General features: G+C 41.4%; 1 protein-coding gene across 1 annotated transcript; it reads left to right on the top strand.

Annotated features, from left to right (window-relative positions):
- The first annotated feature begins 38,507 nt into the window (after positions 1 to 38,507).
- LOC137434982 (plasmolipin) lies at positions 38,508 to 62,587 on the top strand. The gene is made up of 4 exons (XM_068128278.2): positions 38,508 to 38,799; positions 45,089 to 45,262; positions 56,946 to 57,056; positions 60,997 to 62,587. Exons 1-4 carry the CDS (start codon positions 38,665 to 38,667, stop codon positions 61,114 to 61,116), a joined length of 540 nt encoding a protein of 179 aa, XP_067984379.2. The 5' UTR covers positions 38,508 to 38,664; the 3' UTR covers positions 61,117 to 62,587.
- The last annotated feature ends 9,502 nt before the right edge of the window (positions 62,588 to 72,089 follow it).

Raw genomic sequence — 72,089 nt, 5'->3', positions numbered from 1 at the left:
CTGGTGAATATAACCCACTCAAACAACGACCCTACAAATATTTGTTTATGCGTGGGAAATAATTTAATTCTCTTGCCACTCTCTTCACCATCTAATATATTAACAAAAAATATGTTTGAGTTTGGTTCTTTATTAAGATATTTTAACTGAGCTAAGATAAAATGGTAAACCTCCCTCAATGTTCTTGTTTGAGCACCTCCAGTGCCACATACCATTTTAAAATTAAAGTATATATTTTCCTGACAACCATCAAAGTTTTCCGTCCACTCAAAAATATTTCCATCTTTTTTACCCAATTCACCGGTATTTAAATTAATTCTCTTATTTGTTTTGTGAATTTTTTTACCAGTTGCCTTTTCAATTATACCTATTTGATATTTTTCACATTCATTATGTTTTCCATTTATATACCAAGGTTGATTACACCTCCACTCTTTAGTCTGGTTGATACTTGGTTCTATCATTTATATAATAGTAAAAAAGGCGGCGGTAGCCCGTTAAAATCCCCAACCCCCCCTTTTTAACTTATCACTTATATATATCTTATCACTTATATATATCTTATCACTTATGTATATCTTATCACTTATATATATCTTATCACTTATATATATATCTTATCACTTATATACTTATATAACCATAAGGGAGACTATCAATTCCATTTTCTAAAATAAACCTCTTATCATCAAAAGCCCCCAATGCTTTCTTATTTATCTCTTCTGAATATAATTGATGTTTATAACTTCTTATTCCATTAATCTTTCTAAACTCTTCTTTCTTTGTTGTTAAACAGTTATAATAATCCTTAAAGTTTATTGTTTCTTTAATAACATTTTTCTTTACACCTTTTAACTTCTTATCAGTCTTTTCAACGTTATTCACAATGTATTTATAAGCATAAGCCTTTGACCTCAATCCCACAAATTCACTCATAACATTTCCTCCTAATTCATCCTTGAACTTTCCAATCACCTTTTTATTTTTAGAAGAGAACAACGCACTCTCTGGACTGTAATTACTCGTGTCATAGATATTAATGTCTCTTTTCATGTCTGAATAAACATCGTTGGTATTAATTTTCAAAATAAAACTATCTGTATCCATATAAAGTAGATTAACATCATTTTGATATTTCTTCCTCAAGTTATTATAAAAGTAATCATACATTAATGACTTTGATAAATCAAGAATTGTTGTTCCAATATAAATAGGTTTGTTCATTTCAATACTCTCTTTAATCAAATGGATCGCACAAAAGTTCTCAGTAAAGACCTCAGCTCGAGTAAAACTCGGTCTATTAATTAATTTTGATGCTTGTTCCCAAGATGTTGATAGTCTGATATTTTGTCTTTTCCTCACATTCTCCATAGTCTTACCAAAGACCGCATTATTCATCAATTTATAAAAGTCTTTCTCAAAATCTGTTTTTGACTCTGTTCTTCTTTGTGTATTAAAATCAATGTACCCCTTTAACCAATGACTTTGATTGAACTTTAGAACCCTATGGATCTTCTCTACTCTTAGACCTTTTGATAAATATTGTCGCAAATTTCTTTGGTGTAGAACATAATTTTTCTTGTTATATAATGTAGTAAGTAATTTTTCTGTTGATTCACCTATATCAAACGATCGTTGATAATCACTCAACCATTCTTTCTTTGGACTTTCTTTCTCACAAGCAAATGGGAGATCTTTGTGTAGGTTATGGAGTTCCTCTGGATATTTTAAATCAATTTCAAAATAATAACCAACTTTTTCTTCATCCAATTCTTTTTGTGTAGAGATACATACATCTTGTAAAACGTTTTTGTAGTCTTTTTCCTTTACCCATCTAAGTTTTCCATAAGGAAGAGCCTGAGACATTGCCCAGCCATACAGGTTGTTCGCGTCATAGTACATCAAGTAAGAACTCTCTTTCGTTGGATCATAATTTGGAAGATATTTGTTATTTGCTTTTGCGTATCTACTCGAGCAGACTTGTGAAATTCCACCTCTTTTTGCCTTTTCAATCATCAAAAGCATATCAACATCGGTTATCAAATCCAAATCTTGTTTTGTCATTTTCAACATCGCACTCCAGGCCAATCCAGGTGCTGTGTAGTAGTGAGCAGGATCCAATCCATATCCAGTGCGACAAACAGATCTAAAGGCTTCAAATACATCGGCCAATAAAAGCACATCAGTTTTGAGATACAAATCGTGATACTCGCCAAGATTCTTGATGTTATATTTTTCCCAAACATTTTGTGCGTGTACATAATCTTTATCAGATATATGACTATTATTTAATTTGTTATAGAAATTTTCTTTTGAAGGAAGTTGTGTTTCATTGAATCTCTCAAATGAGTCCATATAGTCATAGGGGTAAATTCCCTTTTGTGTTAGAAAATCTTTATCTAAAAAATACTCTGAAAGACATGGAAACTCTTTTAGATTTTGAACCAAGTTAACCAATGGACTTGCCATGAATTTAAATGTATCAAGAAATCTGATATGAGTAATAGGAGATGTGTGAATTGTTTTTGTGAATGAAATGTATTTCTGATCCGTGTTTGGAATTGCTGAGATACTTCCAGAAGTCTTTGAGAGTTCCTTGATAAATAGATGTGTATCATAATGAGCGTTGTTATGAAGAAAGACAGGAATGAAAGAGGGGAGTTGATAATTAATATTACAACTTTGATGAGCCGGACCTCTATATTTACCAGTGAGATGACAATGGTCTCTAACCTTTAGACCTTTACCAATTTTCTCCTCACAAATATGACAGACATTGTTTTTTATAAATTCCCTTTTTTCTTTACTTGTTAAGGACATTGGTTTATTGGTTTCTCTCATTATCTTGGTTAATCGAACACAGTCTTTTTCTAGTCGTTTCACAAACTCCTCTGGGGTATTTGAGCCTCTATACATCTCTAACTTGTTATATTTATCACCAACGGATGATTTGATATAATAACAAAAACCACAAGGAGTATGTTTTTGATATTTATTTGTGTATGATTCTTTTGGATCTTGAGAAGCAGTATCAATTTTTTCTAAAATACTTTCAAAATCAGCATATATAACAAATGGATGTTTGATCTTTTTATTTTCATCTTTGAATGTGATCTTTGAGCCTTCTTTAGGCATATTGATTACCGTTGATTTATGTTCGCCACAATAATTTGAATGTTTATCTAATCTTTCTTGTGAATTGAAGAAGTTAAGACAACGCAAACAAATATATATTTTATTTGTTCTCTTACAGACTTGTGGTTTTATTAATTTAGCAATATCTTTGATGTATGTATAATGTGAATTTTCGTCTGAATTAAAATATAGAAGATTAATATGAGTTTGTTTACAATTGTCAGAAAGCTTTAAAACCTGAATGTTGTTTGTTTCTGTTAGACCATAAACATTAACTGATAAATTATTCATCTTTTCAAATTTAGGAATATCATTTAAAGTCATCGGAAACTTTAGATCTTTCGTATTTAATGTATTCTCATATTTTTTATAATGAGATACTCTTTCATCATGAAAATGTGGAGGATGTAAGTGTGCTAAAATAGACCAGAGAAAACATTTATTGTCTTTATTTTTGATATTGATAACTGCTTTTCTATTTTTGATAACACTGGGTAAATCAATGTAAGAAGAAGCTTTTAGAGGATCTGATTTAAGAATATGAATGTCTATGTAAATAATTTTTCCTATATTGAATCCACTTCCTACGATTGAATTATCCACATCTTGCTCTTGTTTAATAAGTTCATCATAGACTCCTGATGTTTTAAAATCTTGATATGAAGATATAAAGTGTGGCTCAGTTCTCATGTATGGTGCATCTATAACTCCTTCATCCTTTGTCATTTCTAATTTTACTCCCATATAAAATTTAAGTGGTTTCATTTCCTTTAGTGTTTTTTCAATCAACGTTTGAACAGCAGGTTTAACTATTTCTACAGCATCAACTATAGACTCTGGTTCAGGAGGTTTGAAGTTAAAGACTCTTATTTTAATATGTCCTTTGAATGCTCCATCAGAGTTTTTAGTTGTGATAAAATTTGATAAATGTAGATTTGTTTTAAGATGTATTTTGAAGCCTTTCTTGAGGATATTTTTATTACATGTAGAACAGTGTTTTGTTTCAGGTGGAAGAGGGGAAAGTTTGTTTAAAATGTTGTATGTATGTTTTGCGGTGAGAATATGTTGTTTATAATATTTTACTTCCTTCTCGCAAGTATCACAATAAACCATATTTATAGCGTGAGAAAACGTGGTGTTTTATATATATCACTGTGCTTAAAATAAAACACTTTTGAGCTTTACAGCTCCGTTTTATATATATCACTGTGCTTAAACTAAAACACTTTTTCACTCAGAATCATCTAAGTCATAACTATCACATGAATACTCAGAATCATACTCAGAGTCATCAATAAAGCTACTCTCATAACTATCATTTGAGCACAAACTATTAGTATCATAACTATCATCTGTGTTCAATGAAATACTATCATCACCATCATCCAAGTTCAATGAAATACTATCATCACTATCGTCCGAGTTCAATGAAATAGTAAAATCTTCACTGCTGTATTGACTCATATTTAATTAGCAAGAAAAATATTCCCATCAATATCTATATACTTTCTTTCATTAACAGATTCAATCTCTACAATTTTTATATCAAAAGTTATCTTTAAATAATCTCTAACTATCATAGAACGAAATGACATTTCACCAGAAATATTAACATCATTCATTTTACTTAGATCTACACCCTTTGGATTATTAAAGAAAATACAAATGTCTCCTCTAGAATTATTAATGGTCTTATCATTCTTTTTCAAAGTATCGTGGTCAATCACTTTTTCAAGCTTTGAATAAATTGCCAGGAGTAGAGGAGAAACTTTTGTTAGATTTACTTTAATGGATGTCTTTCCAGGTATAGTTAGAGCTCTTCCTTTAAATGAAATAGAGGGGCTCATGTTATTTTCCATAACTGGTTTTACCCAAAAATTTCCATATTTATCTTTGTTCAATTTAACATCTTTGACATATTTTTCTATATCTTCCACCGAAGTAGAGATTGATTGAAATTTGTCTTTTGTGCTTTGAAACATTGTATTTATTAATGAATAAACTTGCGTTTAGTTTAAGTAAAAATTTACTATATAAATATGATAAGTTCTGAAGGATATTTAGAATTTCCAGACTCTCCATATGATAAATTAGAGAATTGTCCAGCTTGTGATAGAATAGGGCTTAATAATGAGGGTTCATATAAACAATGTTTATTCTGTGATTATATTCTAATTAATGATAATAAGAAATATAAAAAAACATATAACTCTTTTAAATTAGAACCAAAAATGAATTACTTTACAAGATTAATAAGAGAGATGAATGTTAAGCATTATGGTGATAATACACCATTTCTTACAAGGAAAGAGACTCTTTGTATTGAGGAAATGTATAAGGGTTTAATGATATTTATTATTCAAAATAATTTTAATGGAAATGTTAATACAAGATACTATATAAATAAAATAATGAATTATTTTGAAATTAAACCCGAACTCAGGATAAAATATAGAGTTTCTAAAATAGCTCAAAAAAAGTTAGATGACTTGTTTTCCAAATATATAAATGAATGATTTTTTACCCGTTTGGGAAAATAAGATAAAGTTTAATAACCATAAAAACATTCCAAATTCATTGAGATGTCTAATAGTTGGTTCAAGCGGATGTGGGAAAACCTGTTTACTTTTAAAGATGCTCCTTGGTCCTAATTTTTTAGATTATGATAATTTAATAATTTTTACAAAGTCAAGTTTTCAACCCGAGTATCAACTACTCTCACAGGGTTTTAATGCAGGTCTTAAAAAGGAAGACATTATCGGTTTATTTAAACTTCAAAACAAACTGAATGATTATAATATTGAAGATATAATACAATTATTTTGTGATACACAGAAATCAAAATCGAAACCCATAACTTGTATTCTCAGTGATAATACGGATGATATACCTTCACCTCAAGATTTAGATAAATCAAAAAAGAACCTCGTCATCTTTGATGATTGTGTTAATGAGAGAAACCAAACAGTAATGGATAGCTACTATACAAGAGGGAGACATTCTTCTTGTAATTGTATATATCTTAGTCAATCATATTTTCAACTCCCTCGACGCTCAATAAGAAACAATGCCAATACTTTTATTTTATTTAAGTTAAATTCAATAGATGTAAATAATTTTTGGAGAGATAATTGCTCTACGTTATGTAGTAAAAAAGAATTTGAAAATTATATGAAACACACGATTGGAAAATATAAATATATTGTTGTGAAACAAGATGAGATACTAAATGATATTTTTCAATAAATAAATACAGAAAATGAATACCGAAGAAAGAGAAAGAAAGTTTAAGGAACATCAACAATTAGTTTCAAAAGTTGTTAAACAACAGGAAGAGATAAAGAAGAAACGGAGACAGAAACTAACTGGTGAAGAAGCCTTTGAAAGAAAACAAGAGAAATTCTTTAAACCACTTTTGAAAACTCAACACTCACCTACAGTTCCCACGGTAGAATTTACTCCGAAAAAACTTCAAATGCTCAAAGATTTTAGTCAGATAACAAAACAAGAACTTGGTGAATTAGAATATGATGACGAGGGATTATTTCGGAAACTTGAGCAGGTAAATCAACCCCCTAATTATGTTGTGGAAGCTCTTCAAAACAATGAATATTCGGCGGGTTCAAAAACCAGAGCAGGTCTCATTCCAACAGAAGAACCAGCAGTGTTTCATCTTGTGGAAGAAAAGGTATTGATATTTAATGATGAATTGATGTTCTTGAGTTCTACTCAACCAAATGTTAAATTAACTCCAAGATTAATGTTTCTTCTAACAAACCCCGGATTCAGCGGTTCAAAATATTTTGAGGAACCACTTGATATGGAAAGAGAGGAAGATAGGGTATATATTGAGTTGTTAAATACACTTGATTATGGAGTTTCTGTTGCTGGTAAAAGTAAGAAGAATGAGAAGGAGAAACATATTATTGATGCTTTAAGTAAGCTTGGTTCGGGTGTTAGTTTTCTTCCAAATGACCCATCACAATTAGTTAATAGGCTATTATTGTTGTTAGGTAGTAAGAAGGCTGGAAACAACAATTGTTTTAATGAATCCTCAGCCATTTTAGATCAGTTGATGAATATGAAAATAATTAATAAATGTCAATACAAAGATATTTTATTAGATATTAAATAAGATGAGAAGCACAATTCTTAGTTTTAATTTCACAACGAGCGATTACACAGCTTCATTCCCTTACCCACTACAACTTGACCCCCTTACCTCATATGAGGCATCTTTATTGTCGATGGAAACTTATAATACCTTGTTTAATATCACAGAGAAAAACAGCAAGTTTAGTTATAATCCAGGAAGTGGATATAAAACTATAACTGTTTCACCTGGAGCTTACGAGATTTCTCAAATATCTTCAGAAGTCTCTCGCCTTATGAAAGAAAAAGGTGATGAACCAAAAAATATTGTAATAGATATTCAAAAACACACTTCAAAATCAACTATTAAACTTAAAAATAATTATAAAGTTGATTTCACGATTGAAAATTCGTTTAGAGAGCTATTGGGTTTCTCTTCAAAAAAGATTGAAAATAACGGGACGTTTTACAGTGATAATGTTATCCAAATATCCTCCGGTATAAATTCAGTATTAATTCATTGTGATTTGATTGATGGTGCTTATAACGATGGAATAAGAACAAATACAATATTTTCATTCAGTGCATACTCAACTCCGATTGGTTATAAATTTAATATGGAACCAAAAAATCTTGTCTATTTACCTGTGTCAGGAAAAACCATATACAGAGTAAATTTTAGGATAACCGACCAAGATAATCGTATGATATCCTTTAATGATGAAATTATATCCATCAGAATTCACCTACGTGAAGTTTTTCAATAAATAAATAATGGTTATTGTGAGAAAACACGAGTTGGGAAAATATAAAATAATTACAGGGGAGGGCATGTTCCTTTCACCAGACTATACAAGGTATGTGGGTAGAGGATACTATAAACCTAAGAGACAACGAGGTGTAGGTCATCAATTTCGAAATAAAGGAGATGGGATAATTGATACTCTAATGGGTATTGGTTCAACCATCCTTAAACATAAAGACCTAATTGGTTCAACTGCTTCTGCCGTGGGCTCCGTTGCGGGTGCTATAAAGAGTATAAAAGATGCTCAAAAGGAGTCTCATAAATTACAAGCAATCAAAGAAATAAAAAAAGGTAAAACTCAACTATCTTCACAAGAACGACAAAAAATCATTAAAATACTTGGGTCAGGGTTTCAACAATTTTAATGCTATATAAATACAAGTATGGAAGCGATTGATAGTATCTATGATTTGGATGATACGATTATCATTTCAAACTCCACTAAAAAGGAAGACTATTTTAAGGTAAATGCTATAACAGGAACAGACTGGAATTCAAACGGAACAAAAAGTTTTGAAATAAATAATCAACAAACTTACTTGAATATAGCTGATAGTTTCTTGCTGTGTAAATTTAAATTCACTAAGGCTGCGAATAATACTAATGCTACACTCGTAAATGATTTCTTCTGGAAAATGTTTGACAGTGTCCGCCTGTATATTGGAACACAAGAGGTTGAAGCGGTTGATTATGTCTCTGCTACATCTGAAATGATGAAATTTACACTATATTCGTTTAGTGATAGAATGGGTAAGGGAGCTGTTGAAGGTTTTATTCCTGATATGTCAACGGGTACAAACGCAGACCCTGGTTATAGTCAAAGGAAGTCAATGTATAATGATGAAACAAAAGCAGTGAATAGTTTTACCGTAGCAGTACCTCTTAAAGGTATATTTGGATTTTGCGATTATGATAAAGTTTTGTATGGTCTTAAAATTAGATTTCAACTACAAAGGAATGATAATGTAAATAGGTTGCTTTTTGGGGATGAAAATGCTTTTGGAGACAACAATAAATTTGTTATTAATGATTTGTGTTGGTATATCAGTGAATATACTCCTAATCTTAAAACGGAAGAGATGTTAAATAGAAGACTTAACTCAAAGAAACCGCTAAATGTATCATACCTTAAAAGAAGATGTCAACACGTTAAACTGGAACACACTACCTACACTTGGAATTTGGGTGTTCTTCAAGGAAAGCCACGATACCTCTGGCTCATTTTTAAAAAACCAGATGGAGAGGACGGTACTAATAAGAATAATGCGCTGAGTGATAATGCTAAGGTGAAACAACTTCGGGTTTCTCTTGATGGCACATTTTATCCGCGAGATAGATTGGAAATTGATTGGGAAAAAAATGATTATGCGGAAGCCTACAAGTCCTACCAAAAGGTGTGTGAAAGTAATGGTAATAATGATCCTATTTTGGATATGGTTGCGTTTCAAAAACTTTATACAATCTACGCAATTGACCTGAGTTCTCAAAAGGAAACTATAAAGTCTAATCGAGTGGATACTTCTCTATACATTGAAAGAGGGGAGAGTGAAGAGGTTAATGCATATTGTTTGCTTTTGGAGGAAACAGAATTACAGATTAATACAGATAATGGTGTTATGATTAATATCACATAGGTTTTTTCTCATAAATAAATGGTTGGGGTATATGTTAATCAAATCAATCTTAATAAATTAACATCTTGTATTCAAAATCAAAAGCCTTGTATTATTAATGTTAATACAATTCAAAGAAAAGGAGCTGTAAGAATTGATGTTTTACTCACACACACACAAGTAAAAACACTAAATGATGTTGGATCACTTAAAATTAAAATGACGAAACCTATGTTAAAGAAATATTCAATAGATGAGTCAAGAGGAGGATTTCTCCCGTTTCTAATTCCTTTATTTGCTGGTTTAAGTGCGGCGGGAGCATTGACTGGTGGTATTTCAGCAGCGGTAAAAACTGCTAACGAAAGGAAGGCACAACTAAAAGCTCAAAAAGAATTGGAAAGACATAACAAGGAGTTGGAGAAACAAATTAGTGGAAGTGGTGTAATTGTAGATTTTGCTCAAAAACTTGAAAGTCTACCTGATAAAGCTAGATTGTTGGTTGGAGATATGCTTTCCTCTATCGCTCAAGCGGGTGTTAAACTAACTAAACGGGGTAATGGATTGTATCTTTCTCATAAATAAATGGATAAATGGTTTAAACAATTTGGAAAGAATACAACGTCAAATATAGAACTAGCTAAGTATTGTAAAACACTAAAAATTGATAATGTGGTTATTTGTACTAGGGCATTGCCCGTACGTGGGTGCCCGTTCCTTGCCAAAAAAAAAAAAAAACGCTACCCGTACGCTCTACCCCGCCCGTACGCCCGTAAACAAAAAATAACAACGCTCTTCGCTTCCGCCCTTCGCTCTGACTGAATTGGGAGAAATAATGCGCATAAGAAATCGAATTACGTACCGTAATGGCGGTCAGCTCGTAACGCGCACACTGTCCGGAAGTTCGCATATCGCATATCTATCTATCTATCTATTAATGCCCATTTATTCAATTATCGCCAACGTATTTTGGCTTTTTGCAATTTAATCGCAAGGAAAAGTAGAAAGAGAAGAGGGAAAAAAAGAAAAGCCTTGCCTTGCTGCAAACAGCTGCTGCAAACAACAACAACATGGAAGGCTGCACTGTCCGGAAGTTGGCATATCGCAGTTACGATTATTTTAGTGTTAATGGCCAATTATTCAATTAGCGCCAACGTATTTTGGCTGTTTGCAATTTAATCGCAAGGAAAAGTAGAAAGAGAAGAGGGAAAAAAAGAAAAGCCTTGCATTAACGCATTAACGCTTGCATTGCATTAACGGTTCGGCACACGTGATAGCTCGCTGCTCTCTGATTGGTTGAAGCGTTTTTTGGACATAGCTCGGTAGGTACTTGTCCGATTAATTACAAACCTTGAAAAGGCACATCCTCGGGTCCCCAGCAATATACCTGGCAAGTTTCAAGTATATCGGACCCGTGGTTGTCGAGAAACAGCGGTCACAGACACACAGACACACAGACAGACACACAGAGATTGCTGGAATTATAGATAGATGAGAGATGAATTAACACATATAAATAAGAATACAAAGAATATTATTATGAATTTAGACACACAGAATGGTTCTCATTGGGTTTGTATTCATAATAGTCAGGATAAATATTATTTTGATAGTTATGGTATGCCACCACCTGTTGAAGTAATACAATTCTTACAGAATGGTGTTTATCAAACATTCCAAGTTCAAGAAATTAATTCTAAATGTTGTGGCCAATTATGTTTATATGTATTATTTCAACTCAACAATAATGAAAATTTTTATGATATCATTTTTTATCTAATATAAATGACCTATGTTGGAAAAGATGGTTCTATCTTTGGAAAATCCTCTCAGGATATTGATTTATCAAATTATTATACAAAGGCACAGGCTGAACGACAAAAATATAGTGTAAGTAAAAATATTAATATGAAGAATACTTATAAATTAATCAATTATCCAAACCCTACAGATGCGAATGACTTGATTAGATTCAGTGATTTATCACAATATATATCTTTAAAGAAAACAGCACGTTTTGTGAAACAAGTAAAATTTACAACCACAACACCTGGTTATACTGACCATACACCTTTCCTCATTGAATTTAACTACCTGCTTACAATTAAATTTTATAAAGAAGGACATTTAGTTAATATGCGAATTAATAAATGGGGGTATGATATGCCTGATTTAGGGTATAATTGGTCTTTTTCAATAAACATAGAAGACCTACATGATTTAAATCAGTCTCGTAAAGAAGAATATTATCCACTTGGTGAAGATAAGGATTTATGTGGAAGTACAATTAGTAAACAACAAATACGTGATTTTAAGAAAATAAAAATATATGATAGTATAGCGATGGTTCGCATGACAAAGAAGGAAGGTAATGAGATAAGGATAGAAAGCCGAGGAATACAAACCGATTTGGTAGTGGGAAGATGGGGTGGTATTACCTGTCATAATATTAATCTCACATATATTTCTGATACATAAATGGCAGGAAGAAGACTACAAGAGAATTATAATTTTTGTATTCAAGGATACCTACAAGAAAAGGGTGCTCGGTATTACATACCTTATGATTTGGAGCATATACATGGGAATTTTGTCATAAAAAACTGGCCTTATACTGATATTGTTAAACCCACAAATAGAGACTTGTTTAAAATATTAAATAAAAATGAACTTCTCAAAGTTATGAAATATAAAACTCTTTTAGAAATCGTCAACAAATCTTATTGGTATCCTATTATGAGAAAAATAATTATAGATACAAGAATATCTCAAAATCCAGATGAGTATATGTATAATATTCTTTGGGGTTCAAACTCAAGGGTAGCAAGGGATGAGGAAGGAGTTGAAGAAGAGAAGGAGGAAAGAGAGAAAAAGGAGAAGGAGGAAAGGGAGAGGGAGGAGAAGGAGGAGAGGGAGAAAAAGGAGGAGAAGGAGGAGAGGGAGAAAAAGGAGAAGGAGGAAAGGGAGAAAAGGGAGAAGGAGGAAAGGGAGAAAAGGGAGAAAAAGGAGAAGGAGGAGAGGGAGAAAATGGAGGAGGAGGAGAGGGAGCAAAGAGAGAGGGAGGAAAAATATAAAAAGATGGAAATCACTGAGATTCATAAAAGATTGAGTGTATTAAAGCAAATAAATCAATCTCAACGCACCGAAGAGGAAATTAAAGAATTAACAACTCTTATGAAGATAATGGTTTCAAAAATAAGAACGTCAATGTCTTCAATTTCAGAGATTTAAACGAGAAAGTGGTGAAGAAGAAGAAGAAGAAGAAGGAAAAGATTATGTGATTGATGATGTTGGTGTCATTGACTTTAGTTAGTTTTTATTTGTAAATAAATGGAGGAGAGAGTGAAGGCATTCCTTAGGATTCTTTATGTTTTAAAAATAAAGATTGAAATGTATATGTTGAAAACCAAAAAGGTTTTGATACTCTGTCGGAATTTTTCTGATAAATAAATATGAGTTATTGTCTCAAATGTAAAAAGAAAACTAAATCTAAAAATATCTCTTATGTTAAAGCTAAAAATAATAGAGTTTATCAAAAAGGAATATGTCAAGTATGTGGCTCTAAAAAGTGCCAATTCATCTCTCCTAAAAGAGGAGGAGACATACAAAAGTTTCTGTCAGGAAGTAAATTTACAACAACTGGAATTCCAGGGGAATTACACCTTCCAGGGTATTCTTTCTGTGGTCCAGGAACAAACTTGGATAAAAGATTAGATGAGGCTGACAATCCTAAACCTTGGTCTAAACCTACAAATAGGGTTGACGAAGTGTGTATGAAGCATGATATTGCTTATGGGAAAACCACTACGTTGACTGAAAAACATAAAGCCGACAGCGAAATGTTGTATAATTTGTCTTTGATACAAAATCCAACGTTGAGAGAGAAAGTTGATAGGTTTATTGTGAGAAATTTGATAAATGCTAAATTGAAACTTGGTCTTGGTTATTCCTCAAAAAACTATTAGGCTCTAATGATGCCATCAAGACTGAGGAGCTTTTGGCTGAAGAATTACACAAACCTATAATCACAAAGTTTAAAAGAAGGAAGGTTTATTCTAAATACACTGACCACATATGGTCCGCTGATTTAATTGAATTGAATAATGACAGGGGATACAGGTATGCTTTAACCGTTATTGATTTGAGGAGTAGATTTGCCTGGGTTGTCCCTTTAAAAAATAAAAGGGGTGATACTTTAATGTTAGCCTTTAAGCTAATATTTGATCGGGATAAAAGGAAACCAAAGAAGTTATGGACTGATGAGGGAACAGAGTTCTATAACAAAATATTCATGAAATTTCTTAAGGGGAAGGGTATTAAATTATACAGCACCTTTAATGAAGGAAAGGCAGTTGTTATTGAGCGTTTTAATCGTACTTTAAAAGAGAAATTATATAAAAAATTCACACAACTCGGTTCTCAAAAATGGGTGTATTTAATTCAGGATATTGTAGATAATTACAATAATACAGTTCATTCATCAACACAATCAAAACCATCAGAAACATTTACAAAATTAGAATATGAAAAGGAGATTAATTTGAGAAAGCCCAAGTTTAAAGTTGGTGATATTGTAAGAATATACAAATGGAAAAGTCATTTTGAGAAAGGTTATACACAAAAATGGACTCGTGAATTATTTAAAATCATTGATGTAATGGATACAGTCCCTTGGACCTACAAATTATATGATTTAAATGGAGAAGAAATCTTGGGTTCATTTTACTCACAAGAATTACAAAAAACACAAGTAAGCAGATAATACCCTTGAAAATAATAAATAAATAAATAAAATGTAATGGGGATACGTTTTTAAATCTGTGAACCCCAAACACAGAATCCCACAACTTTTTAGTTGGGGCTTAACTTTTGTGTGTGTATAATGGGGATACGTTTTTAAATCTGTGAACCCCAAACACAGAATCCCACAACTTTTTAGTTGGGGCTTAACTTTTGTGTGTGTATAATGGGGATACGTTTTTAAATCTGTGAACCCCAAACACAGAATCCCACAACTTTTTAGTTGGGGCTTAACTTTTGTGTGTGTATAATGGGGATACGTTTTTAAATCTGTGAACCCCAAACACAGAATCCCACAACTTTTTAGTTGGGGCTTAACTTTTGTGTGTGTGTGTATGTGCGAGTGAGTCATAATAATATACAAACCCTAACCCAACCCCATCCCTAACCCAAACCCATCCCTAACCCAACCCATCCCTAACCCAACCCCATCCCTAACCCAACCCCATCCCCAACCCAACCCCATCCCTAACCCAACCCCATCCCTAACCCAACCCCATCCCTAACCCAACCCCATCCCCAACCCAACCCCATCCCTAACCCTCACATTCAAAATCCCAACCCTAACCCAATCCCATCCCTAACCCAACCCCAACCCTAACCCTCACATTCAAAATCCCAACCCTAACCCAACCCATCCCTAACCCAACCCCATCCCTAACCCAACCCCATCCCTAACCCAACCCCAACCCTAACCCTCACATTCAAAATCCCAACCCTAACCCAACCCCATCCCTAACCCTCACATTCAAAATCCCACCCAAACCCTAACATAATCTTTCTTTTCTTCTTTTTTAAATACGTATTTCTTCTTTTTTTTCCTCTTCCTCCAATTCTGTCTTTCAAGGCTTTTAAGTTTGAAGAAGTAGAAATGGGAAGAAAGAATTTTCCAGCATTTTCTTCCTCGAACTTTCTTGATATTGCTTAAATCAAGCGTCATTAAATAAAGAACATTGTTCATTGCTTTAGAATCCAAAGAGTCTCCAAGAGGAACCCCACAGGTAGAGTCTCCAAAATAAAACCAACTTTCCAAGTTCCCAAGGTATAACCACATTCCTGTTGAGCCTCCAAGATAGGTATCACATTCCGAGTCATCAAAACAAAACCCCCATTCCGAGTCTCCAAAACGAAACCAGTTTTCAAAGTCTCCAAGGTAAAACTCTTTTCCTAATTTTATGAAATTTAGTGAGTCTCCAAGGTAGGCTCCACAGTTAGAACCATCTAGGCAGACCTCATAATTTGTTTTTCCCAAATTTAGTGAGTCTCCAAGGTAGGCTCCACAGTTAGAACCATCTAGGCAAACCTCATAATTTGTTTTTCCCAAATTTAGTGAGTCTCCAAGGTAGGCTCCACAGTTAGAACCATCTAGGCAGACCTCATAATTTGTTTTTCCCAAATTTAGTGAGTCTCCAAGGTAGGCTCCACAGTTAGAACCATCTAGGCAAACCTCATAATTTGTTTTTCCCAAATTTAGTGAGTCTCCAAGGTAGGCTCCACAGTTAGAACCATCTAGGCAGACCTCATAATTTGTTTTTCCCAAATTTAGTGAGTCTCCAAGGTAGGCTCCACAGTTAGAACCATCTAGGCAGACCTCATAATTTGTTTTTCCCAAATTTAGTGAGTCTCCAAGGTAGGCTCCACAGTTAGAACCATCTAGGCAGACCTCATAATTTGTTTTTCCCAAATTTAGTGAGTCTCCAAGGTAGGCTCCACAGTTAGAACCATCTAGGCAAACCTCATAATTTGTTTTTCCCAAATTTAGTGAGTCTCCAAGGTAGGCTCCACAGTTAGAACCATCTAGGCAGACCTCATAATTTGTTTTTCCCAAATTTAGTGAGTCTCCAAGGTAGGCTCCACAGTTAGAACCATCTAGGCAGACCTCATAATTTGTTTTTCCCAAATTTAGTGAGTCTCCAAGGTAGGCTCCACAGTTAGAACCATCTAGGCAAACCTCATAATTTGTTTTTCCCAAATTTAGTGAGTCTCCAAGGTAGGCTCCACAGTTAGAACCATCTAGGCAGACCTCATAATTTGTTTTTCCCAAATTTAGTGAGTCTCCAAGGTATAACTCTTTGGCTGGGTCATCAAGGTAGAACTCGTTCAGTGGGTTTTGTTTTGATAACTCACAATAAGTATCATCATGGTAGAACTCTTTTTCAGGATTTTGTGGATCTCCAAGGTATAACTCTTTGGCTGGGTCATCAAGGTAGAACTCGTTCTGTGGGTCTTGGTTGTTCAAAAGATCTTCAAACAAAAAAATAACTTTATCCCAAGTTGTGTTAAAAGTAGAATTTTCATTTCGTAGCTCAGATACAATTTCCTCCATCGACAAGAGGTTCGAGTCCAGTTCATCAATCTGAAGGTTGAGCGCTACACAGGTAGTAGGACTCCAAGGAATAGCAAAGTTATCCCATTCCATTTCGGCATAGGAGTCCATTCTCAAGTGAAGCAGAAAGCGTGTTTGAAAAAGCCTGTGTGGTCGGTGCCTTTTATAAGAAGGGCTGGGTGTGTGTCATTTCCTGTGGAAATTCCCTGGGCGTGTCTTAACTGGAAATGATGTGATGGAAATTCCCTGAAAATGATGTTATGTATTACCTGGAAATGATACAATGCTGAAGAGTTTATAAAGTGGGTGGGACTTAGCAAAAGTGGGCGGGGTATAGCAAAAAGTGGGCGTGGCTTAACAAAAAGTGGGCGGGGCTTAGTAAAAGGTGGGCGTGGCTTACCAAAAAGTGGGCGGGGTTTTTCCAAAAAGTGGACGGAGCTTAACAAAAGGTGGGCAGAGCCTACCAAAAAGTGTGTGGCACTGGAGGCGCTCAAATAAGAACATTGAGGGAGGTTTACCATTTTATCTTAGCTCAGTTAAAATATCTTAATAAAGAACCAAACTCAAACATATTTTTTGTTAATATATTAGATGGTGAAGAGAGTGGCAAGAGAATTAAATTATTTCCCACGCATAAACAAATATTTGTAGGGTCGTTGTTTGAGTGGGTTATATTCACCAGATGATATTAAGAGTAAAAGGTTAAAAGGTCCATAAGGTCAGAAGGATCACAGGTGTTTAAGTGGTCTAATGAATAAGGATAGCATGTCAAAAGGTTAGAAGGTTCGTAAAGAACAGGGTGAGAGAAATATAGGTGTTTAGGGTCAATGAGGGAGGGAAAGAATTAATATGGAAGTGAATGGGTCAAAGATTAATCTGCCAGATGATATGTAGAAGAAGGATGATAGGTCTATAAGAGAAAACAAATATTTGTAGTGTTTGAGTGGTCTAATGAACAACATTAAGGATAGGTACTACAGACAAAAGGTTCATAAAGATGAGGGTGGGAGAAATAGAGGTGTTTATGATTTTTGAAAAAGACAAGGGGGTAAATGACATTAGATAGGGATTTCCCATGTTAAACGGAGGTGTCCCAGAAGCAACATTATTACACTACTGATGAAATTATATCCATCAGAATTCACCTACGTGAAGTTTTTCAATAAATAAATAATGGTTATTGTGAGAAAACACGAGTTGGGAAAATATAAAATAATTACAGGGGATGGGATGTTCCTTTCACCATACTATAAGGGTGAAGGTATGTTTCTTGGGAGAGGATACTATAAACCAAAGAGACAACGGGGTGTGGGACATCAATTGAGAAATAAAGGAGATGGGATAATTGATACTCTAATGGGTATTGGTTCAACCATCCTTAAACATAAAGACCTAATTGGTTCAACTGCTTCTGCCGTGGGCTCAGTTGCGGGTGCTATAAAGAGTATAAAAGATGCTCAAAAGGAGTCTCATAAATTACAAGCAATCAAAGAAATTAAAAAAGGTAAAACTCAACTATCTTCACAAGAACGACAAAAAATCATTAAAATACTTGGGTCAGGGTTTCAACAATTTTAATGCTATATAAATACAAGTATGGAAGCGATTGATAGTATCTATGATTTGGATGATACGATTATCATTTCAAACTCCACTAAAAAGGAAGACTATTTTAAGGTAAATGCTATAACAGGAACAGACTGGAATTCAAACGGAACAAAAAGTTTTGAAATAAATAATCAACAAACTTACTTGAATATAGCTGATAGTTTCTTGCTGTGTAAATTTAAATTCACTAAGGCTGCGAATAATACTAATGCTACACTCGTAAATGATTTCTTCTGGAAAATGTTTGACAGTGTCCGCCTGTATATTGGAACACAAGAGGTTGAAGCGGTTGATTATGTCTCTGCTACATCTGAAATGATGAAATTTACACTATATTCGTTTAGTGATAGAATGGGTAAGGGAGCTGTTGAAGGTTTTATTCCTGATATGTCAACAGGAACAAACGCAGACCCTGGTTATAGTCAAAGGAAGTCAATGTATAATGATGACGCAAAAGCAGAGAATAGTTTTACGGTAGCAGTACCTCTGAAAGGTATATTTGGATTTTGTGATTATGATAAAGTTTTGTATGGGCTTAAAATTAGATTTCAACTACAAAGGAATGATAATGTAAATAGGTTGCTTTTTGGGGTTGAAAATGCTTTTGGCGACAATAATAAATTTGTTATTAATGATTTGTGTTGGTATATTAGTGAATATACTCCTAATCTTAAAACGGAAGAGATGTTAAATAGAAGACTTAACTCAAAGAAACCGCTAAATGTATCATACCTTAAAAGAAGATGTCAACACGTTAAACTGGAACACACTACCTACACTTGGAATTTGGGTGTTCTTGAAGGAAAGCCACGATACCTATGGCTCATTTTTAAGAAACCAGATGGAGAGGACGGTACTAATAAGAATAATGCCCTGAGTGATAATGCTAAGGTGAAACAACTTCGGGTTTCTCTTGATGGGACATTTTATCCGCGAGATAGATTGGAAATTGATTGGGAAAAAAATGATTATGCGGAAGCCTACAAGTCTTACCAAAAGGTGTGTGAAAGCAACGGTAATAATGAACCTATTTTGGATATGGTTGCGTTTCAAAAACTTTATACAATCTACACAATTGACCTGAGTTCTCAAAAGGAAACTATAAAGTCTAATAGAGTGGATACTTCTCTATACATTGAAAGAGGAGAGAATGAAGAAGTTGATGCTTATTGTTTGCTTTTGGAGGAAACAGAATTACAGATTAATACAGATAATGGTGTTATGATTAATATCACATAGGTTTTTTCTCATAAATAAATGGTAGGGGTATATGTTAATCAAATCAATCTTGATAAATTAACATCTTGTATTCAAAATCAAAAGCCTTGTATTATTAATGTTAATACATTTCAAAGAAAAGGAGCTGTAAGAATTGATGTTTTACTCACAAGAGAGCAGGTGAAAACACTAAATGATGTTGGATCACTTAAAATTAAAATGACAAAACCTATGTTAAAGAAATATTCAATAGACGAGTCAAGAGGAGGATTTCTCCCATTTCTAATTCCTTTATTTGCTGGTTTAAGTGCGGCGGGAGCATTGACTGGTGGTATTTCAGCAGCGATAAAAACTGCTAACGAAAGGAAGGCACAACTAAAAGCTCAAAAAGAATTGGAAAGACATAACAAGGAGTTGGAGAAACAAATTAGTGGAAGTGGTGTAATTGTAGATTTTGCTCAAAAACTTGAAAGTCTACCTGATAAAGCTAGATTGTTAGTTGGAGATATGCTTTCCTCTATCGCTCAAGCGGGTGTTAAACTAACTAAACGGGGTAATGGATTGTATCTTTCTCATAAATAAATGGATAAATGGTTTAAACAATTTGGAAAGAATACAACGTCAAATATAGAACTCGCTAAGTATTGTAAAACACTAAAAATTGATAATGTGGTTATTTGTATGAGAGATGAATTAATACATATAAATAAGAATACAAAGAATATTATTATGAATTTAGACACACAGAATGGTTCTCATTGGGTTTGTATTCATAATAGTCAGGATAAATATTATTTTGATAGTTATGGTATGCCACCACCTGTTGAAGTAATACAATTCTTACAGAATGGTGTTTATCAAACATTTCAAGTTCAAGAAATTAATTCTAAATGTTGTGGTCAATTATGTTTATATGTATTATTTAAACTCAACAATAATGAAAATTTTTATGATATCATTTTTAATCTAATATAAATGACTTATGTTGGAAAAGATGGTTCTATCTTTGGAAAATCCTCTCAGGATATTGATTTATCAAATTATTATACAAAGGCACAGGCTGAACGACAAAAATATAGTGTAAGTAAAAATATTAATATGAAGAATACTTATAAATTAATCAATTATCCAAACCCTACAGATGCGAATGACTTAATTAGATTAAGTGATTTATCACAATATATATTTTTAAAGAAAACAGCACGTTTTGTTAAACAAGTAAAATTTACAACCACAACACCTGGTTATACTGACCATACACCTTTCCTCATTGAATTTAACTACCTGCTTACAATTGAATTTTATAAAGAAGGACATTTAGTTAATATGCGAATTAATAAATGGGGGTATGATATGCCTGATTTAGGGTATAATTGGTCTTTTTCAATAAACATAGAAGACCTACATGATTTAAATCAGTCTCGTAAAGAAGAATATTATCCACTTGGTGAAGATAAGGATTTATGTGGAAGTACAATTAGCAAACAACAAATACGTGATTTTAAGAAAAGAAAAATATATGATAGTATAGCGATGGTTCGCATGACAAAGAAGGAAGGTAATGAGATAAGGATAGAAAGCCGAGGAATACAAACCGATTTGGTAGTGGGAAGATGGGGTGGTATTACCTGTCATAATATTAATCTCACATATATTTCTGATACATAAATGGCAGGAAGAAGACTACAAGAGAATTATAATTTTTGTATTCAAGGATACCTACAAGAAAAGGGTGCTCGGTATTACATACCTTATGATTTGGAGCATATACATGGGAATTTTGTCATTAAAAACTGGCCTTATACTGATATTGTTAAACCCACAAATAGAGACTTGTTTAAAATATTAAATAAAAATGAACTTCTCAAAGTTATGAAATATAAAACTCTTTTAGAAATCGTCAACAAATCTTATTGGTATCCTATTATGAGAAAAATAATTATAGATACAAGAATATCTCAAAATCCAGATGAGTATATGTATAATATTCTTTGGGGTTCAAACTCAAGGGTAGCAAGGGATGAGGAAGGAGTTGAAGAAGAGAAGGAGGAAGGAGTTGAAGAAGAGAAGGAGGAAAGAGAGAAGGAGGAGAAGGGGGAAAGGGAGAAGGAGGAGAGGGAGGAAAAGGAGAAGGAGGAGAAGGATGAAAGGGAGAAAAAGGAGAAGGAGGAGAGGGAGGAAAGGGAGAAAAAGGAGGAGGAGGAGAGGGAGGAAAAATATAAAAATATGACCATTCCTGAGATTAATGAAAGATTGAAGGTATTACGACAAATAAATAAATCTCAACGCACTGAAGAGGAAAATAAAGAATTAATGACTCTTCCGAACTTATTGGTTTTTAAATTTGCTATAATGAATTCAGAGCGCAGATATACAACATATAGTTGATGATGTTGGTGTTATTGACTTTAGTTCGTTTTATTTGTAAATAAATGGAGGAGAGAGTGAAGTCATTTCTAAGGATTCTTTATGTTTTAAAAATCAAGATAGAAATGTATATGTTGAAAACCAAAAAGGTTTTGGCACTATGTAGAACTTTTTCTCATAAATAAATATGAGTTATTGTCTCAAATGTAAAAAGAAAACTAAATCTAAAAATATCTCTTATGTTAAAGCTAAAAATAATAGAGTTTATCAAAAAGGAATATGTCAAGTGTGTGGCTCTAAAAAGTGTCAATTCATCTCTCCTAAAAGTGGAGGAGACATACAAAAGTTTTTGTCAGGTAGCAAATTTACAACAACTGGAATTCCAGGGGAATTACACCTTCCAGGGTATTCTTTCTGTGGCCCAGGAACAAACTTGGATAAAAGATTAGATGAGGCTGACAATCCTAAACCTTGGTCTAAACCTACAAATAGGGTTGATGCAGTGTGTATGAAGCATGATATTGCTTATGGGAAAACCACTACATTGACTGAAAAACATAAAGCCGACAGAGAAATGTTGTATAATTTGTCTTTGATACAAAATCCAACGTTGAGAGAGAAAGTTGATAGGTTTATTGTGAGAAATTTGATAAATGCTAAATTGAAACTTGGCCTTGGTTATTCACCCTCAAAAAACTATTAGGCTCTCATGATGTCATCAAGACTGAGGAGCTTATGGCTGATGAATTACATAAACCTATAATCACAAAGTTTAAAAGAAGGAAAGTTTATTCTAAATACACCGACCACATATGGTCCGCTGATTTAATCGAACTAAAAAATGATAAGGGATACAAGTATGCTTTAACCGTTATTGATTTGAGGAGTAGATTTGCTTGGGTTGTTCCTTTGAAAAACAAGAGAGGTTATACTCTGAAGTTAGCCTTCCAACAGATATTTAATAAAAGTAAAAGAAAACCAAAGAAACTGTGGACCGATGAGGGAACAGAGTTCTATAACAAAATATTTATGAAATTTCTTAAGGGGGAGGGTATTAAATTATACAGCACCTTTAATGAAGGAAAAGCAGTTGTTATTGAGCGTTTTAATCGTACTTTAAAAGAGAAATTATATAAAAAATTCACACAACTCGGTTCCCAAAAATGGGTGTATTTTATTCAGGATATTGTAGATAATTACAATAATACAGTTCATTCATCAACAAAATCAAAACCATCAGAAACATTTACAAAATTAGAATATGAAAAGGAGATTAATTTGAGAAAGCCCAAGTTCAAAGTTGGTGATATTGTAAGAATATACAGATGGAAAAGTCATTTTGAGAAAGGTTATACAAAGAGATGGACTAATGAATTATTCAAAATCGTTGATGTAATGGATACTATGCCTTGGACTTACAAATTATATGATATGAATTGGGAAGAAATCTTGGGTTCATTTTACTCACAAGAATTACAAAAAACAAAACTGATAATTCATTAAACAACAACCATCCATACTTTCATCCACCCAGATTAGCTAATTTAATTAGTAGTAATAAAAAAAAAAAAAAAAAAAAAATCATAAGCCACACCCACACAGACCCCACCCACAAACCCCACCCACACAGACCCCACCCACACAGACCACACCCACACAGACCACACCCACACAGACCACACCCACACAGACCCCGCCCACACATAAGAAAGCATTGGGGGCTTTTGATGATAAGAGGTTTATTTTAGAAAATGGAATTGATAGTCTCCCTTATGGTTATATAAGTATATAAGTGATAAGATATATAAGTGATAAGATATATAAGTGATAAGATATAAGTGATAAGATATATGTGATAAGATATAAGTGATAAGATATATATATAAGTGATAAGATATATATATAAGTGATAAGTTAAAAAGGGGGGTTAGGGATTTTAACGGGCTACCGCCACCTTTTTTACTATTATATAAATGATAGAACCAAGTATCAACCAGACTAAAGAGTGGAGGTGTAATCAACCTTGGTATATAAATGGAAAACATAACGAATGTGAAAAATATCAGATTCAAGAGGTTGAGAGAATCACTGGTCAGAAGGTTCTCAAGACGGATAAACGTATTCATTTGTTAAGTGGGGTAATGGAGGGCGGGAAGAAAAATATATTAGAGTGGAGTGAGAACTTTAATGGTTATCAATCGGATAATAAATATTATAATTTTAAAATGGTATGTGGGAGAGGAGGAGGTCAAACAAGAACCCTCCGTGAAACATACCACTTTATACTTTCACAACAAAAGGTTAAGGAACCTGTATACTTTATAAATATACTTGATGGGGATGAGTTCTATAGGAGAATGGAACTCTTTAAAAAGTTAGAAAGAGATAATATATTTATAGGCTCATTAGTAGAGTGGTCTAAGGAACTACATTAAGGGGCTAGTGGGGAGAATAGGGTAAAAATTACATGGAAGTGAGAATGATCATAGGTTCATAAGGCTAGAAGGATTATAGGTTAATAAAGGAAGAAAATCATAGGTTCATAAGGCGAGAAGGATCATAGGTTCATAAGGTGAGAAGGATTATAGGTTCATAGAGGGAGAAATAGAGGTGTTTATGATTTTTGAAAAAGACAGGGGGGTAAATGACATTAGATAGGGATTTCCCATGTTAAACGGAGGTGTCCCAGAAGCAACATTTATCATCTACTAGTATACTGTTTATTCTACCAGGTGAGTGCCAGGGGTATTGCCCCTATGTTTTTCTTCTCTTAGCGCGAGGACATGGAAGGGACATAGTATTTATGCTTTTGGAATACTTATGGCATGTTATTGAATAAGTTGGGCCAATTTTTATACAATTTATCAAAGATTCATTTTTTTTACATAATTTCCACAATTTTTTGAAAACAAAACAAAACAAAGGCAGAAAACAAAACTTTAACTGTTTACTTGCAAATGTACTGTACCTAATTTGATTTGTAATAAAGTTATTTCATTGGGCTTTGTGTTTAATTCAGCATGTGAGTTGCGAGGGGGCGGCAATTTGACACCTCGCCCCCAAGCGTCATTTTTCCTTGATTCGCCACTGCTGCCAATAAATTATTCGGCGTGTACCCCTCGGAAGTAACAACGATCGGCTATCCGTCATCCTGGGTGTTAACCCCGGTGACGTGACAATATGCTATCTGGTTGGGAAAGTAAGGCCTCGGACAGCTCAAGACCAGAGGGAGAGGGACCGTCCAGGTGACAACAGGGAGATGGGTGATTCTCCACACATCAAACGGGCCAATGGTAAGTGAGAGTGGTGTGGCACGTCATCAATGACGCATGTGTCTGAGGGAATACACGCTCAGTGGGAGGGGGGAGGGATGATGCAGCAGATGCACACGGAGCTTACAGCAGGAGCCTGCATCCAAGTTGCATCGGGGTTTCTTCCGGAACGAAGCCTTTTGCTGCACAGGCTCCAGCCATGAGACAGGGCGAGGTCACTCATCGCAGCTGGATGCAGCCTGTGGTATTCAGTCTCATCAGTCCTAATGTCTATCTCCTGTGGTGTGTCTGTGGGTCCTAAGACATAGGTATTTAAGTAATCTCTGATTGTTCGTTGTTCCGTGGGTGTGTATGTCCGGTTGTTGGTTAAGGGGTTTACATCATTGATCGTTTGCTTCCTTGTGTTTCCTTCCATCTTCCCCCGTGCATGGTATTTTTAAACATACCTGGGGTGAATTTTGGGGTTAATTATGGCTGTCGTGGTTCTCCTCTCGTAATTAAAGCTATCCCATTGAAGGAGGCCATTCACCAGATTCAAACTTGGCCACTTGGACTACCAGATGATACCACCCGGCATAGGAATTGGCTGCTCTTCCACTCGGGTGTGACAACCTGAGGTAGCAGGTCTGGAAAGAGGATCCAAAGGGCATGAGAGAGGGCAGGTGGAGATTGGGAAGCCATCAACAAGTTGATGCTGCAAACTCACCTTTCCATCGGTGATTGGAGGAAGATGACAGTACTGATTGCATACACGCACACCATGACAAATATCCTTGGCAGGAACACACAAGCCTTCACAAGCTTTCCTTTCCCATCGTTTTGACATCATTGGCCAGATCAGACTTTGAGACCGACTGATCTTGAGCAATTTCAATGCCAAAGTGGTGAAAAATTAAGAGTGGAGAGACGTTATTGGCCATTTAGAGCCGGATAAGTGTAACGATGATGAGAGAAGGCACCTGGACCTATGTGTTTTCTGTGGTCTTGCAATAATAACACCTTTTTAATCACCGCCACATCCATCCAACTACTTGGGTCATCTCTGAGTCCTAGTCTTTTGCAGTTCAAGATGATGTAACTGAGACCATCAGTTACAGTTCATCCATCTCTAAGTCACTCCCAGTTTGGATTAACTATTCTAATTAAGCATTCGGATGAAGTAAATGCATTTTTAAATGAAAAAAAAGATGTAAAGTGTGATCTAACATGGTTATCACTTCGTTCATGCTTTGGGCACAAAAACACACCTTTGTAACTCGCGCTCCCTGGCGGCGTGTGGGAGTATTATTAAAATGTTGTCTTCTTCTTCTTCTTCCTTCATAGTCACAGTTATTCCCACATTCTTGTCTGGTCGGCTGAAGAAAGGTTTTGGTTCAAGTCTTTCACGAACCAGGTGGCCAGGACTAACTTCAACGTGACGGTGAAGAAGAAGCAGGACTTCGAGGGTGGGGTATCGAGGTCATATTTCGCTCCCGGTGTGAGCTGTTATTACTCGTCCAGACTCCAGTACATTCAAACATTTAAATAATGTGGCACAAGGAAACAATGAGGGTGGAATTCGTTCCCATTACATGTAGATGTAGGATACTATAGGGGGCCTCATATAATTAAATGTTCCTATTCAATAAATACCAGTGATGATAAACTTGGCAAGTTTGATCGCATTCACCCAAAAACGTGGCATACTATTAGTTTGTCCGCCCGTGTTGCAATAGACGGGTTTTGCAATCACTTCTGTCTGCCTGCCTGTCTGTCTGTCTGTCTGTCTGTCCAGGGCATAACATTTTTACCATTTGAGCTTCTGTCATCAAATTTTCAACAAACCCTTAAAGTCAGAATATGGAGAACACTAATTAGCAATGGGGTCAAAATGTCAAAGGGCAAGATCACAGTGAGTCAAATACCCCGTTATTAGCCCGTCCGCGGCTGCGCAGCACAAGATGGTCGGGTTTTTTTAAAAATCGCTTCCGTGTTTCTTTATTTATTACCTCCGCCACTAAAGGTGGATGGAGCCATGGAGGTTATGTTTTCACCCCTGTCTCTCTGTTTGTCTATCCGTTTGTTTGTTTGTTTGTGAACAAGATATCTCCAAAAGTTGTGGATGGATTCGGACAAAATTTGGCAGAGAGGTAGCGTATGTGACAAGGACGAAATTATTAGATTTTTTTTTTCTTTTTTTTTGTATACTGAATCGAGGCTCGTGAAAGAAAGAGCTAAATTTTGGTGAAGATCCGGCTTCGGATCCAGCTAGTATAAGTTTTTTAAGTGATTCTTCACCGTTGAGTGATATGGCCAACCAGGCGGAGGTTTGCTCTCTACTGAGTGCCGTTCTAGTTTACCATTTGAGCTTCTGTGCGTCCGTCTAGTCCACGCCATAACGTCTTTACCATTTGAATTTGTCATCAAATCTTCAACAAGCATTTGTTATGAAAATGTGGAGAACACAAATTAATAAAATGTACATTTTGTTTTTATAGCTGTTCTTTTCGTCGTTTCATTCGAGTAACCGACAAAGCGGTTACGCATGGACTTTGCATTTGAGACGCTTTGTAGTTATTATTATGTCATTACTATCACTAGCAACGGTACCCGCCCTACGGGCGGGGCTTCAATTGGGAAGCCGAAATGAAAAGGCAAAATATCAGAAATTGAAGGCAGAAATTTTTTATTTTAAACGATTCATATAAACATCTGTCAAATCATATCACACGTAAATCATCAAAATCAAAACAGTATCTTTAGAATTTCAATAAAAGCCACATCACTGTTTATATCGGTTTGAAAATATTCGAATTCGAATTTATTTATTCGTATTTATTCGAATTGCACAAATATGTGAATTGTGATTGTGTTTCATTGTGATGTTTGCGCGGCGACGGGCGGTGTGTACAAAGGGCAGGGACTCAATCAACGCGAGCTGATGACTCGCGCTTACTGGGAATTCCTCGTTCGTGGGACACTGTCTCAAGCCCCAGTCCCCATCACGGATGGGGCTCAGCGGTTTACCCGAGCCTGACGGCGAAGGGCAAGGTACACGCTGGCCCGTCCAGTGTAGCGCGTGTGCGGCCCCGGACATCGAAGGGCATTAAACGTTCATTAAACATTAAACGTTCATTAAACATTAAACGTTCATTAAAGGATTACGAAACGAAAAACATTACGAAATTACGGATTGCACGAATATGTGAATTGTGATTGTGTTTCATTGTGATGTTTGTGCGGCGACGGGCGGTGTGTACAAAGGGCAGGGACTCAATCAACGCGAGCTGATGACTCGCGCTTACTGGGATTCCTCGTTCGTGGTACACTGTCTCAAGCCCCAGTCCCCATCACGGATGGGGCTCAGCGGTTTACCCGAGCATGACGGCGAAGTGCAAGGTACACGCTGGCCCGTCCAGTGTAGCGCATGTGCGGCCCCGGACATCGAAGGGCATTAAACGTTCATTAAACATTAAACGTTCATTAAACATTAATTAAAGGATTACGAAACGAAAAACATTACGAAATTACGTTCACACCGTCACGGCAAACACTACCGTGAACACATACATCGTCACAACATCGTCACAATGAGAACATCGTCACAATGAACGTTATGCGAATGCGAATGTTATGCGGGAGTCCAAACCTGAGAATGCTGGAGAACAAAGCTGAAATTTGGAAAACTAAATAGCCTATTTTACTCCCAGGGGTCCCAGGATTACCCACCCAAAATATCTTTGCGATCGGTTCAGCAGTTTTTACGGTACCTTCGAACAGACAGACGGACATTTGGTGAATTATAGTAAGATGTTTACAAGTTCTCCGAATTGTAATCAACTGGGATTTTTTAAGGTAGGCAATGCCGAGTGGTATGGCAATCATATTTTATTACATTCTTATTCATCTGATCAGTCCAAAGCAAAACTACAATTCCTGTTAATTTATTACTTGTTCGTAATATAAAAACTTTCCTCTTCATTAAAGGGGAACACAACAACAACAACATGCATTTTAAAGGCCATTTTCCCTGCTAGAGCGGGGGTTAGCCTTGCGGTCCCCATGACAATCTTCTCCATTTTGCCCTATTTTCTGCATCTCTCCTTGTTAACCCCCTTGCCCGCATTTCTTCTTCCACCATCTTTAGCCAAGTCTTTCTCGGTCTTCCCCGTCTTCTACTTCCTTCTACATTCATTTCCATCACTCTTCTCAACCAGTCACTTTCATCCTTCCTCAACACATGACCAAACCATCTCAACCTGTTCCTCTTCACAGCATCAATCACAGGCTCTATTCCAATCATCTTTCGCAATTCATCATTTGTCTTCCTCTCTCTCAACGATACTCTGCACATCCGTCGAACCATTCGCATTTCCACCCTTTCCAACCTTCGTTGCTGCTCTACGTTCATTACCCATGTCTCGCTCCCATAAATCATAACACTTCTCACACATGCAGCATACACCTTTCCCTTCAGCTTCAACGACACTCCCCTCCTCATCAGCACGCCACTCAATTCCCGAAACTTCTTCCATGCACATCTAACTCGAGCAACCGTTGCCGAGTCTGATCCACCTTCTCCATTCAGCATCATTAAAGGGGAACCCAATTCATTAATCACTGTCAAATTTGAAGGGTATTTTTTTTTTTTGCCATTCAGAAAGTGTTGAAACTAGCCCTTGAGTGTCAATTTTCGATGTTTCCAGTGACGTCACATTATGAACTCACCTTGATCAAAATGGCGGATTTACATAGAGAAACTGTATTTCGAGCTCGGATTCCTATAATGATTCCTCCATCATTATCAACCCAGAAGGTTCTCAGTATGTTGAAACTGATCAGTGGGATTTTGAAAAAACTATTGAAGACAAAATTAGTGATGGAAACACTTTTGTGGGAATTGTACAGCCAATTGTACCTACAGTTTGGTCAGTTTTGTTTTTCCAGTCAATTGACAGTTTATCAGGGATTTTGTATTCATTGATATATAAAATCACTTATATTTAACTCCAGAAAAAAATACGGCACAGGCACGACACGGAATGGACTCAACACCTACACCGCCCCGGCACACGGTTGATGGGGAATTGTGGAGGGGATGATGAGGTGGAGGTGGGGTGGGGGGTGGGGGGGGTGTGTGGAAGATTGTGGGGGAATGGTGGAAACGGGGTGTGGGGTGGAAGTCGGTATTACTAGCTTGGGTTTTTGAGCTCTTCAGATGCATAGGGAAATATGGCGGTGATCGATGTTAACCAGCACATCTAGTGAGGTGGGAGCGGTTGCTGGCAGGTCAACACAGATGTTCGATTCACCACTAAAATCGCCCGTGTCCACATGCTGGTAGCTCGATAGAGATGGTGTTACAGTTTCAAGCAATGGCTGTTTCTTCCACATAATCGGGGGGATTGCATCCTCTCAATCATGGCGGAAAACCACAAGATATCTCGCCATCTCTGTTGTTTCATAACGGTTCTCTATAAAATGTTCCAATAACAAAAGCGAACATTTTGTAGGCCTGAACCACACTCGGGTATTTCGGACAAACCTTGTCCAATTTCTGGCAACCCTCGGATCTTTCGGCCATTGGCGTAGCATGAAACCGTCTTGGTTTGTATTATTACAACCACCAAGGACGCATCGACCCAGAATATTGTTACGTGTATGGGGGTAGGTAATGAAATACCATAGTCGAAGTAGAATTGTATAGCGTAGCGTGCCTTTGTATGCCATAAAGCCACCTCAATGTATTTAAGTTAGGACCGGATGTCCGTGTAAGCGTTATGTGTCTCCATGCGAGGGGTGGAGCTATGCTAATTAGTTAGGGTCTATGGATAAATTCCCAGTGTGTAATTGTCTTTGTGATTTTTCCCTTTGTTCTTATAAAGCACACTCGGCTAGCCATGCGACCGGCCCATGATTAAAATAACACAATCGCCGACGACACCACCCAGCCATAACTTCTCGAATGGCACCAAGTGTGGCCATGAGGCCACGCCCTGAAGGACGATTGGTTGGGATCATTCGATGGTGCTTGGTGATTGGAGCAAGGGTGACGTCAGAGAGAACGTTCAAGACAGTCGGAGCAAAAAGGGAAAGCACCGCCATTTTCTTTCTCTCTTGGTCCGGGGCTCTGGGTTCGAGCAGTCGCATTCTCTCTGTCTGTTCCTCGCACGGTAAAAGGCGGTCACATTCGCATTCACTCTCCCTGTTCCCGGCGTTGGTGAAGATGGACGCATCCCTCTCTCTTGGTGTTGGCTCGTGACGGCTGCGCTTCATGTCGTGCGCGCCTGGGAAGTTCGAGACTGTCGGAGCTCAGGGCAGCCAAACGAGAAGGACCCGACTTCGTGCCAGTGCATGTTTTCCCACGCAGGGATGTGGGACCTGTGACCGCCCCAAATCGTCGTGGAGACCGGAGCTGAGTACCAGCCAATGCACCACACCACATTTATTTTTACTTTCGTTTTCCCCTTATGTTGTAATTGTGTCTGACTGGAGGAGCCTCATTTAGGAATTAGATTTTACCGCACATTCCTTTTGTTATCCTGGCATTTATTTTCATTAAACCCATTACTTATTGCATTTCTTTGTCGTGCCTGTCTTGTGCATTTATTTGTCTGTGGGGATCGGATCGGATAACCCCCCCCCCCGCACCCCCCATCCCGTGTCACGTCCGTCTGTCTCCACCCCACCTCTTCCACATCTTCCACCTCTTCCACAGTCAAAGACTTCCGCTTCCGGTCTTGCCGGCGAGGTTTCGTTTATTCGCAGCTGTCCACGCTCTCCATCGAAATCGAAGTTAAGTAATTGTTCCCATTTGTATTTTCGTTATAACTGTATTTATTTTATGGTGTGTGTACGTATAGTGTGTCCCGAGGAAGATTCTCGGTGTAAATCTTTCATACCTGTATAGAACATCGTGTTAATTCGTGTCATGTCTTTTAGTCTAGTAGGAAGACTAGGTCCCCCTGCACCCCCCGGAGATATACTTCTAATCAGTGTTTCTAGATTGGAAAAAATGTGTAGAAAATGACTAGCTATGGCCCCAAGCTGAAAAAATGTCCCACATACCATTTTTATGCAAATTACTGCTGCCATTATCAAAAAAAGACTAGGTCCCCCTGCACCCCCCGGAGATATACTTCTAATCAGTGTTTCTAGATTGGATAAAATGTGTAGAAAATGACTAGCTATGGCCCCAAGCTGAAAAAATGTCCCACATACCATTTTTATGCAAATTACTGCTGCCATTATCAAAAAAAGACTAGGTCCCCCTGCACCCCCCGGAGATATACTGAAACTGGCAGTGACTGGTGATTGAAATGCGGTGCCTTTTTGTGTTTCAGGTCGAGGTACGTGAACTCCCCACGATCTACAGCAACCAGGAAGAGACTGATACCAGGGTGGTTCTGTACCTCCATCATGCTGCTACCATCGGATACAAGAACGCTGTAGTCAGAACACCGGACACAGACATCCTCCTGATCCTGCTCCACCATGCCCACAACATCAAGCTGACGGTGTACCTGGATACAGGGTCAGGGAAGCATCGCCAACTTGTCAACGTCTCTGAGCTGGCAGAATCCCTGGGAGAGGACTACTGTGCCACTCTCCTGGGGTACTATGTGTTCAGCGGAGAAGACTGCACCAGTGCCTTCAAAGGGAAGGGAAAAGTCGGGCCCTTGAAAAAGCTGGAGAAGAATCCCAGGTTTCACAGGGCATTCGGTGAATTTCACAGGGTATTTAGAAAAATAAAACTTTGTGTTAACGTCTGTGTAGACGGACCTTAATATGAGTCTATTATTTCGTAAAACTGTGATTATTTTGTAAATAAAGCACTAATTAGCATACTAGTATACCATAGACACATGTAATCATGTTATGAATAGTTCTATCATGATCTATGCCCTTCAAAACATGGGTCTAGACACCTTCATTTTTCAATTATCTGCAATATTGGCTGAGATATGTCAAAAATCGTTTTTTTGATAATGGCAGCAGTAATTTGCATAAAAATGGTATGTGGGACATTTTTTCAGCTTGGGGCCATAGCTAGTCATTTTCTACACATGTTTTGCAATCTAGAAACACTGATTAGAAGTATATCTCCGGGGGGTGCAGGGGGACCTAGTCTTTTTTTGATAATGGCAGCAGTAATTTGCATAAAAATGGTATGTGGGACATTTTTTCAGCTTGGGGCCATAGCTAGTCATTTTCTACACATTTTTTCCAATCTAGAAACACTGATTAGAAGTATATCTCCGGGGGGTGCAGGGGGACCTAGTCTTCCTACTAGACTAGTTTGAGGCCTTGCACAGTGTCCAACCTTAAGGCTTTGTTTTTCTCTTGGCTGTCTGTCGTTTGTGCTCCAATAACTTTCGTTCTCTGTTTTTCCAAGTCTTTTCACCCCATAGCCTACTTCTTTGTTTAAAATCTCAACTCAAGAAAAAAAATAAAAAAAATTTCCTTCTCTGTTCTTATTCGTTGTTCTCATTCGTTTATTCGTTCTTATTCGTTCGTTCGTTCTTCGACCACGTGTTTCTCCCCCATTTCCCCAGATAGTTTTCACTGTTAAACTTTAAAATGTTTAAACTTTCCCCTCAAGTTCTGTATTCTGTCATATATTATAACACCTTTTTCTTCTTCTTCTTTAAAAGGTTGCTTTCGACTTGTTCACCATATCTATTCATCCCCAAAAAAATTTCCATCTCTTACAGTGCCTCTTTTCTACATTCCCTAAACTCTCCTGCACTCCATCCTCCCTCCAGCGTCCTTAAATGTATTTTTGACTCGAAGGTCACAAGAAACTCATTTTGCAATAAATGTTCGTTTCCCATTAATCGTACACTTTCTAAAATCCAATCTCACCCCTCCCCTCCAAATCTTCCCCATAACCCCTCCTCTCCAAATTTTCCCCATAACCCCTCCCCTCCAAATATTCCCCCTCACCCCTCCCCTCCAAATTTTCCCCATCACCCATCCCTTTCAAATCCCTCCCCTTGTCCCTTCCCTCCTAAACTCCCCCCTCACCCCTCCCCTTCAAATCTCCCCACCCTCATTTCTTCTCAATTTCCCCCCTCTCACCCCTCCTCCTCAAAGCGTCCTCCCCGCTTCTTCCCCCTTCCAATGCTCACCTCCATCTCCCCCAACCTTCTGCCTCGCTCTTCCCCCTCCTCAAATAACACCTCATTGTGCCTCACCCAATCACCTTCAAACCTTTTGTCCGCCCCATCCTTCCCTTTCTCTGAGCTATTCTGAAATCTCTGACACACCTTCAACGGCTCTCCCTACCTCTTCCACCGCTTCCACATCTTACCCTACCCCTCCTTCCCCCTGTTCTGTATCCGATGCTCCCCCTTCCTCTTCATTAACGGTATGGACCTCAAACATCCGGGGCCTTCGTTCAAACTTAACTGATCTCTCCATACAGGTTGCTTCTGACAAACCAGACGTGATCTGCTTAACAGAAACTTTCCTCCTTCATGATGTCTCTGATTCCTTCGTATCTCTCCCGAGTTACTCCCTCCTCCGGTATGATAGACCTGAGCCTCGTCCTGGAGGTGGGGATGCTATCTTTATCAAAAACTCTCCACCTCACCCCCAGGAATACCTCTGGCTACGGCTTCCCCTTCGCTCCCACCTCTTGTTCATATGTGTGTTGTACCGTCCACCAAACAGTGATGACTCCATCTACATCTCGCTGTTTGATAATATGGACCAACTTCTATCTACTCATCCCAACTCTCTCTTCCTCATATTTGGTGATTTCAATTGTCACCATGCCAGTTGGCTGGGTGTGGGTACCTCTCTCACCAGCCATGGCTCCTCAGCAAAGGACTTCTGCGACTCACTGGGACTGATACAATCTGTCAATTTCCCGACCCGGATCTCAGTCAACGGAACATCTTCTCTTCTGGACTTGGTTATGACTAACTTCCCTGAAAATGGCTGCTGCTCTTCTTCTGCTCCAATCGGCTCATCTGATCATGTGCTTGTTAAAGTGGACATCTCTCTGACCATTCTCAGGGAGCCTGCTTAGCGTCGACGAGTCTGGCATTTCACTCAGGCCAACTGGCATGGTCTTCAAGCAGCCATCAATCATCTGGACTGGTCTCCCATCTCTATCACCTCTGACATCAACTCATCCTGGGAATTCTTCCAAAGTAAATTACTCTCTCTCATGCACAGATTTATCCCATCTCGTCTTCAGTTGTCATACCCTTCCTCCCATCCATGGTACACGGATTCTTGTGGTGAGGCTGTTGCCCAGAAACAACTTGCCTTCGTCTCCTGGAAAGCAAATCCAATGGAAGGAAATCTCATTTCCTTTCACAAAGCCCGAAACAAGTGTGTGTCCAGTGTCCACCCTCAGGAGAGCCAGGAAACAATATCTCTCCGTTCTCAAGACCGAACTCTCTTATCTGTCTCCCTGTTCCAAATACTGGTGGCGTCTGGTCAAATCTGTTTCTGGTGTTTGTTCCCCCTCCATCCCCTCCCTTACGTCAAACGGCTACACAGCTGACTCCGCACGTGAAAAAGCTGAATGCGTCAACTCTGTGTTTGCCTCTAAATCTTGTGTCCCAAACCCATCCCTCTCTGTACCCACCGTACCCAGTCATACCCAACTGCTCCTGGACTCCGTGTCCTTTCCTCCTCACAAGGTGGAAAAGTTTCTGTCAACCCTCGACTCTGATTCTGCAACTGGACCTGATTGCATCAGCCCATGGGTCCTAAAATCCTGTTCTTCCGCTCTTTCACTCCCTCTCTCTGTTCTCTTCACCCTCTCTTTTGCTCAAGGTCAACTGCCATCTGCTTGGAAATCAGCCAACATCACCGCTTTACACAAAAATGGTGCAAAAACAGATCCTAGCAACTACAGACCAATCAGCCTTCTCCCAATTATCAGCAAAGTCATGGAATCCATCATTGCTTCAGATATGAAATCTTTCCTCTTCTCCAATGGCTTGATCTCTGATCATCAATTTGGTTTCAGACCAGGTCACTCTACTCTGGACATGCTGCTTCTGCTGTCTCAACAATGGATGGAGGTCTTCAATGCCAAACAGGAAATTAGAGCTGTCTCCCTCGACATATCACGTGCCTTCGATACGGTCTGGCACCCCGCTCTGCTCACCAAACTCTCCTCCTTTGGTATCCATGGAAATCTCCACGCATGGCTGGCGGACTTCCTCTCTAGTCGTAGTCAACGTGTGGCCCTGAATGGGTTTCTCTCATCTCCTCTTCCTGTTCAGGCTGGAGTTCCCCAAGGCAGTGTTCTGGGCCTTGTGCTTTTTCTGGTCTTCATCAATGATCTCTCTGACTCTCTTGAAAATCCTCTCTATCTCTTTGCTGATGACTCCACTCTCTGCCGCTCCATTCCTCATCCCTCAGATCGGCAGTCTGCAGCCTCCTCACTCTCTGCAGACCTGGACAAAATCACAGACTGGGCAAACAAGTGGAACATGTCTTTCAATTCTGACAAATCTCACACTCTTACGATGTCTCTCCGAAAAGACCGACTGGACAACCCTCCCATCTACTTTCTGAATAATCCTCTCCAAGAAGTTCTGTCACTCAAGCTTTTGGGTCTCACTATCTGCCATGATCTTTCCTGGGAAAACCACATTTCCAAGCTGGCCTCCAAAGCCAATCGCCGACTGGGCATCCTCCGTCGTGCGAAGTCCTTCCTTGGCACACCTGAGCGCCTCACCACATACAAGGCTTTCATCCGCAGCTCAATGGAGTACTGCCCTCCCCTCTGGGCTGGTGCTCCTGCCTCACACCGAGCTCGTCTTCACGCTGTTGAAACCAAAGCGTTCAGAATCATTGGAATCTCCCGCGATGACGCTATCTCCAAGGGCCTTTCACTTACTCACCGCAGGCAGGTTGGTGGTCTTTCCGTCTTCTACCGACTCCTCTCCGGCCTTGCTCCCCCAGCTCTCTCTGGGCTCTGTCCCCCAAATATTTCTACAGGTCGCACAAGATCTGCCAGCAACCCTCTTATGGTTAAACTGCCAAAATCAAGACTCTCTGCTCACCTTCACTCCTTCATTCCTCTTTTCTCCCGCCTCTGGAACAAACTCCCTCACTCCCTTCAATCCCACTCCTCCCTCCAGGTCTTTAAAACAGCTGTTCACCACCATCTCTTATCTTCCCCAATCCAAAACCTTGATCTTTTCTACCCCCGCTAATTTCACCCCAAATCCACCTTTTTGAAATACCAACTTCTTTCCTGGAAGTCGTTGGTGTCCTTGCGTTTTATACCTATCCTGCCTCCCCCCAAGCCCTCTCCCTCCCACACATCTCCCGATGTCCCTGCTCTCATATGTTGTGTTTGTGTGCCTCCTCCCCTTCTCTCCCCATCTTGTCGACCGATCCCCTTTTTATATACTTTGTTTGCTTGTTTGTTTGATTTGTTTGTTTGATAAATGTTAGCTGTTTCACGAGCCTCGACTCTGTATCCAAAAAAAAAAAAAAGACCAGGGAACTCTGTTTCCCTCGCGTGCTGAAGAGATAACACCGCCATAGTTTTGGGTAAACGCCTCGGAGTTAAAGCTCGTGTTGGTCATCTGTAACCCTGAGGTCTTCACTACAGGGTAGACCCGACAATATTTATAGAAATTCGAAAATTATTCACGGTTTGAGTTCAATCGTTCCTTGATGTAACCCGTAAACAATGTGGAAGTGACACTCGCCTTCATGGTGCAATGTCACGGCTAATCGTGAAGAAGAAGAAGAGGAAAACGATTTCGACCGTTAATTGCAAAATTACCGACGTCATAAATCGCAAATAGGAAAACGACATCATATCTATTTTGTAGGGTATCAAACCTCCACTTGCCTTCTATAAAAAATATTGTTGATGGATAATGTGATGCTGGAGTTACCGAAGTAATACCTCGTTCAAATGAAGATCGACAGACCCTGTCCGAATATCCGAAGCAAGAGCAATGTGATCTGAAAGTGTGAAATGTATTTTCTCGATTCCGATAATCCAAAAAAATTTCAATCGATTTTGAATCATTTTCGGTTTCCTTTGGTTACATGGAATCGGTGAAAAGATGTAGACCAAGGCCTAGTTAAGGCCTTTTGTGGGCCTCCTGGAGGTCCAGATACACTGTGTTTCGTATTATTGGTTCAACTATTTCATTCCATTTATTGTATAAATCAATTTGATTATACAATATATCGATCTGCTTATCATACGTGCTTATTGCCATATACTCACTCACTATGTTTCCCTCCTGTTGCCATGGCGATGATAAACAATTATTTATTGATACCGACTTCCTGGGTTCAAGGAACCTTGCTCACAGCCGTCACAGGTATGCTCACGCCGTTAAACCCGCCCAGCCCGATCCATCGCCGTGCCCACCTGGGTGGCTGGCAGCGAGCGGCCTTTCTCACCTACCCGCCATTATAGTGCAATTCGCTCGTTCCTTCATCCGCTGTGCAATGGCCGAGTTCCCGAACAGCGTCAACACACAGACAAGCTCTCCGCCGCAGTTAAACAACATCGTGCTGCTTGGGCTACCTCTGAACTTGTCTCACCTGCGCTCCGTGCCCGGCTTGTTGAGCATCGCCCAGCTGGTGGGTTATTGTTCGCGTGGTGTCTGTGAGTTTGAGTGTCTTATGGTACTGTACAGTGAAAAAGCCTCAAATTCTTATTTAACGCCTCCAATGATTCCCACATTCATGTCGGGTCGGCTTGGGAACGTTGGTGCTCCGGGTAGTCTTTCACGACCCAGTCGGCCAGGCCTGACGTTCGATTGAAGGTGGTAGGAATTCAGAATTTGGTCAGGGTACCTGGGATAAATCACATTCTCCACAAAAAACGTACGGTGCCATCTCAAACATCCACCAATCACCAATGCTGACAGACAGGTCCACATACAAGATTAGACAAACTTTTGTGCAGACACTATAAGGTCACCAACTTGAGACATTGATATGTCAGAATTCTTTCTGATTAATTATTGGCAGTGATTGTGTTGTCGTTTTCATTCAAGTCCAAAGTCCCATTGGCTGCAAAGAAATTGAAAATACAGTATGAATGTAACAGCTCCGAGCTCGGTGTAAGGTAAAAAAAGAAACTGCAAATGTAAAGAGGTATCAAAGTACAGGACCATATATATTTACAATTTTGAGATATTGTTTCTCGATGAACAGTAATATGTGGAAAAAGATGATTGGTTGATATTGCTGAGCAGTTGGGTAGTACATGTACAAAGTTCACTGTTGCGGTTCTGAATGATGGTAATGAAATGAAAAAAGAATATTCAAAAGCAAAGAAGATTTTAAAATTATTTCAAAAGCAATTAAAATCCTCTCTATCTCTTTGCTGACGACTCCACTCTCTGCCGCTCCATATCCCAACCCTCAGATCGGCAGTCTGCAGCCTCCTCACTCTCTGCAGACCTGGACAAAATCACAGACTGGGCAAACAAATGGAACATGTCTTTCAATCCTGATAAATCTCACACTCTTACTATGTCTCTCCGAAAAGACCGACTGGACAACCCTCCCATCTACTTTCTCAACAATCCTCTCCAAGAAGTTCTGTCACTCAAGCTTTTGGGTCTCACTGTCTGCCATGATCTTTCCTGGGAAAACCACATTTCCAAGCTGGCCTCCAAAGCCAGTCGCCGACTGGGCATCCTCCGTCGTGCGAAGTCCTTCCTTGGCACACCTGAGCTCCTCACCACATACAAGGCTTTCATCCGCAGCTCAATGGAGTACTGTTCTCCCCTCTGGGCCGGTGCTCCTGCCTCACACCTTGCTCGTCTTCACGCTGTTGAAACAAAAGCTTTCAGAATCATTGGAATCTCCTGCGATGAAGCTAACTCTGAGGGCCTTTCACTCACTCACCGCAGGCAGGTTGGTGGTCTTTCTGTCTTCTACCGACTCCTCTCTGGCCTTGCCCTCCCAGCTCTCTCTCTGTGCTCTGTCCCCCAAATATTCCTTCAGGTCGCACAAGATCTGCTTGAAACCCTCTGATGGTTAAACTGCCAAATCAAGACTCTCTGCTCACCTTCATTCCTCTCTTCTCCCGCCTCTGGAACAAACTCCCTCACTCTCTTCAATCCCACTCCACCCTCCAGGTCTTTAAAACAGCTGTTCACCACCATCTCTTATCTTCCCCCATCCAAAACCTTGATCTTTTCTACCCCCGCTAATTCACCCCAAATCCACCTTTTTCAAATTCCGTTTTCTTTTCTCAAAGTCCTAGTAGTGTCCATTTGTTTTATACCTTGTGCCTCCCCCCACCCCCTCCGGGCCTCTCTCTCTTCCACAGATCTCCCGATGTCCCTGTTCCCTACTGTTGTTGTGCTTCCCTCTCTCTCCCTCTTGTCTCCCGCACCCTTTATTATGTTTTATGTGTGATTCTGTTTATATTTTTATGTGTTTTACATGTTAGCTGTCGACTTAGTATATGAAAAAAGAAAAGAAAATTAAAAGTTTGAGTTCAGCTAAAATGTCATCAGTTGTCAGGTCAACCCACTCTCGGGACAGGAAGGCAGTGCCGCTCAAGCTGTCTCATGGCGAGGGTTAGCTGGTTGTTGTTGTTGTATAGCCCCGGACAGTTCTCTCGAACAAGCCCATGGCACAGAGACATCCGATCGATCTCGCAGGAGCGACCCAGAGATCCCCCACATTTAGGATTGTGTACCTCCTCCTTCACGAAGTCAGGGCCACACGAGAGCGAGAGAGAGAGAGAGAGAGAGAGAGAGAGAGAGAGAGAGAGAGAGAGAGAGAGAGAGAGAGAGAGAGAGAGAGAGAGAGAGAGACTTTTTGACTTTTGTATCCTTTTATTATAAAAGTATAAAACCAAAAGTATTCCAACTCCACTTTACATACAAATTACAACCTCATTTCCAATGCATTTGCACAAAACACCCCCCATGCCCCATAACTCTTCAAACGCAAGAAGGTTCCCCATGTTTACATGATAAGCATGTTCGAGCTTTATACGTGCTGACACCATCCCGATGAAACAAAAAAGTGCATTTTCATTTTTTCCACCACCTAATCTGGCTTTTCTGGTTTTATAAATTGCAAGCTTAGCAATTTCAAGCAAAAAATTCAAAAGCAAAATCACAGAGTTTTTCCTAGTGTTACATGCAAGTCAGTAAACAAAGATTGTAACAGAAAAAACAATTTTGAATTTACAAAAGATTCGGCTCAGATACAGAAACAGAGATGACAATCTCTTGCACTCAATAAACGCGTGATACAAATGTTCAACATTACCACAAAAGGGACATAAATTAGACACAGCAGGGTTAAACTTCTGAACTAACACCTGTGTGGCCAGGGCGTGATGGACCAGTCTCCAATTTAGGTCTCCTGTACGTCCGACAGTAGGACACCTGTACATTTCATTCCAATTTGGAGTAAGAAAAGCTCCTGCAGGTAAAAATTATTTCCACTTGTTTCTTAAGGGTGCCGCACAGCCCAGTACGCACACCTCTAGACAAATTCTGTACATTGCCCTTTTCCCCATGATATGGAACACACCAGATTCTTCGCTGTTGGAGGAAAACACTGTACGTTGCTGCACAGTGCTGGCAGGACATTCTGGCCTTTGGTGCGCATGGCTCTCCTTGTCGCTATTCCAAGCTGTGTGGGAGATGCCAATGGTTGTTTCGATGCTGTCCTGGGCTGACCGTCATGGGCTGCCTGTCATCCGTGCGCTAGCTTTCTTGGGGTCCTGAACTCTCTGATTAGGTGTGATTGTGGCTACCTTTTTATAGGCTGTGCCTCTTCTTCCCCATCCTGACTCGCTCCCTCAGGCCGTTGAGGTGTTAGAGTGCATTTGACATCAATACGTTTTATCAAAGAAAGAGTTCATTTGAAGAGACCTTCTTCTTAAAGTTAAATGACAGGTTTATACCACACCTAAAAAAATGAAAAGCAAAGCTGTGTCTGGTTAGAAGTAAACCCACATCTATCCATTCGGTGAAATGAATCTTGACCTCGACGCATACTCCATAGAAACCAGTGTTGAGAAACACCGAGACCGGGACTGTGAGTCATGTGTAGGGGATGGACATCGACCTGAGATTAAGCTGCCATCATGAAAGACTACATGGTCTTTCCAATGATTCTAATGGGTTGTCAGCAGTTGTATTTCAGAATGTTCAGACAACAATTATACAACTTGCTGGTGTAGGATTGGTCTGGTTTGCAAGAAGACTGAGCGACGATAGACATCGTGCTGGAAGCTAGCAACATGGAGTACTCGTGATAGTTTTGTATACAAAGTCAAGACTTGTGGAAGAGCTAGAACCCTGAACAGATGAGGATGCAACAGTAGAAAGAGGGTGTGGCAGGCTTGAAGAAAGAAGGAGACAACAGCAGAGTTGAAGGATAAAATAGAGGGACACTTGGACAAATAAGGGGGAGGAAATAGGGGTAGGGGAGAATGCACAGGGTGGACGAGATGATACAGAAGCAAACACTTAAAAAAGGAAAAACTGGAAATTTTTATGGTGGGGGTGGGTTAACGAGGGTCGAAAATATAATGGTTGTTGATGGGGGATGATCTATGATGACAGTGGTGAGCAGCTGTCTTGAAGACCTGGAGGGAAGATTGAGATTGAAGACAATGTGGAAGATGGGAGAAGAGAGGAACGAATGAGTGTAGGTGAGCCGTGATACTGGATTTTGAGAGTTTCACCAGAAGGTGGTTGTTGGTGGACCGCGTGCGCCCTCCAGATACCTGGGTGGAGTGGGCAGAACAAAGCAAGGAAACGTTGGCTGACCTTTCCTTCCTCCCGTCTGCATCCTCGCAGTCAGCTATTGGACACCCCTTAAAGTGTTTGGTGCCAGTAGTAAAGACAAAACGCCATTCTGGTTTTGTTGGGGTCGACATTTTCAAAGCGGTGTTGTTGGTGTTGCTTTCTTTGTGACTTTCAAGCTGATATTATAGCTTCCGCTAAACCTTGATCTGCTCTGTGCCTCCAAATTGTGCATATGTTTTGTAAAGCACCATTTGTGTGCATCTGTAGACCCAGGAGCAATTCAGCCTTTTTGACAAAGAGCAGGGCAAGTGTTTGGCACGACGCAACGAAGGATGGAGTAGAATTTGGCTTCAGATAAAAGTAATGTGTCCAACAAACATTCACATGGAATGGGAACTTAAACACCCGGATCGAATTCCTCTGAATTCCTCCACGCACAGGCTTCAGCATTTTCTTAAAATATTCCCGGAGAGAGAAAATGCTTATTTCATCGTACGCTCGATGACCCCGATTTCGAAATGCAGAGACTATTAGAATTGGTGAAAAATTCAATTTGTGATCATTAATTATCTGCTTATTTATTGTTTAAAGTTTGACCCATAACTTCTGCGGTATGTAGCAATTGAAACGCATTTCCATTGGCTTTTGCTCTGTACTTGGTACATTCACATTGGCTAGAGTCAACTCCATTACCCCCAAATAACTCTCAAGCACGAAATGTAACTCTTATCTCCAAAAAGTGTTGTTACCCCACGCACACAAAGCGAAAAGTGGGGTTAAGCAATTGGTTCACTTCTGTTTGTCTGTCTGTCTGTCTACACACATCAAACATTAGTTTATGATCGAGGAACAACTTCGTTTCAATTATATGTTATATTTTGAACACGAATTGGAAAACAAACCAAATAGGACACAAATAATATAAAAGACACAAATAACAGGCACGAATAACTAATTTAACGTGTTAGATAAGGTGGTGTAAAAGACGCTGCATCAACAGTGGTAAACTTCCAGAATTTTTTTCCTACGACCTTTAAAATAATTATTTATTTATTTAATCGTATGAAATGTATTAATAATTATTATTTATCATTAATTTTATTAAAATATTTCATCGGGACCTGAAAGCAAAGGCTGTTTAATAACATTTTTAATGCATACGTATCCACATAAAAGTTCAGCATTTCAGCCAAAGAGTGAAATCCATTTAGGGATTGATTCAGAAGCGATGATTGATTCCATGACCTTGCTGATTAATTGGGAGCAAGCTGATTGGTTTGTAGTTGCAAGAAATCTTTCCTCACACCTAGCTCGGCTTCACGCTGTTGAAACCAAAGCTTTCAGAATCATTGGAATCTCCCGCGATGAGGATAACTCCGAGGGCCTTTCACTTACTCACCGCAGGCAGGTTGGTGGTCTTTCCGTCTTCTACCGACTCCTCTCCGGCCTTGCTCCCCCAGCTCTCTCTGGGCTCTGTCCCCCAAATATTTCTACAGGTCGCACAAGATCTGCCAGCAACCCTCTTATGGTTAAACAGCCAAAATCAAGACTCTCTGCTCACCTTCACTCTTTTTTCCCACCTCTGGAACAAACTCTCTCACTCTCTTCAATCCCACTCATCCCTCCAGGTCTTTAAAACAGCTGTTCACCACCATCTCTTGTCTTCCCCCCATCCAAAACCTTGATCTTTTCTACCCCCATTAATTCACCCCAGATCCACTTTTCTGAAATACCAACTTCTTTCCTGGAAGTCCTAGCAGTATCCATGTTTTTGTTTTTTTTACCTCTCCCACCTCCCACCCCCCCCCCCCCCCCCTTCCCACGCCTTCTTCCCCCAAGCCCTCTACCTCCCACAGATCTACCGATGTCCCTGCTCTCAAATGTTGTACTTGTGGGCTTCCCCCTCTCTCCCCATCTTGTCTCCCACTCCCTTTATTTGTCATATGTGTCAGTTTTTTTTTTTTTTGTCATTAATGTTAGCTCTTACACGAGCCTCTCTATCTTGTATACAAAAAAAAATTTTTTTTTTTCTTCAATTTAATTATATACCTGAACACTGTAGAACACAAATCACCTTTTTCACTTTCAAAACCATGGACATAACTCCAGCCAATGCATTTTGTTCTTATTCGTAGGTGTCTGGGCTGCTCGTCTGGTCCATCGTTGCTGCAGTTGATTACATTCATTTTACATCTTTCGGGTGGCTGTTGTTTGTGTCGGTCATCTCCTGGATCATCACCTTCAACCTGCTACTTTGTCAGGTCTTTAGCCTGTTCTCCAAGCTTCCACAAGTTCCTTGGCAGCTCATGGTAACTTCCTCTCCCTTGCATTGATGAATCATTGTGGTTTTCATTTCCTCTCATCTGAGCTCCATGTTCTTTGTGAGTGGATTCATCCACTCATTATGCTAATTATATGTCGAGTCAATTATTCACATTTTTCTTTGTTGGCATGTCTTTCTTTCTTTTTTCCTTTGTGACTTCACTTGTTTTTAACTTGTTTTTCTTTTTTTTTTTGTATTTTCACCATTGCCTAGTTACAGAACAATGCTGAAACTGTCTTAGTTTTTTTCCACAACTATCTATGATTTTGTTGTAATGAACACTTCCTGGATATGAGAACTCTTGTGTTAATGTCATGAAATCGATAGCTCGACACTTCTATCTGCCTGGCCATTCCATCTGACATGTGATTATCTGTGGAATTTATTTTCGTCACGTCACGTCACACACCCAAAGGTGCAAAGAACAAAAATATTGTTACGGATCTCGGACGTCGCCGCTCCCCTTATCAAGGGGGGGGGGTTAATCCCCTTGTCTTTTTATCTGGCTGACCCGAGTCCTTAGAAGTTATACGCTCCGTCCGGTCGGTATTAGGTAGGGTTATTGGTCAATTTAGTCCCAAATACCTAATTACGAACACCGATCGCGAAGCAGGGAAATAACTTCTGCTCGAACCACGGATATGATGGAAAATGCCGAGCGGATAGCAATCCGCGATCCGAGCCGTTAACAATGGGACTAAACCCGATTATAAGCGGTTCCTATCGTGCCACGTTTACCCAATGAGAGAAAAGACGGATGCGATCGGATAAGAGGAAACCAAGAAAGAACAGGGCAATTTATTTACAATGTACAAGAAGGAGAAGAGGAAACGAAAGAATGTACAGGATAGGAAGAGGAAGAAGCAGTTACACATGGCAGTCTTAAAACAGTCTTATCCTTAATACCCAGGACAAACATACACACTCACATGGGGATTGTAGCTGGATTGTAGATGGTCACCGGCTCGTCCAGGCTCCAGTCGGCTCCAGTCCAACCTCTGGTCCAGCGGCGAAACCCGGCAGGCAGCTCCGCGTATAATGGAACGCGACTGGACCTTATATAACGGGGGGAAGCTGGTGTCCTGCGTATGTAATATGTGCACACTTGTGCCAAACGCCCTCTCTCTCCCCAAAGTCCTCGTAATCAGCACGCCATATCTCTCCTTCAAGTCCTTTGATCAGCGCCGTGTGCACGCGAGTCCTCTTTAACAAAGGTGCCTCCAACAAGTCCTTCTTAATGCGCTTCCAATAAGAGTCCTTTCGCAACGTGCATTTCCCAATGAGTCCTCTGAAAGGGCTTTGCGTTCGTGCTTTTATAACGCAAGCAACGATCGCTCCGCGCGCCCCAAAGCCACGCCTGTCGGCGATGTCACCTCAGCCCTGGTTGGCTGGTGAGGGCTTACCGGCCATGCCTTTGACGGCTGGTTGACGTGCCACACCTTCTTCTTGGCATTCCGCCCTCTTTTTCCGGGCCTCACCTCATGTCTTATGGCGGCGTTGAGCGAGCGCTAAGGCAGCTGCTGCTGGCAGTGGCGCGTATCAATTTGGGAGAGCCATAGGGCAGACTGAAGTGCGCGTAATGGCGTCGCTTGGAGAGGGAGGTTTGTAAAATGGACAGAATTGGGGACCTACTCTGATTTGATTGACGCAACGCAGATTCAACTATTGGAAACACGGTCTTATCTAAACACATATTAATGAAATAACTGAAGTCCTATGGTGTCCTACGTGTTGCTGTGGCCTATCTAGGGGTGCTACCTTTAACCTTTAATGATGTTGAATTTATTTACACAAGTGTGGGTTCTAAAACCACAACAATATATTTTCAAACTTGTGACATTCGCACGAAATAGGATGAACACAACATTTTTCGTAAACAGTACCTACCATATTTTCCGGTGTATTAACCGCACTTTTTATCAGCTAAATCAGTTAAAAGTTAGGGGTGTGATTAATACACTGATATATATATCTGGGCCGACTGGGGTCGGCTGTCCCCTTATCAAGGGGGTTTAATCCCCTTGTCCTTTTAGCTGGCCGACCCGAGTCCTGGAAGTTATAACGTCCTTCCTGGCGCAGCGTTAGGTAGGGTTTGCTAGGCCTAGGGGTTCGCTGCTACCTAAGTACTAACGCCAGCCGGAAACGAGGGAATAACTCCCGCTCGAACCACGGATATGATGGAAAATGCCAAGCGGATAGCAATCCACGATCCGAGCTGTTAAAAATGGGACTAAACCCGATTCTAAGCGGTTTCCAATCATGCCACGTTTACCTAATGAGAGAAAGGACGGATGCGATCGGAGCAGAGAAAACCAGAGTATAGGAAGAACAAAGATAGGTTTATTAACAAATGTACAGAAAGAAGAGGAAACGAAAGGGATGTACAAGATAGGAAGAGGAAGAAGCAGGACACAGGGCAGTCTTAACATATTACCCCAGGACAAACATACACACTCACACGGGGATTGTAGCTGGTAGGGTGGAAGGTCCGGCGATGTGGTCCAGGCTCCAGTCGGCTCCAGTCCAGCGGCGGAACCCAGCAGGCAGCTCCGCGCGTAGTTGGACGCGAACGGACAGTTTATATAAAGGGGGGAGGCTGGGACGCTGTGTACGTAATTCGTGCACACATGTGCAGAACGCTCTCTCTCTCTCAAGTCCTCCTTTGATAAGGTGCGCTCTCCCAATTAGTTCTGTGATCAATGCCGTGCGCACACAAGTCCTGTGGTGAAGGTGATCTCTCTCCCGCAGTAAGTCCGAGTCCGCTGCGCAGTCCTCCACCCAACTCGTATAAGCGCGTCCACCCAACTCGTATAACCAAACTTGTGTACACCGCGCATTCTCCCGACAAGTCCGTGAAAGGGCTTTGCGTTCGCGCTTATATAATGCGAACAAAGCTCGCTCCGCGCACCCCAAAACCACGCCTGTCGGCGATCTCACCTCAGCCCTGGTTGGCTGGTGAGGGCTTACCGGCCACGCCTTTGAGGGCTGGTTGACATGCCACACCTTCTTCTTGGCGTTCCGCCCCCTTTTTCCTGGCCTTATGGCGGCAAGGAGCGAGCGCACGGGCAGCAAAGGCGGCCGCTGCTGGCAGAAGCGCGTATCAATTTGGGAGAGCCATAGGGCAGACTGTAGGCACGTAATGGCGTCGCTTGGAGAGAGAGGTTGGCAAAATGGCCGGAATGGGGACCTACGCTTATTTCATTGACACAACGCAGATTCAACTATTGGGAACACGGCCTTATCTAAACACATAATAATGAAATAACTGAAATTCTATGGTGATCTACGTGTTGCTTGTGGCCTAACTATGGGGTGCTACCTTTAACCTTTAATGATGAGAATTACAAGAGTTTATATACAAGGTGTGGGTTCTCAAAACCGCAACAATATATATATATATATATATATATATATATATATATGTATGTATGTATATATATATATATATATATATATATATATATATATATATATATATATATATATATTGTTGCGGATCCGGGGGTCGGCGCTCCCCTTACCGAGGGGGGATTAATCCCCTTGTCTTTTACACTGGCCGATCCCCCAGCCCTGGAAATTATACGCTCCTTTGTGGGGTTGAGATTGGCCAGGGTGATTGGTCAAGATGGATTCCCAAATACCTGCTTACCAATCTCTCCGCAAAGCAGGGAGATAATTTCCGCCCGGGCCACGGATATGATGGAAATTGCCGAGCGGTTTAGCAATCCGCGACTCGAGCCGTTAGCAATAAGACTAACCCGATTCTGATCGGTTCTAGTCGTGCCACGTATACTCAATGGGGAAAAGACAAAGACGATCGGATGAGAGGAAACCAAAAGGTAAGGAAAGAACAAATATGGTTTATTACTATACTACTAAAAGAGGAAACGAAAGAAGGGCATGTTCAGGCAGAAGAGCAAAAGGACACAGGGCAAGCTTATACAGTCTTAAATATCACGCCCAGGACAATACAGACAGACTTACACGGGAGGGTAGTGGTAGGAGGAGAAGGTCCAGGCAGATGGCAGGGGAGGAAGGTCCGGGCAGATGGTTCAGGCATTGAGGTCCGGCTCCAGGTTCACGCTCCACTCCGGTCCACGCTTCAGTTCGGTCCACGCTCCACTCCGTTTCACGCTCCGGTTCCGCGTCAAAACCCGGCAGGCAGCGCGGTTGGTATTGCCACGGTATTGTCGGCACGAGCGGACTGACTCTCTCACTCAACTTCGTGTCTGGTCTCGTTCCTTGACTCCTTGGCTCTACCTTCTGCTCTCTTGTCTCTCCCTTCTGCTCTGCCTCACAACCTCTGCCTCACAACCTCTGTAAGTAGTCCCACGCGAGCGCTTTTATCACACGCTCGCGTATCAAGCCGCATGCTCTTTAGGGTCCGCCTACCGGTGAACACGCCTCGGCCCTGGTTGGTCGCGAGGGTTCACCGGCTCCTCCATTCGTGACACGTTGATGGGGCCACGCCTTGCTCCGACAACTCCTCCCCCTTTTTCTCCAACTTGACCGCGTGGTTAATGGCGTTTGGAGCCAGCGCTGCGGCTGGCAGAGACGCGCAGTCCAATTTGGAGGGAGGCAAAGCCGCAAAATGAAGAGGATTGAACAAGGGGCCTAGGTTATTTGATTAATACAACGCAGTCAAACTATTGTAAACAAAGCCTTACCTGAAACACATACTAATGAAATAACTGAAGAAGTTCCTATGGTGTCCTACGTGTTGCAATATGGACTAACTAGGGTGCGACCTTTGACCTTTGGAAGATGGGGATATTTACAGGGAATTATTTACAAGGCTTATTATTTTACAAAGTGAAGGTTCTAAAAACCGCAACAATATATATAATATATATATTATATATATATATATATTATATATATATATATATATATATATATATATATATATATATATATATATATATATATATATATATATACATACATATATATATATATTGCTATGGTTTTTAGAACCAGCACTTGTAAATAATAATCCATTATAAATAATTCCCTGTAAATATTCCCATTTTCCAAAGGTTAAAGGTTGCACCCTAATTAGTCCATATACAACACGTAGGGCACCATAGGAACTCTAGTTATTTCATTAGTATGTGTTTTAGGTAAGGCTCTGTTTCCAATAGTTTGAATCTGCGTTGTATTAATTAAATAATATAGGTCCTTCAATCCCGTCCATTTTGCTCTCTCTCTCTCTCCCTCCAAGCTACTCCATCATGCGCCCCTACAGGCGGGGTTTGTCTCTCTCTCTCCAAGCTACTCCATCATGCGCCCCTACAGGCGGGGTTTGTCTCTCTCTCTCTCCCAATGCTGCTATGCGCCTTAGCGCTTTGCTTGCTAGCAGCGTTCGCTGCATCAAAACGCCATTGCGCACGCGGTCAAGCTGGCGAAGAAGGGTGGAGCGCCGGGAGGAGGCATGGCCCCCCTGTCGACTCGTCATCAAAGGTGGAGCCAGCGAGCCCTCGCCGACCAACCAGGGCTGAGGTAAGCTCGCTAGTGGGCATAGCCCTATGAAGGCGACTGAATCTGAACGCGGGAGATATAAGCGCGAGATACGAACTGCGCAGGGAGGAGAGCTCGATTACCTAGAACTGCGCAGGGAGGAGAGCTCGATTACCTAGAACTGCGCTGGGGGGTGCTGATGATTACGAACTGCGCAGGGAGCGACCAACTGTATCGGGCTGCGCCGGGGACTTCTGTTGAACTGCAGCACGTTATGAACCTTAAGAGAGAGAAAGCCGAATACCTTCCCCGATATATGAACCCGATATATGATATATGAAGTAAGGTCCGCTCGCGTGCAACAATATACGAGCAGCGCTACCTGCTGGGTTTCGCCGCGGAGCTGGAGCGTGGATCGGAACCGGAGCGTGGACCGAGCTGGAGCGTGGATCGGAGCCGGAGCCCACACCGTCCTTCTGCTTGGACCTTCCCTCCCTGCCACCATTACTCCTTTCGTGCAAGTCTGTTTGTGTCGTCCTGGGGCGTGATAGTTAAGACTGTTTAAGATTGCCCTGTGTCTGCTTCTTCCTCTTCCTTGTACATTCCCTTCTTTCGTTTCCTCTTATAATTGTACAAAGTGTTAATAAATTGCCCTGTTCTTTCTGTTTTCTCCTTATTCGATCATCTTCGTCTTTTCCCTCCATTGAGTACCTGTGGCACGATTCGGAACCGCTTTAATCGGGTTTAGTCCTTTTGTTAATGGCTCGGGCTTCGGGTTGCTAACCGCTCGGCAAATTCCATCTTGCCCGTGGTCCGAGCGGGAATTATCTCCCTGCTTTGCGGAGAGATTGGCACTCAGGTATTTGGGACCTCCATTGACCAATCACCCTGGCCAATCTCGACCGCAGAGGAGCGTTATAGTTTCCAGGATCGGGGGACGGCCAGCTTAAAAGACAAGGGGATTAACCCCCCCTTGGTAAGGTGTGCACCGACCCCCGAATCCGTAACTATATATATATATATATATATATATATATATATATATATATATATATATATATATATATATACATATATATATATATATATATATATATATATATATATATTTATATATAGATATATAGATATATATATATATATATATATATATATATATATATATATATATATATATATATATATGTATGTATGTATGTATATATATATATATATATATATATATATATATATATATATATATATATATACATACATATTGTTATGTCTGTAGGGGTAGGCAGTGATTACCTTAGAGCCAGGTAGAGTGCATAGGTAGTGTGCTCCGACTGTCGTGAAGAAGAACAAACCTCGATGTATCATAAGTAGGAAATCTGTGTGGACCGGATGTCGTGTAAGTGTATCTTTGTCCCCATGAGAGGGGTGTAGTTTGTTAATTAGTGAGGGATTATGGGTAATTAATCCCCTTTATGTAATTGCCCCTGTAAACTTTTCCTGTGTTCCTTATGACACCGCAATACAGACACCGAGTAATAAATCGGCCATTAACCACACTAACTAAAAAACCAACCAGAAATCAGGCATCAAGCATTACCGCAGATTACACTGACTTGGTGAGCGCACAAATACAGGCAAGGCCATGAGCCACGCCCGAAGAGCAGTGATTGGCAGGGATTTGATTGGCACAAGGACTGCTAGGATGAGGCTCGCTGATAGGAGCAGAGATGGAGACGGAGACGTCGTGGGATAACGTCAGAGCCTCAAGTACAAAATAGGTGGAGCGGCGGACATTTTGTCCTCTTGGGTCCAGACTTTGTTGGTGAACGATCGCCGAAAAGCTCTCTCTCTCAGCATCGACGTCCCCTCTCGCTCCTGCTCGTTTTGGGATCTGGTGGTGAATGGTCATGTGCCCACATCTTGCCTTATCATTCTGGATCCATAGCGAATGGTTGTTATTGCTCTTGCGCAAGGAAACTTCATCGTGAACGGTCGTGAGGAGGACATCTTGCTAGTGGTCGTGAGGAGGAAGAGTTGCGACAGAGGACTGCGGTTTCCCAAGGAAGAACGATGAGTGGATGGGTGCTGCCTGCTCGCTGTGCCCCCAGCAAGGCCAGGAGTGAGCAGATGTGCAGTGAGGCCTAGTTCACGCCAACAAACATGCGTTTCCCGCCAAGGCCTCAGACGATCTTTGACGATTCCTGACGAGATACACCAGCCGATTGGAGATAACTGCCACAAATCACACCTATTTATTTTCCAGTTATTTTATCCTTTGTGTGTATTCGGGTCTGTGTCCTCTTGGGCTCCAATTAGGAATATAGTTTTATCGTGTTTTCTTTGTTACTGGCATTTTCTTTAATAAATCCAGTATTTTTGTAAATTTTAATTCCGTGTCGGTTTGAGTTGATTTATTGCTGGGTCGAGGACATTGGGTGGACTCGTGAAGGTCAGCTCTTTGGCTTTCCCGCCCCCCCCCCCCCCCCCCACGCGTATTCTCCGCTATATTTTGACTGAACGCCTCGGAGTGTTAAGCTCGTTTGATCCTCCGTTTCAGTGTCCCTTTAAGAGAGAGTTGGCCATATCCAGTAGTGAGTGGAAGGAAGCTGATTTGGTTTGGTGATTGGGAGGAGATCAGGATAGTGACGGGTAGTGGCACCGACGTTTCAAAGCCTCTACGAGACTGGTTTAAGCCATCCTGGGGTAAATATTGATGTAATATCCTTAAAAACATGATGTAAAACCAGAACGTCACTCGATAGAGCATATACCTCCACCAGGCTGAACAGTTTATGTTTTGTGTCCCACTGATAGACCAGATCTGAATCCGGACCTGAACCATAATCTAACTGGCATGTTATTATGGCCTAACCAACTCAACCACCCAGTTGCGTCATAATCCGGCCATAACTTTTTTGAGATATCCTGCTATATATCGTCTTTAGCCCCAACTCTTAGTGGTGAAGAATCACTTTTAAAAATTCTCAGATCCAGACCCGAATCCGGATTTTCACCAAAATCTATTCATTTTGTCCTTGTCACATACTCAACCTCTCCACCAAATTTCGTCCGAATATGTCCACAAGTTTTTGATGTATCCTGTTCACAGACAGACAGACAGGGGTAAAAACAACTGCCGCTCACCTTTGGTGGCAGAGGTAATAAAGTTAACGTGGTGTCATTTTGTATTGAGATAATCCGACCCAGGTATGAAGAGGACATCTGAGGGACGGCACACACATTCATGAATCATCATGATTCGAACCGGATCAAATCGAGGCTCGACAGCTCAGAGGCGAGTGTGTGTACCTCAATACCATCCTGGCAGCCGTAATATCTACCATATAAAACGCAAAAATCTCTCCATCTCTGTATGTATGTGTCCTATGCACGGTCACATGTTTTAAGTTACAAACTCCAAACTCGGGGTACAAATAAAACTTTGTATGGGGGATAACATGGGCTATGTGGTCACGGTCTCACGTAGGGGTTGGGGGGGGGGGGTGGAGGGGCAAAGGGAGGAGCATAGTTCTCCATGTAAATATGTACTGTGTAGCGCCACCTGGTGGTGGTGGCAGAGATTATTCCAATTACCTTTTTTTTAACCTGGGCAGCACTGAGGTCAAAGCGCCTTCACACGGGTAAATTTGTCGTCCTTCCCTTCTCCTCCCTTCCCCCCCCCCCCCCCCCTAAAATCGGAGGGGCCTGTGAAAGTTCCCCCAAAAGATATACAGTATATGCAGTATATCTCTACCCCTCCCTCTTCCCCCTTACCTCCTTCTCCTTCCTTCCCCTCCCCACACCCCACCCTCTCCTCCCAGCCCCCTCCCCTGGCAATGCCGGGTGCTTCAGCTACTCTTTAATTGGCTTAAAATCCTTATAAATGAGTTTTGAGGATATTCAGATGATGCCAATGAAACATACATTTTTAACTGTGGCTTTATATATTAGGAAATATTTGTTGAAATGTGTGACAATTTAAACTCAGTTTTTTTTCAGCACTACCGTACTTGTCTTTCGAAAAATAGTTTCATCGTGAATACCATGGTAAACTGGTAAAGCCTGGTGTTGGCTTAGCGGTTAGGGTGCCGGCTTGGGATCCGAGAGCGGTTAGGGTGCCGGCTTGGGATCCGAGAGCGGTTAGGGTGCCGGCTTGGGATCCGAGAGCGGTTAGGGTGCCGGCTTGGGATCCGAGAGCGGTTAGGGTGCCGGCTTGGGATCCGAGAGCGGTTAGGGTGCCGGATTGGGATCCGAGAGCGGTTAGGGTGCTGGCTTGGGATCCGAGAGCGGTTAGGGTGCCGGCTTGGGATCCGAGAGCGGTTTGGGTGCCGGCTTGGGATCCGAGAGCGGTTAGGGTTCCGGCTTGGGATCCGAGAGCGGTTAGGGTGCCGGCTTTGGATCCGAGAGCGGTTAGGGTGCCGGCTTGGGATCCGAGAGCGGTTAAGGTGCCGGCTTAGGATCCAAGACCGATTAGGGTGCCTGCTTGGGATCCGAGAGCGGTTAGGGTGCCGGCTTGGGATCCGAGGGCGGTTAGGGTGCCGGCTTGGGATCCGAGACCGGTTAGGGTGCCTGCTTGGGATCCGAGAGCGGTTCGGGTGCCGGCTTGGGATCCGAGAGCGGTTAGGGTGCCGGCTTGGGATCCGAGAGCGGTTAGGGTGCTGGCTTGGGATCCGAGAGCGGTTAGGGTGCCGGCTTGGGATCCGAGAGCGGTTCGGGTGCCGGCTTGGGATCCGAGAGTGGTTAGGGTGCCGGCTTGGGATCCGAGAGCGGTTAGGGTGCCGGGTTTGGATCCGAGAGTGGTTAGGGTGCCGGCTTGGGATCTGAGAGCGGTTAGGGTGCCGGCTTGGGATCCGAGACCGATTAGGGTGCCTGCTTGGGATCCGAGAGCGGTTAGGGTGCCGGCTTGGGATCCGAGAGCGGTTAGGGTGCCGGCTTGGGATCCGAGACCGGTTAGGGTGCCTGCTTGGGATCCGAGAGCGGTTAGGGTGCCGGCTTTGGATCCGAGAGCGGTTAGGGTGCCGGCTTGGGATCCGAGAGCAGTTAGGGTGCCGGCTTGGGCTCCGAGAGCGGTTAGGGTGCCGGCTTGGGATCCGAGACCGGTTAGGGTGCCGGCTTGGGATCCGAGACCGATTAGGGTGCCGGCTTGGGATCCGAGACCGGTTAGGGTGCCGGCTTGGGATCCGAGACCGGTTACGGTGCCTGCTTGGAAACCGAGAGCGGTTAGGGTGCCGGCTTGGGATCCGAGAGCGGTTAGGGTGCCGGCTTGGGATCCGAGAGCGGTTCGGGTGCCGGCTTGGGATCCGAGAGCGGTTAGGGTGCCAGCTTGGGATCCGAGAGCGGGTAGGGTGGCTGCTTGGGATCCGAGAGCGGTTAGGGTGCCGGCCTGGGATCCGAGAGCGGTTCGGGTGCCGGCTTGGGATCCGAGACCGGTTAGGGTGCCTGCTTGGGATCCGAGAGCGGTTAGGGTGCCGGCTTTGGATCCGAGAGCGGTTAGGGTGCCGGCTTGGGATCCGAGAGCGGTTAGGGTGCCAGCTTGGGATCCGAGAGCGGTTAGTGTGCCGGCTTTGGATCCGAGAGCGGTTAGGGTGCCGGCTTGGGATCCGAGAGCGGTTAGGGTGCCGGCTTGGGATCCGAGAGCGGTTAGGGTGCCGGCTTGGGATCCGAGAGCGGTTAGGGTGCCGGCTTGGGCTCCGAGAGTGGTTAGTGTGCCGGCTTGGGATCCGAGACCGGTTAGGGTGCCAGCTTTGGATCCGAGAGCATTTAGGATGCCAGCTTGGGATCCGAGAGCGGTTAAGGTGCCAGCTTGGGATCCGAGAGCGGTTAGGGTGCCTGTTTGGCATCCGAGAGCGGTTAGGGTGCCGGCTTGGGATCCTAGGATCCTGGGTTCGAATCCCGGTCGATCGTTGAATTAACGCTAGGGAGGTTGACCAAGCCTGTCATATTTCCGAGGTTGGCAAATGGAGTACCAGTTCACCGGTAATTCCCTGTGTGTCGCAAGACGCGATTAACAGTGTTGGCGGCAGGAAGGGCATCCGGCCATAAAACATTGCTTCAAAAAAAATGGGACCATGGTGCCCGAAAAAGGCCAACCCCCGCTCTATGTGGGGGAAATGGCCTCTAAAGGTGGTTCTTCTTCTTCTTCGTGAATACCAAGGTAACAATTATTATTATCATCCCCGTGAGCATTTCGTGAAGCCTGTTTGTGTTTGCAGGTGCTAGTGTTTCATGCAGCGGCCACCTTCCTTTACTTCACTGCCCTCGTCGCCATCGGTGCAACGTACCTGGCTCGTGAATCCTTTTATAGCAACTGGGTCGCCTCTGTGGTGGGTCTCTCTGCAACTTGAAAGTTCTTCATTCTGCTTTGTTTTAAAAATGAGGTGACAGTGCAGGATTCAATAATAATCAAAGAATATTGATGGACAGACAGAAATATATGGCAAAAGATGACAGCGAGATAACATCCTGTTTTTGATCATTCAAGTCCTTGGCCTTTTGTAATCAACTATGTCAGTAAGTTCTGGATTTACTGTATATTCACCACCACATGTTCTGTAAGTGCTGAGTTTCATATTCCTGGGAGGGACGAGAAGGGATTAGTCCGACCTCATCGGCATTGAAATCAGATATAATCAGAAACTGTCACTTTATTTACAACTACTACTATTCGTTGTTACTACTACTATTTACAACTACTACTATTATTACCCCGCGCATGCCAATGGAAAAAGTGGGGTTAAGCAATGGGGGTCATATCCGTCCGGATGTCCGGCTGTCTTGTCAGTTTATAATTGGGGAACATCTCGTTTAAATTGAATGTTATATTTTCAACACGAATCGCAACATGAATAGGAAGACAGGTTTGCAGTTTAACCATACCTTGGCTCAGAATTAGTCCCGATCGCGCATGCGCAGATCTGAGTGATGTAATATTTTTACCCTGCCTGCCTGGCAATGAAACAAAATGGAAAATCATTCCAAACTGGAAATTTACTGTTTTTAAGGATGTTATAAATGACACAAACAACAGGCACAATTAACTAACATACGTTTTAGATAGGTTGGTGTCTTAGACACTCCATAAAATGGCGGTAAGACCTGGAATTAATTTATTTATACGCCTTTGAACCTCTTTAAAACTTTATTTAAATTGAATTATATACTTGAACACTGTAGAACACAAATTACCTTCATCATACTCCCAAGAACCATGATATATATATCTACAGACTTGGCATTTAATATGGAATTTTTTTTTTTTCTTGACTTGGGTTTACTTTCTTAATTCAGTATATCAATCTGGTGAGTTTATTTTACACTTTGGTGATTTATTTGTTAAAAGAACCATGTCACTGATTGTCTGTCGCAGCAAGAAGTCAACAACAGGATTATATCACAGGTGGCGTGGCAAAATGTACAGACAGGTGCATTTGATGATTGGCTTCACAGTCGGGTATACAAGGGTTGTTGCGTTCTGTATTAGTGGAAAACAACTGCTGCACGTCTCCAAAAGTTATTGTCGCTTCCTCTGGAGATGGTCCGTCAACTCGACAATGCTGTTTGTCATGGAGTGGTGGCTTTACGAAATTACGGCATGAAACAGCGTGCTATTGCTCGGCAGTATGGCATCACTCAAGGTCAGGTGTCAAAGATCCTGAAACGAAATGCTCAGAGGGGTGTCCCTACTCCAATACCGAGGCCAGGACGTCCCCACAGAACCACAAGGAGGGATGATCGCCAGCTGCACCGGTTAGTCCGCAATGGCCGTACCAAGTCAGCTAATCTGCTTAGGGCTGAGTGGCAGAAACTGACAAATGTGCCTGTATCCAGAAGGCTAGTCAACCAACGACTGGTTCAAGCAGGCTATCGTGCCAGGCGGCCCCTGAGAAAGCCACGCCTGACCAGACAACACCACCAGCGCCAATTGCAGTGGGCCAGAGAGCACCGTCAATGGCAGCCAGGACACTGGAATCACGTGATCTTCAGTGACGAGTCTAGACTTCTGGTCTATCGTCAGGATGGCCGCTTCTGAGTGCACAGACAAGTGCATGAAGCCTACAACAAAGATTGTATAGTGCCAAGAGTCCAAGCTGGAGGTGGTGGGGTGACCGTTTGGGCGGCTTTTCATGCAGGGGGCAAAACTGACCTGGTTGTTCTGAATGGAAACCTGAACCAGTTCAAGTACAGGGCATTCTGGAAGAAACATTGCTTCCATTTGCTCGTGCAGCCTTTCGAGGAAAATTTGTCTTCCAAGATGACAATGCACGGCCTCATCGTGCTCGCATGATCCAACACTTTCTTGCTGACCGTGGTGTAGAGCATATGGAGTGGCCTGCCATGTCCCCGGATATGAATCCGATAGAGAACTTGTGGGCAGAATTAACGCGTCAAATCAACCACTTGGACCAGCAGCCGACCTCTGTGTGTGAATTGCAGCAGGCTATTGCCACTGCATGGCAAGCGATTCCTGTCCAAACCTTGGCAAATCTCGTGAACAGCATGCCTCAACGTGTACATGCTCTCCTGAATGCTCGTGGGGGTTACACGAAGTACTGAACTGTAATTTTACTGTCCGTAATCCCGGTCGTAATTTAACTTTTGTTTTTGTTAAAAAAATATTTGGCTAATGTGCAAAATAAAGAGATACTTCTGGAAAACGTGCAGAAGTTTAACACAGTACTGTCCGTGAATTGAGATCGATATCAGTTTACATCACTTTCAAGGATCAATTTATTTGCTTCGAAATGTCAAATGTGGAATTTGTTTCTTTTAAAGGTCACATTAAGAAAATCTAGAATAATTTCAACATAATTCCAATGAACTTTTGGTTCTAAGACACCTTGAAAAGTAAGTTCACCCCTACAAAAAAAATAATCCATATTAAATGCCAAGTCTGTATATATATATATATCGATAGAGGGCGCGGCATGATATATATAGCCTGAGAGGGCATGGCATGATATGTATAGCCTGAGAGGGTGTGGCATGATATTTATAGCCTGAGAGGGCTTGGCAAGATATGTATAGCCTGAGAGGGTGTGGCATGATATATATAGCCTGAGAGGGTGTGGCATGATATATATAGCCTGAGAGGGCATGGCATGATATATATATAGCCTGAGAGGGCGTGGCATGATATATATGTAGCCTGAAAGGGCGTGGCATGATATATATAGCCTGAGAGGGCATGGCATGATATATATATATATATAGCCTGAGAGGGTGTGGCATGATATATATATATAGCCTAAGAGGGCGTGGCATGATATATATAGCCTGAGAGGGCGTGGCATGATATATATATAGCCTGAGAGGGCGTGGCATGATATGTATAGCCTGAGAGGGCGTGGCATGATATATATAGCCTGAGAGGGCATGGCATGATAAATATAGCCTGAGAGGGCGTGGCATGATATATGTATAGCCTGAAAGGGCGTGGCATGATATATATAGCCTGAGAGGGCGTGGCATGATATATATATATATATAGCCTGAGAGGGTGTGGCATGATATATATATATATAGCCTGAGAGGGCGTGGCATGATATATATAGCCTGAGAGGGCGTGGTATGATATATATTGCCTGAGAGGGCGTGGTATGATATATATCGCCTGAGAGGGTGTGGCATGATATATATATATATATATATGTAGCCTGAGAGGGCGTGGCATGATATATATAGCCTGAGAGGGCGTGGCATGATATGTATAGCCTGAGACGGCGTGGCATGATAAATATAGCCTGAGAGGGTGTGGGATGTTTATCAGGGTGAAGAAGAGTTGCCAAAATTGCTATATACGAGCGTCCATTGTGATCAATAAAGCCTCCATCTCCGAAACTGCGACTCAACGTCTTATTCGTGGTCTCTTAAAGACACACCGTCCTCTTGGAGTTATCCAGAGGCGACGTCCATCACAAGATATATTGACATTACCAATTATAATTATATTACCAATTATTATCGATACTTTTGCATTGAAAAAAAAACATTACCGAAGATCGTTAAACAATTAAACAGGTCTTGGATTTGGGTGCCCACAATTGGTAGAAATTTTGAATGCCTTATTTAACGGTAATTCCATAGAATTTGTTAGATAATATATAAACGTATATTTATATATATACCGTATATACTTTTCGTTATACTTTCTTTTGGTATTTAATCATTGTTAGTGTCAAATTTACAAAAAAAAACTTCAATAATAATTTCTCTTTGGCCTTTTGTTTACGTGCCAGGTCAGCAATTATTTTTCTTTTTTTGCAGTTCTTTGTGTTTTTGACCTTTGCACTATATGGAACGAGCACCATTCTTGGTGGCCGGATCTGGTGGCAGGGGAGAAGGAGTGGTCCCCTCATTACCGAGGCTGCAGAAAACCAAACTTGATGTGGGAGCAAATGCCATCGTTTAATCATACAACAACTCCTTACGCTCCACAAAACACATCGAGGAGTTCAATATGACCTTCATTCCTCCTTCAAGATTGATAAATAATGTGGCGAGTGAAGATTTACGAGGATTCCCATTTCTTGCAAGGAGTCGTGATGTCATATGGGTCAATGGGGATTGCTCATCTACACGTTTCATTATTGATTTCGATCAATAGCTCAGGTTACTCACTTCGGTATAAGAAGTACAATTGGTCTTGTAATTACCTCCGCCACCAAAGGTGGATGGAGGTTATATTTTCACCCTGTCTGTCTGTCCGTTTGTCTGTGAACAAAATATCTCAAAAGGTTGTGGACGGATTCGGACAAAATTTGGCAGAGATGTAGCGTATGTGAAAATAACGAAATGATTAAATTTTGGTGAAGATCCAGATTCGGATCCGGCTACTAGAAATTTTAAAGTGATTCTTCACCATTGGGAGATCGGGCCAAAAACGATACATAACAGGATATCTCAAAAAGTTGTGGACGGATTTGGACGAAACTTGGTGTACCGATTGGTTGTCTGACAAGGACAAATATATTCGATTTTGGTGAATATCTGAATATGCATTCGGATATGAGAATTATTTAATTTTTAAGTGATTCTTCACCATTGCGAGATAGGGCCAAAAATGATGCACAGCAGGATATCTCAAAAAGTTGTGGACGGATTTGGATGAAACTTTGTGGACCGGTTGGGTGTCTGACAAGGACGATTCGATTCGATTTTCGTGACGATCTGAATATGGATTCGGATATGAGAATTATTAAATTATTTGTGATTCTTCACCATTGGGAGATGGGGCCAAAAACGATACATAGCAGGATATCTCAAAAAGTTATGGATGGATTTGGACGAAACTTATTGGACCGGTTGTGTGTGTGACAAGGAAGAATCGATTGAATTTTGGTGAAGATCAAGATCCGGATCCATCAAGTATAATTTTAAAAGTGATTCTTCACCATTGAGTGATATGGCTAACCAGGCGGAGGTATGCTCTCTACTGAGTGCCGTTCCACTATAGTTCTTGTTTTTTTGCCATAGTATTTTCTTTTTTAATACACCGTACACGTGTATTTGATTAGCAAGAAATTTTTTTTTCCTTGCTAATAACATATACTTGGTTCTTGAATAAATAGCAAAATGACCTTTTAAATTTTGTTGGACAAAACTGTGACTGTCTTGTTGGTAAAACCATTTCAACAGAAACTTGGATGATCCATCGGGTCGTTATGTCGAACTTTGTACCAAATTTGCGTGTCTTGCCATCCTAAGGAATCCTGTACAAATTTTAGTCAACCTCGCTCACTTGCCCCGTAACCTCACACCTTCATCTCTGTCTCCTATGTCTTGAGCTCTTCTGCCATTTTCATGTTCGTCTCAAAATTCTGATTACTGCCTTGTATATTAAAGATTGTGAACTGCATTTTGTTGTTGATGTTTTTTTTGTATCATTAACTCCAGAATGTTTATTTTGCTGATAACGTAAGTGTTACGTGCTCCTCCCCAAACCCCGGTCACGGTGTACCTCCGAGCCCCGAAAGGAGTCACGGCAGAAAGATGTGCTATTAGTATTATGTGTGCCAATGACCAATGGTGAAACCACACCAATCAGTTGTTACAAAACCAAGTATTGTATTAAAATCACACAATAATAACAACTTGCACAAGTACAATAAAATCTCAATTGCACAACAAGCACCATATAACTCCTATGATGGTACCACCAGTTTCTTAACTCAATAACTCATGGTACTCCACGTGAGCAAACTGTAACACCCCCAAAGTCACTGTCACGACACCAGGCCAAAGTCGATCCACGCTCCGGGGATCACAAGTAAAAAGGTCGTACTGAGACCTGAACCAAGGACGGCTGACAGTCGACGCTGCAGAAGAGCCGCTGGGTGAGGTCGGGCCAACGTCGGTCAGGTACAAGTTCACCCAAAAGGCGACCGGGAATTCACACCTTCGGTTCACCAGACAATGACGCTGACATGAACGAGCAGCAGTTCCCAAGCGGAGAACCGCGAATTCCCAAGAGAAATCCACGACACACACGAGAACCAAGCTAACGGCTGGTGCGAAGTGAAATGGCGGGACAGGCCCGTAATGGAGGCGTACCGGCTCTCCCGCGATGATTCACTTTCGGAACCAACAGCCAAAACCCGTCATGCAGGTTTATCTCCCCAGCAATAACGACACTGTCACAGGAATCCCTTTCCCGGGGAAACCAATATTCGCTCGTGACCAACGTCCACCAGCGTCCGCTCGACACCTCGAAGCAGATCGGCCTTCCTTTTCCGATCTCACTTGATCCGCTCCAGCCTCTTCTTCTTCTTCTTCTTCCGGTTGGCCCCGATCCATTTCGTTTTTCTTTTGAAACACTAATTTCTACCTTTGAAGACAGTTATCTCCATTTCACTCAAACTGTAACAATAATAGTACATGAAACTAAAAATGCTTCAAGTGGATGACAACCACAAAGACGGAAGTGACGAATCCGTAACATAAGTACAAAGTAGAGTAAGACGATGAACAAATTCAAAATTCCTGCCCAAAACACCTTCAGTAAAACCTCATAGGCCTAGTTAGGCTTTCGTGAAAGACTTGGGATAAAAACTTTCCACGGCTGACCCCACAAGAAGGTGCCAATAATTTAAGACATTGTAGTGGTAGTGGTAGTAGTAGTAGTAGTAGTAGTAGTAGTAGTAGTAGTAGTAGTCAAGCTACAGATGTTTATGCATTCAACAGCATCCTAGTTTGTGCAACTAAATAGTTGTTTCATGCTTACAAGAACAGGTTAATATAATATGGGTTCCCTTACAAAGAAGGGACTTCAATGCAGGAAGAGGCCATTAGGCCCATCAAGGCTGCCACCCATTGCCAACCAATGGTTGTTTTTCTGTGCTCCGTCCTCTTTAAATGCTGAGAGTCAAGCAAGGAAGTAGCACGTTTGCTAAGACTCGGCCAGAGCTCGAACCACCAAGGTTCCAGACTCAGAGCGGATGCTCCAACTATGTCGTTCCATTTCTTCTCACATTCTGCTGTACTTCACCAGTTTGATCCACCAGGACAGACAGGAATTGGCAAGCCTCTGGAGGCCTGTAGAAGTTAAAAGTCATGGATGGTAGAGTGAGATGTTCAGAGCAGGTGTAAACCTTTTTGACAATTGTCACATGTTGAGACTTATTGTGGATGTTCTCCTGTAGGCGGCGCACGGTATTAGTCTTTAGATCCTATAGCAGAAGAGAATGGCTCCTTTTGAACGTCACAGGGAACAATCACTGCCAAACTGGGCTGGTGGGATGGCCTAGAGGTCTGCATGCTCAACTCGATGCTGTCTAGCCTGGGTTTGAATCCTGACCCAGCTTTAAACTGACATCCCATTGTTTCACAGGCAGGGTGATTCATCAATGTGCATGCCATCCCTGAGATGGACGTTCACCTGGGCATCATATCTGCCAGAATTTCTCCACCCTCTATTCCTCCCCCCTTCCCCTCTCCCATCTCTTTCTCTCTCCCCCACATCCTTGACCTCCTCCTCACTGCCCCACCCCTCTACTCTCCCCTCGCTCCTCACTCGCCCCTCAACCTGCTCCACTTTCTGCCACTCCTTCCCTCTTTATCCCACTCCCACCCTCCTCCTCGCATCCCTCCCTCCCGGAGTCTATAGTATAGCAATGTGTGGTGAGGCATCACTTTCCCACCCTTCCCTGTGCTCTCCTCCCTCATCCGCATCTCCCTCCCCCCCCCCCCCCCTGTATCTCCCCACCCCTCTCTCTCCCTTCTGGGAGTTGGGAGCGGAAGGAGTGGGAAGAAGGGGTGGGGGGGGGGGGGGGTATGGATTGGGTGGGTTGGAGTTCGGAGGGAGGAGGGATGGGGTGGAAGGATGGATCCTTTGTTGTCCGACAACGCTGGGTACCTTTTCTCATGTTATAATAATACGAGGTCCCTTACTAAGTACTTCAACACAGGAGGAGGCCATAAGGCCCATCAAACCTGCATAATGGTTGCCAAACTATGATCGTTTGGCAATGCTCTATCCTTTTAAAATTCTGAGTGCAAGCAAGGAAGCAGCACGGAACATTGTAAAGTATTTGGTCTTATTCGGCCAAAATACCGACCTCCCAGACTTAGGGCGCACTCTGTAACCATTACGCCACCAAGTCTGGTGCGCACTCTGTAACCATTACGCCACCAAGTCTGGTGCGTTCCACCACGTGGGCCAGGCTACAATTTTTATACATTACTTTAATGATTTGAAATAGCTCAACTATGTGGCCAAGATGTGGCAAATAATACAAAGGGCATCTTTATGAGGTTTACCAGCGAGCGGAAGCCTCCTCCTCGCCCTGATATTATCTACATGTTGAAGCACAAAATAAATAAAATAAAATTGGAAGCGCTCGAAAACCAACACTCTGAGATGTCTGAACCCTAGATTTGTGATCTTTGAACGTTCAGTAAAGCTTCAACTACACACTGCTAGTCTTTCAATCAGGTTTTTCCCCCAAAAATATTTTTGGTACAAGGAATGCCAAAGCCTAAGACGCATTTTACTCTTGAAGTGGAAGTTGCATGGAAATTGCGCTCAAAGTCTAGCTAGGATATTCAAAAAAATTTGATTTGCATTTATTGAATATATACTGAAAGGTCCTCCTCTAGTTCTCCTTCTTCTAGTTAGTGAGTTTGAGGCAGTGCCAGGCCGAACTTATTCGTCTTGGAGTTGGTTTCCAAATTTCGACTTTGAAGGCAGCTGCTCCGGCCGTCCCGACGCGCTCGTTACCGGCGTTCTAATCCAGGGTGATTTGGAAGGAAATGGTAAAATGAAGAAAGCTTCCTTGTTCATTGCCACAGCTGCCCTTCGTGCCCCACTTACCCAGCACGTTGCTGGATTAGTCTACTCTGTACATAGAAGTGGCCCACGTCCATCATGGCGATACTTCTGCATCATCACCATTATTAACTTAACTTGTTGCATCAAAAACGAGAACGGCACTCAGTAGAGAGCATACCTCCGCCTGGTTGGCCATATCACTCAATGGTGAAGAATCACTTAAAAAATTAAATAACTCTCATATCCTAATCCATATTCCAGATCTTCACCAAAATGGAATCAATTCTTCCTTGTCACACACACAACCTCTCCACCAGGTTTCGTCCAAATCCATCCATAACTTTTTGAGATATCGCACAACGTATAGTTTTTGGCCCTATCTCCCAATGGTGAAGAATCACTTATAAATTAAATAATTTTCATATCCGAATCCATATTCAGATTTTTACCAACATCGAATCTATTTGTCCTTGTCAGACACCCAACCGGTCCACCAAATTTCGTCCAAATCTGTCCACAACTTTTTGAGATATCCTGCGATGTATCGTTTTTGGCCCTATCTCCCAATGGTGAATAATCACTTATAAATTAAATAATTCTCATATCCGAATCCATATTCAGATCTTCACCAACATCGAATCTATTTGTCCTTGTCAGACACCCAACCGGTCCACCAAGTTTCGTCCAAATCTGTCCACAACATTTTGAGATATCCTGCGATGTATCGTTTTTGGCCCTATCTCCCAATGGTGAAGAATCACTTTAAAAATTCTAGTAGCCCGATCCGAATCCGCATTTTCACCAAAATCTAATCATTTCGTCCGTGTCACATACGCGACATCTCTGCCAAATTTCGTCCGAATCCCTCCACAACTTTTTGAGATATTTTGTTCACAAACAAACAAACAAGAAGACCTCATGCAGAGCACAATACTTGCAAACCGCCGCCCCCTCTCCCCCCCCCCCCCCCCAAATATTGCCATTGATCCATCAAATTGTGCATTTCATCAAGATTAAAATTGACGATCTTGATCAAAGCTCAGGTTAATTGGATGTAAAGTGACGCTTTTTCAGATGAAAATTGATGATTTTAGAAGTTTAACCTTGAGTTGACCTTTGACCTTTTGACCTAAAAAATAGTTGGTTTCCCTATTTAGTGACTCAATGTGCAAATGCTGTTGAATTTTCAAGTCAAGCAGATGAAAATTGATGATTTTTCAGATGAAAAGTGATGATTTTGGAAGTTTGACCTGTAGTTTACCTTTGATCATTTAACCTCAAAAATAGTTGGTTCCCCTATTTAGTGACTCGATATGCAAATGCTGTTCTATATTCATGTCAATCAGATGAAAATTGACATTTTTCAGAATGAAATTGATGATTTTCAAAGTTTTACCTTGAGTTGACCTCTGACCTTTTGACCTCAAAAATAGTTGGTTTCCCTATTTAGTGACTCAATGTGCAAATGCTGTTAAATTTTCAAGTCAATCAGATGAAAACATGATTTTTCAGATGAAAAGTGATGATTTTGGAAGTTTGACCTGTAGTTGACCTTTGACCATTTTACTTCAAAAATAGTTGGTTCCCCTATTTAGTGACTCGATATGCAAATGCTGTTCTATATTCATGTCAATCAGATGAAAATTGACATTTTTCAGAATGAAATTGATGATTTTCAAAGTTTTACCTTGAGTTGACCTCTGACCTTTTGACCTCAAAAATAGTTGGTTTCCCTATTTAGTGACTCAATGTGCAAATGCTGTTAAATTTTCAAGTCAATCAGATGAAAACATGATTTTTCAGATGAAAAGTGATGATTTTGGAAGTTTGACCTGTAGTTGACCTTTGACCATTTGACCTCAAAAATAGTTGGTTCCCCTATTTAGTGACTCGATATGCAAATGATGTTCTATTTTCAAGTCAATCAGATGAAAATTGACGTTTTTCAGAATGAAATTGATGATTTTGGAAGTTTTACCCTGAGTTGACCTTTGACCTTTTGACCTCAAAAATAGTTTGTTTCCCAATTCAATGAGGCACTATGCAAATGCTGTTCTATTTTGAAGTCAATTGGATGAAAATTGACGAGTTGTCAGATGAAAATTGATGATTTTGGAAGTTTGACCTTGAGTTGACCTTTAACCTTTTGACCTCAAAAATAGTTGGTTTTCCAATTTAGTGTCTCAATATTCAAATGCTGTTCAATTTTCCAAGTTTCTTGACAATCGGTTTAGAATTGTGACATGTAGGCCGGTGACAAACAAACAAACAAACAAACAAACAGACAGGACAGAACCACAAACGCAACCGACCAATATACTTGAAAAATCTTCGATTTTGCAAGTAACAAACAGACAGGGGTGAAAACATAACCACCATCCACCTTTGGTGGCAGAGGTAAATATTCCCCTGCACATTATGGAACACAGACTCACTTGTGGACAAACACTGGTAACTGATAAGGTTTTGTTTCTCGATTTCGCAATTTCATCTTCATCAAGCCTTTTCATGTAGGCCCTACAGAACAATCATCGGAACCACGCCCCTTGGGCACCAATTCAAATAACATATAAGGTACTGACGTAGTATAAGAGACAATTTGGCCGCTTGTGCAATACCACATGAACTCAGTCTATCAGTTTATCGACTTAGTTGATTTGGGGGATCGACTCCAGATAAATGGAGCAGCAGGATCAGCAATGAGTGGGAAGAGGAACGAGCTTTGGAACGGAAAGGAAAAGGATGAGGTAGAGTAAGAAGGCATTGGGACTTCTCTTGAGACTGATTTACTCGCCATTTTGAGAAGGCAATCGGTGTGTTGACCTGTACTAACTTTCAGAGGTCGTCGTCCCTCAAACAAATAGTCCTTTTCAGCATGGAGTTCCAGTTTTCATTATTTGTGGTACAGCTGTAACTGCTGAATCGGGTTCTCCTCTATGCTTCTGGGATTCACCTTTCATTAATGGCTGGCACCATCGGGACAACTACATAAAGGTGGGAGCAATCCACTGGAAAATTCCATTGAGGCAGCTATTTCCTCAAGCAGATGTTTACTTTGCCATGATAGGGCGGAATTAGATAATGACCCTGGGAGTGGCCAAGAAGGAGAGGGACCAACCAATTCCCCCTGACTCCCACCGGCATCACTTAAGGGGTCCTAAGCCACTGTGCTAAGGTTTGAGAAAGTTCCAGGCGGCGAGATAATAAGCAGTGCAAGGGAGAGGGCCAGAGAGTGAGTGTGAACACAGTGGCAGTCACCAAGCAGTCAATTGTCGAGGCGGTCATGGTCGCAGTCTTTGGCGCTTTTTGAACAAGGTGGTTGTGAGCTGTCGGTCATCATGGTCATAACTCGCAGTCGGTCATCGAGAATCGTCATCGTTGGAGAGCGCAAGCTGGCGGCTTGGTCGGGCGGTCCTCTGGCACTTTGGAGTCGAGACAGAGGAGGTGGTCGAGGCCGTCAGCACAGAAGGAGTTTTTGCACACACTGTGCATGGTGCAGGACGCGACTACATGACGTATTGAGATAGGGACAGGTGGACAGCTATGTATTCTCCTTTCTCGGTAGTGTGGTGTGAGTGTGCGTGAATGAAATTGCTCAATAAAACCTGTGTGAGCTCAACGCCCTTCTGATTTATTATTTACTAGCAGAGTTACCCGGCGTTGCCTGGAAAATAAATAGCCAGTCACGCAATTTAGTTTAGTGGGCTTTTTATAGTCAGAGGAAGCCACGCCCCTTGGGCACGTCTCACTGCCACGCCCCTTGGACACGCCCCTAGTCTAAATCTGATGCGCCCATGTTTTTTGCCGTGCAAAGTTACCCCCCATGGACCAACTCTTCCCTCTCTAAGTCACTTCCTTAGGCTGTCCATGAGGCACAACCGAACAAACAGACGTTCATATTTATATGTATAAGATAGATTGTACATTTGCGATTGTTGTGTATCTTTGCTTGCTTGTGTTTTTCCCCCAAATTATATCCCCCTATTTCTTAAAGTATTTACTCTTAAAGTATTACCCAGTCGTACCCTGCTGCTCCTGGACTCCGTGTCCTTTCCTCCTGACAAGGTGGAAAAGTTTCTGTCAACCCTCGACTCTGATTCTGCAACTGGACCCGACGGCATCAGCCCACGGGTCCTAAAATCCTGCTCTGCTGCTCTATCTCACCCTCTCTCTGTTCTCTTCACCCTCTCTTTTGCTCAAGGTCAACTGCCATCTGCTTGGAAATCAGCCAACATCACCGCTTTGCACAAAAAAGGTGCGAAAACAGATCCTAGCAACTACAGACCAATCAGCCTTCTCCCAATTATCAGCAAAGTCATGGAATCCATCATTGCTTCGGATATGAAATCTTTCCTCTTCTCCAATGGCTTGATCTCTGATCATCAATTTGGTTTCAGACCAGGTCACTCTACTCTGGACATGCTGCTTCTGCTGTCTCAACAATGGATGGAGGTCCTCAATGCCAAACAGGAAATTAGAGCTGTCTCCCTCGACATATCACGTGCCTTCGACACGGTCTGGCACCCCGCTCTGCTCAACAAACTCTCCTCCTTTGGTATCCATGGAAATCTCCACGCATGGCTGGCGGACTTCCTCTCTAGTCGTCGTCAACGTGTGGCCCTGAATGGGTTTCTCTCATCTCCTCTTCCTGTTCAGGCTGGAGTTCCCCAAGGCAGTGTTCTGGGCCCCGTGCTTTTTCTGGTCTTCATCAATGATCTCTCTGACTCTCTCGAAAATCCTCTCTATCTCTTTGCTGATGACTCCACTCTCTGCCGCTCCATTCCTCTTCCCTCAGATCGGCAGTCTGCTGCCTCCTCACTCTCTGAAGACCTGGACAAAATCACAGACTGGTCAAACAAGTGGAACATGTCTTTCAATCCTGACAAATCTCACACTCTTACTATGTCTCTCCGAAAAGATCGACTGGACAACCCTCCCATCTACTTTCTCAACAATCCTCTCCAAGAAGTTCTGTCGCTCAAGATTTTGGGTCTCACTATCTGCCATGATCTTTCTTGGGAAAACCACATTTCCAAGCTGGCCTCCAAAGCCAGTCGCCGACTGGGCATCCTCCGTCGTGCGAAGTCCTTCCTCGGCACACCTGTGCTCCTTACCACATACAAGGCTTTCATCCGCAGCTCAATGGAATACTGTTCTCCCCTATGGGCCGGTGCTCCTGCCTCACACCTAGCTCGGCTTCACGCTGTTGAAACCAAAGCTTTCAGAATTATTGGAATCTCCCGCGATGAAGCTATCTCTGAGGGCCTTTCACTCACTCACCGCAGGCAGGTAGGTGGTCTTTCTGTCTTCTACCGACTCCTCTCCGGCCTTGCACCCCCAGCTCTCTCTGTGCTCTGTCCCCCAAATATTCCTACAGGTCGCACAAGATCTGCCAGCAACCCTCTGATGGTTAAACTGCCGAAATCTCGGCTCTCTGCTCACCTTCACTCTTTCATTCCTCTTTTCTCCCGCCTCTGGAACAAACTCCCTCACTCCCTTCAATCCCACTCCTCCCTCCAGGTCTTTAAAACAGCTGTTCACCACCATCTCTTATCTTCCCCCATCCAAAACCTTGATCTTTTCTACCCCCGCTAATTCACCCCAGATCCACCTTGTTTGAAATTCCAACTTCTTTCCTGGAAGTCCTGGCAGTGTCCATATGTTTTATACCTCTCCCACCGCCCCCTTCCCACGCCCTCCCCCCCAAAGCCCGCGCCCTCTCTCAGATCTCTCGATGTCTCCATGTCTCTCGGTCCCTGCTCTCAAATGTTGTGTTTGTGTCCTTCCCCCTCTCTCCCCATCTTGTCTACCGCTCCCTATGTTATATGTTTTATGTGTCGGTTTGTCTTTCTGTGTGATTAATGTTCGCTCTTTCACGAGCCTCGACCTTGTATACAAAAAAAAAAAAAAAAAAAAAAAAAAAAAAGTACTCGTCGTCTTCGTGTCAATCATTCCCGGCGCAAACACCATTGCTTGTAGACCAAAGTGGAACATTGAATTACTTACTCGGAGAGCAAGTAAGTCTCTAATTCGGAAAGCTTCCAAATTCTCGGTACATCCTTGGACCATTGAGTCGAGCGTTGCGGACGGC

The sequence above is a fragment of the Myxine glutinosa genome, chromosome 9, assembly GCF_964187855.1.
Source record: "Myxine glutinosa chromosome 9, kmMyxGlut1.1, whole genome shotgun sequence".
Lineage (NCBI taxonomy): Eukaryota > Metazoa > Chordata > Myxini > Myxiniformes > Myxinidae > Myxine > Myxine glutinosa.
This window is presented reverse-complemented; position numbering and strand designations above follow the sequence as displayed.

Excerpts from the sequence above, each read along its gene's own strand:
- LOC137434982 (XM_068128278.2), top strand. The coding sequence starts at position 38,665 with ATGGCCGAGTTCCCGAACAGCGTCAACACACAGACAAGCTCTCCGCCG. Across the intron at positions 38,800-45,088 it reads TGTTGAGCATCGCCCAGCTG|GTGTCTGGGCTGCTCGTCTG; the intron begins GTGGGTTATTGT and ends TCTTATTCGTAG. Across the intron at positions 57,057-60,996 it reads GCAACTGGGTCGCCTCTGTG|TTCTTTGTGTTTTTGACCTT; the intron begins GTGGGTCTCTCT and ends CTTTTTTTGCAG.